Raw genomic sequence first — 72089 nt, 5'->3', positions numbered from 1 at the left:
TAGATGAGTTCACTTATGAAGAATAAGACTTGGGACTTGGTTTCTTTGCCACATGGAAAGAAAGCATTGCCATGTAAATGGGTCTACAAAATGAAGGTCACAGGTGATGATGTGCCTAGGTACAAGGCCCGTTTGGTCTCCAAAGGGTTCAAGCAAGAGAAGGGTGTGGACTTTGATGAGATATTCTCTCCGGTTGTGAAGATGACCACACTTAGATGCATGCTTGGACTAGTGGCATCACAGGATATGGAGCTTATGCAGATGGATGTCAAGACAACTTTCTTGCATGGGGATTTGCATGAGGAAATTTACATGGTGCAGCCGGAAGGCTTTGAAGAAAAGGGCAAAGAGCATTTAGTTTGCAAGCTGAAGAAGAGTCTCTATGGTCTTAAGCAAGTGCCTAGAGAATGGTATCAGAAGTTTGATGCGTTCATTCGGTCCCACGGTTTTAGAAGGAGTGAAATTGATCACTGCCTCTACACTAAAAGGGCTAAGGATAATAGCCTAATAATCTTGGCACTATATGTGGATGATATGCTATTGGCTAGCAAGAATACTTATGAGCTAGATGCATTAAAGGCCAAGTTGCATGAGGCCTTTGATATGAAGGATTTGGGACTTGCAGGTCATATTCTTGGTATGCGCATCACGCGTGATCGGAGTAGGAAACTCCTTTGGCTTTCACAAAAAGAGTATGTTACAAAAGTATTGCAGCGTTTCAATATGGAGGGGGGGAAGGCAGTGAGTACTCCATTGCCTCCATATGTGAAACTGAGTCATACAGATAGTCCCAAATCAGATGAGGAAAGGGCCATGATGGCCAAGGTTCCTTATGCATCAGTAGTTGGGAGTCTTATGTATGCTATGATAGCTACTAGACCAGACATTGCATTTGCAGTGGGAGTTGTTAGCCAGTATATGGCTAATCCAGGAAAGAGGCATTGGGAGGCAGTTAAGTGCATCATGAGGTACATGAAGGGTACCAAGGAGATGTGCATCTGCTTTGGTAGAGGAGACATGCGTGTACTTGGGTACACAGATTCAGACTATGCAAGGCATGTGGATAGTAGGAGATTCACTTCTGGTTATGTGTTCACCTTTGCAGGTGGTGCAGTGTCGTGGATGTCTCGCGCACAGAAGTGCATTGCTTTGTCTACCACAGAGGCTGAGTATGTTGCAGCCACAGAGGGTTGCAAGGAGGCTATATGGCTTGATCGGCTAGTGGGAGATTTGGGGATTCATACAGGTGTACCGACATTGCATAATGATTCCATGAGTGCTATTCAGCTAGCACGAAATCCGATCTTTCATGCAAAGACCAAACACATTGAGGTTAGGTACCATTTCATCAGGGAGGTATTTGAGGACAAGCGCATAGAGCTTGTAAAGGTTCATACAGATGATAACCCTATAGATATGCTGACGAAGAGTCTACCTAGTCAACGGTTTGAGTATGGTCATGTATTGATGGGCATTGGATAGTATGCTCACTGGTTGTTCTCCTTAAAGGCACATTATCCTTTAAGTGGGAGGTTGTGGGGGTTAAAGGTCACTATGCCTTTACCTCGGTTATGTACAATACTCAAACACATATATAAATGAATGAAAAAGAAGATTAGGGTTATTCTACACCCACCAAAACTTGTGTGGCTCTCTATTTCTCTCTCTCCCTCTTCCGTTCTTGCTTCCGTTGAGAGCACTCTCAATTGTTAACCCTATGGCAACAAGGGCTAGAAGTGCAGTCTAGGACAACAACTATGAGAGCATTATGTGTATAAAGTAGCGGCGTGGCGAAGCTTCGCTTGTAATATCTTGAGCCTGAAAGATAGTATGATAAATCTTAAAATATGAAGATAGCCAAAATCCTCTCTAGAAAAGATCCAATCATACTTGCAAAATCAGGATCTAGAGAGAGAAATACTAAATCTAGAGAGAGAAATACTAAAAGCCTACACTTTCGGAGGTCCCTCCACTTTGTGTAGAGACCCAAAAGGTCCCCCCCAAAAGTGGAGAGACCAACATGTATAAATATCTCTTAATGGAATGAAGCTTCCACTCTTTGGGATTCAGTGTGTTCAAGCTCACTATTGTGTTCATGCGATTGATTTCCATTGCGTCCATGCTCTCTTACACTATCATGTTCTAGCATGCCCTTACCCTTGCACTCTCTATCCTTGAATACCCTCCTCATCCTCCTTCCTCCCTCTTCCTTCCTCCTCCTCATCCTCCTCCCTCGTCCTCCTCCTCTATCTCCTCCTTCCTCGCTCCTCATCCTCCTCCCTTCTCCTCCATCTCCTCCTTGTCCCTTCTCCTCCATCTCCTTCTCCTCCCTCCTCCTCCTTCCTCCCTCCCTTCTCCTCCCTCCTCCTCCTCCTCCTCCTTCTCCTCCATCTCCTCCTCCTCCCTCCTCCCTCCTCCTCCTCCTCCCATATCCTTCTCTTTCCTCCTCCTTCCTCCCTCCATTCTCCTCCCTCCTCTTCCTCCCTCCCTTCTCCTCCCTCCTCCTCCTCCTCCTCCTCCTCCTCCTCCTCCTTCCTCCTCCTCCCTTCTCCTCCTCCTCCCTCCTCCTCCTCCCTCCCTTCTTCTCAACCCTTACCCCTCGAATCCGTGAAGGAGACTAGCTCTCCACTCCTCAACCTTGGACTCCTGCTAAACCCTGCAACCCCCTCTAAACCCTAGAACTCCTAGTTAACTCTCTCAACCCTATCCCCACTTCTAACCCATAAATCCCCTTCTAAACCCTTGAACTCCCGTGGAGGTGAGAGCCTCCATCAATCGTTATAGTCAAGCCCTCTTTCTCATTCACGCATGCATGAGATCTTCTTTCCACGCTTTAGCCTACACCTCTCACCGGAACACGACCCGAGGGCCTATGCTACACTTGTGAATACCTATGCTGCAATGAGCAATGACACGACTGTAGGTGACCAACACCCTCGGAACCTGCACTTGGGTAAAATAGGGACAAAACTATTCAATAGTAAAATCAGAGGTGGGCAATTAAAGATATGAAGAAATGCATATAAAATGTTAGTGAAATCCAAGTAATAAGTGGGAATCTCAAGTAAACCATAAATTTGAATACTCCAACCAAGTCCAAGGGAATTCCTAAGGTCAAAAAATTCCAAATATAACCTCAATAGACTTATACCTTTCTTCGATAACCTGTTGGCACTTTCCAATCATCAGTGTCACAATTAAATTTATGCACACATCAAAGTGTGATAAGGTCCTTGAGAATGTCAAAATTGAAGGACTGACTCCATGCTACATGGCCTTTTCACCTTTTCATACTTAAAATCTTATGGGCCACAATTTCTCAGCCTCCCCAAATTATTGAAACTTAACTAATTCATGGGAGTTGTGTGTGAAAATCCCAACTAATAATTAAATGTTCAAAGAAAATACCTTCTTTCATTAAAAGAAAAGTCCTAGGTAATAACTCAAATTCCAAAGGAAATACACCCTTTCTTCAGCCTTCATAACAACTCTTATAAGGGCTCACAATAACATTTTGAAGAGTATTTTTGGTCCCTAAGTGCTATTAAATCCAAAGAAGCATAAATCCTTCACTTGGATAACCTATAGTATAGGGCAAAAATCTTTCTAAAAATCAATGGTCTAAGATTGTCCTAATCATGCTTCATTATGATGCCATCTTAGAGGCCATTTGTTCAAACCTCCATGTGTATGTGTGAAATGAAGTCATTAATTACTCAATAAATCATCCAACTACTTTAAATTTTGTAAAAAAGGAATATATGGCCAAGAGCTCCATCATTATCTCAATCTAAGTGAGACAATTGAGATGCTTAGCTCTTGTGAATGCCTCTCATGCCTAGAATGAGTACAATAAAATTCCAAATGCCTAATAGACCAATTCTACAATATTTTAAAAGGAAATCTACTCCAACTAACAGTAAATCTTGGAGTATTAAATTTGCCAAATACTTACATATAAGCATTCCAATAGAATAAATGGATGGCCCATCCATTTCCAATTCTAGCAAATAACTAGCGAAGAGTGTCATAAAGTTGCCAAACCTCTTTTCCATATAAAATCCATTAATAATATGCAAAAGAATTTGCCTTCAAAATACCACTTAAGGCCTTATAAAAGTTAACATATTTTTTCAAGGGGAATCCCTTTTACAAATAATAAGTTAAGGAAAAGGAGATCCTTATGAAATGAGTACTCTCTTGAGGATTCAAATCCCTGCATCATAAACATCATTAGGTTTAAAGTCCTCTTTTTTGTTTTGGCATTTAATACATGCTCTAAGTGTTGATTACCAACTAGTGGGCCGGTCGATTTCCTAGGACTCAAGCTACGCTCTGCATGAGCCAATGCAAGTCCTAGCAGACGTGAGCAGCCGTGAATAGGCTCATGAGCTCCAATGGAGTGTTGTCGGACAGAAATACTCAACCATGAGTGAAACAAAAGTAAATGATGAAGAGGGAGGGAATAAATTCGGAGACCTAGAGGCCATCGGAGAATGGATCATGGCCGCACAATGACATTTCCAGTAAGGCTTTCGAGCTATAGCAGAGCATAGCATGTCCGCATGAGATAGCGTAGCCATGTTTTCTCTAGATCCCAATGAGGTGAAGAGCAAAGCCGTGCTTGTGAGCTCGCTATCGCATTGCAAAGCTCGCTCTTACTGACAATAAATTTTGCAGTTGATTGGATATGGTTGGGAGGGCTTAATGCGCAAATAATAGTGTAAAAGCCCAGATCATAATGCGTAAAAGACAGCATGGAGTTATACAAGATGCGGTGTGGGGGAGCATAGAAGCTCTGGTGAGGGACCGCTTCCAACCTAAGCCTGAAATCTTGCTTATCGACAAGTTCCACAGGCACGGCCTGCTCCTCACCATAGGTATTGCATTTTAAAATAGAGCCTCGTAATGAAATGCATGTTCGCCAGTGTTATGGACTTGCTCATGCGAGTTTCCACATAAACTTGTCATACCAAAGAATTTCGTGAAGCTCCTGTAGAGTACAAAGAGCTCGTATGCAAAGGAGTCGTGTTATGTGACAACGCTGTAGTACACATACCCCAACACACACAAACAAATACACACACACACGCGTGCACACACACAGAAGGGAGAAAGCATTGCAAGAAGTAGAGTGGGACTACGAAGTAGAGTAGAGTTACACAAGAAATGGTTGTGCTCCAGTAGGGAGATTCATGAAATGCACCTGGAGGTTTCTCTTTATTGGAGCACCATGCAACTGCTAGTGAGAGAGAAGTGGGCTTCTCTTCAGCGCGCCATGAAACTGGCAGTAGAGGAAAGAGGAAGGGGCTGTTCATCCATACAAAGAGTCTTTCTATCGTAAGCTTGGGCCATTGAGCATCGGTTGGCCAAAGCATGAAGTGGGGGGGAAGGAGATGTACTCCTCAATGAATCAATGGGCCATCCTTCTCAAGGTCATAGTGCCCTGTCATTCCTTCATAACTCCTATACTAGTCACAAGTCCCAAGTATGAAATCTCCTTTCCTACTATTCAAAACATATCAACACATGATCTATTCATATAAGATTCCCTCCAACATGAGTAAGCATATGAAATATCTTCAATCCTTTTATATATAAATCCATATATCAACCATCATAATAAAAAAATTTATATGTGGTCCAGCTCACTTGGTTGCCTTATCACACACGCATTTCATGCCTCCAAGTACATTCCAACCGCCCAAATCTAGGATAGATATGTAATAAATGTTTCACCATTACAAATGTGCTAAAGTACCAGTAAAATGCCCCAGTAAAAGTGCTAAAATTTTCGACACTTAATTTTTCATATGGTCAAGTCCATGTTTCTCCATTATTTCATATGGTCCAAGTCCAATCAGTGTGAACTTGCTAAGTTGTGGTCCAAGAGATATCTACGTTCCAAGTGGTGATCCAAGGGATACATTGGGTCGACCACTCATAGTCCCAACTAATGTAAAGTAACTAAGATGTGCCATCACTTTCATGTGAACATAGATAATTCTCAATGTAAATAATAGGAGGGCTTTCTAAAATAGTTCCCATTATTTTCTTTAAGTAATCCAAGTGGTAAATAGAAGACCTCCTAGGCTCCAATTAGTGCTCCAAACTCCATCCATGTTCAATAATAAAAAGCATTATGGAGAAAACAATAATAAAAGGCATTGTCAAGTTCTCGAGGATGCAATAACCTCCCCGGGACTGAGCCTGTGCATAAGTGGAACATCATATTCTTTATGGAAGACTTCAATATGATTTCCTATCTTCAAGGGCCATCAGTATGTTGACAAGCCTGAAGCACACAAGGGTCCCCAAAGGGATGTGTGTGTGTGTGTGCACGCGCACGCATGCGCACATGCACACACTTCAAGTGAATGAGCTCACTCAAAATTGAGAGGTGACCAGGCTTGTATGTGTATGTGGTATAGAGCTAGGCATATGGAAGGGTCAAAGTAATCTCCATTTCTTAAATTCTAAGGCTTACTACATCAAGGCACAAATGCATGTTTCAATTGAATGATAAGGGATACTAGATCTTCCTAAGATAAGCAAAGGGTAGACAAATAATATTCAAAGAGATGTAGAATGCAGCCCATAATCTTTGGGGTTTAGATCAGTTCACATTTTGTACTTTGTGCATTCTCTCCTTGTATCCATATTCCCTTGCACTATCAAGGTGTACAGCCATGTCTACATCTGATGTAACCATTCTTACCTTTGTACCCCTCAACCCTTGTCCAATCCTCCTCCTCATCTCCCATAGCCTCTTCTTCTCCTTCACCCTCTCCTTGCTCTTGCTCTCCTCCTTTTCATACCCTCTATTTCTCAGTAGATTGAAACCCCAAAACCAAGGCATCTAAGAAGTAACACACCGAATGAAGCGAATGCAAAACAAGGCAACCCATTCACCAATGTACAAGTCATCTAGACCAACTACAATAAGGGACAAATTATGAATAATAAACCACATCAAATAAAAGATATTTTAAGGAATTGTTTCAATGGAAGTTAAGCCCCCATCTGGATTGAGTCTATCACAATAGTGAAAGAGCAACATTAAAGGCAAGATGTTCGACATGGAGTACATGCCAAGAATCAGGGGCAAGAAGTATATAAGAAGAAGTAGTCCATTGAAGAGGGGTTCCAATTTAGTACTGAGTTCTAGAGTTATGTTTTTGAGTTTGTGGATTAGTAGTGGAAGTTGTTGAGCTTATGGACTATTGAGTAGGAGTTCTCATTGCTAGTTATGTGATTTCTAACATTGTGATAAATGGTTGAGGATAGGAATTTGGTGCTTAGTAGATGAAGAATTTAGAGTGAAAGCATAATATTTATGTGGAGTGTTTGATGTCCACTGTGACTACCTTGCAGAGAGCTAATACAATGAACGCTCAATGAATAGAGCACTTGTTTCTTCAAGAACAATGCTATCTTTGAGAAATTAATGTACTTTATTCTTTGATAACAAGTGTTTTCATGTTTGCATAAACTCATCATTCATGAATGTCATGTTTGGTCCAAAAATGTGTGAAAATAACATGAACATATCGGTAACTTGGAAAATGCATCAGTATGTCAGATGAATATACCAGTGGCATCAGGGGAAGAACAAAGGAGTTCAAAACAAGGGTGGGATCTGAGGCAGCTTGACTTTTGTGCTTTCAATGCCATCTACTTATTCTACTATTGTTGCATCATCATTACTTTCTACAGTATACTGAAACACAACAATGAAGCAAAGTAGTGAGTGAGACATATAAGATCAGCAGCTAGGGTTTGAGCGCGCTATGTCTAGACCTCTTAGGTATGCATCCCTTCCTTGACGAGAGCTAGAATCCAAAACCCTTTTACCTATTGTGCTTGTTTCTATGCCTTCAGTTTCTCCCTAGTCTTGCATCTTATCTCAATGGTAATGTCAGAAGTCCCTTCAATGTAGTTAAATAGAGGGAGCTATGGAGTCTCTTTAGAAAGTGATGGGAGAAAGCTCATAGTCCAATGCACCATGGGGTACCTCCGTGCTCCGAAGTGTTTAAACATGGAGCTTGAAGAGGTTCCCGGTATCACGTATGATTTCCATAAGGTGTTTTAAGCATGTGATCCATAGGATATTACATTTACAATGTGATGTAATGATCTCACTAAGTGTCAATGCAAGGAGGGTTATTTACATCACCTAATGTACAAGCACTAGTCAAAAGTGCACCTACATGGAAATAATGGATGAGGAATAGTGCTATTTGTAAACTGCTATGTCCACTCGCCAACACAAGGATTTTGGCATGACCATGCTCCAACTCAAGTGCCAAAAGGAAATGGAGTCACTACAAATATGTCTACAACACTTTGAGGAACAAGAAAATCGGGCTGAGAAGCTTGCATATATTTATTACAATCATAAAATGTTAGCTACCTTAGGAGATGAGAGATATGAGGAATAAGGTCCAAAATGGGCATATAATATTGTTTTCAATTTCACCCCTTGCGAAGAGGTTCTTCTCATCCATAAAATTGCCAGTGCATTCCAAATAATTGAGGAGAAGTTCGACGAAGAAGGTGATAGTAGTGATAAGGAAGATGAGGAAGAGGAGTATTATTGATCTTCCAAACCATAATGACAATGAGCAATATGAGCAAGATAGTACAATGATGCTGACTCTAATCCTTGTAACCTTGATGATTAAATGTTATGACAGTGGAGTAAATGTTTGAAGTCTTTTAAGTGTTAAAAAATGGGATAAATTCATACAAAAGGAATGTGCCATCTTATGTCATTGGTGTGGAATACACTGTGGTTTTGGCATTCAAGTGATGAACTCAATGGTGAGAATCATGGTCTTCCTTATTACCACTATGTCTTGTGAGAACAAGTTGGTATCAGGAGACATATTACTAGTGAGCTTTGTCACCACACTGTCTCCTGATAACAAGTTCTTATCAAGAGATGTAGTGGTGAGATAGGCTCTACTTCTTACCACTGATTTTGTCACTTGAAATCCAGGAACCATCATATAATCCACACTAGTGACATGTCACACCACTACTACGTGAAGGTCCAGTCATGTTTGATGGGTTACTTCAATGGGTTCTCTCTCTCTCTCTCTCTCTCTCTCTCTCTCTCTCTCTCTCTCTCTCTCTCTCTCTCTCTCACACACACACACACACACATGCGCGTAGTGCACATGCCATTGTGATTTGAATGACTTGCTAAATCTTGAATTGGTTACTTCAATGGGTAGCTTGTTGCACAATTATATATGTAACTTGAAAATAGTATTTTAAGAGTCAAGTATGCATTGTTGTGTGGACATTTCAATATTAAGAACTTAAAAGAAAATATAATAAACCCAAAAAATATGTCGATGTCACATATTCAAATAGATGGAAAATGCTAGATACAAGAGCTTAAAGCTACGATGAGGGCATCAAATCACCAATCCTAAAAACCATATACAAAGGAGCTCCACCAAACTCAGCCCAACAAAGTGGGCATAACCTACTTGCTTGCATGGCTCATAATGAGTAGATAAGATGAAACCTATGTTTGCAAGGTGTGATAGAGAATCATGTAGATGCATCAAAAATTTCTTGACAAATAGGACATAAAAGTGCATCTTCAATACCTTCGCGAAGGGATTGCACTAGGCAGGGTTGGTTTGCAAGGTGACAGCATATTGTACTCTCTGTATCATGTGGTTGTGCCCCTTGTAATCGAATTTGTGATCCATGCACTCTAGACTTAACCATGTCTTCAATTCAGTTAAGCTCTTCTAATTGTGCCTGGAGAGCCGTGATTAAGTTCTGTGCCATGTCATCTTTCAAGGTTTTCTTCAACCACAGAATCTCCAAAACATGCTTTGTTTTCATCACAAAGCCTCTACAATCACTCCTCCATTGTCTCTTGTGCTCCCACCAATGCATTTGAGAGTATCTCTTGTTTGAGATTTTTGTGAGGTCTTACATATTTTTGAGAGTATCTCTTGTTCGACATTTTTGTGAGGTCTTACAGATTTATCATTGTACAGGGAGAAATCCACTAGGAGACCTTTCAAAAAGTGCCAAAGTAACATCTTTGCAAAGTACAAAGAGACATCCCTATGGTGAGGCTCTCTGCCATATAGATTGATGCAAATATCGTGTGCTCATACTCCGATCTCTAGGTACCTAGAGTCGTTGATCTTCCATCTATCTTGTTGCTCAACAGGCTAAGAATGAAATGTCAAGTGCCTTTGCCTTCTTCGGCACTCCTCACTTTCAGAATGCTCTGTCTCTACCTCTGCCCCACCTCTACATCTATTGATCAGATGGTTAACATGTCCTTGGACAAAAGTATTTGATGCCCTTCCACTGCAAACCCTTAGGATCTGCCCACTGCGAGGTGTGCTAGATAACATCCGACAACCATTGAAGGGGTGCAATGGCAATCATTTGCATCCACTCATAACATGTGTAGGTTGCATGGGCGTGCTCCTTTTCTTCACACTCCTCTCATGTCATAGGTCTCTTTCTTGCTTGTTTGGGTCTTTCATCACGAGGTGGCTCCGTCCCCTGATATCTCAAAGATCAATGTCTAAAGGTTCAAGGAAGAGAAGGGTGTAAGCAAGGTATTCTGAGAGATTCTACATGCATAAATTTATGCAAATTTTAACACATATGAATGTAACATGAAATGCATAAGATACACAAATTTTAACTTATGAATGTAATATGCAATTCATGCATGCAACATCTTACACAATGCATCAATGCATGCAACATCTTACACGATGCATCATGAATACTAATTGCATTGCAAGCATTCATATTGCATGCATGTTTTGTTTTGATAGTTGGATTACATGCAAGCAATATGATACATTACATGCTTGCATCACAAAAGGGAAAAACGACAAGCATGCAAATAAGAAACCAACCAAAAAATTGCCTCCCTCTTTGAGAGAGCCCATGCACCTTCACACAAAGAGTGATCCCATCTAGCTCTTATGCCTTGCAAGCACAGGGACCACGGACTGCTCCAAGGACAGGCCCTAGTGTGGGACTTAAGATAGGAGAGGACAAGTATTTCTCCAACTCCATACTTTTGCTATAGCTACTAAATCCTAAATCAAGCTCAACGTAACATAAAGGAAGCATCTCTAGAATATACTAAGATCTTGTAGCGAAATAGACTAGATAATCTACCACCACCAACTCTTTATGCACAAGAAAAATGGACTCAAGTTTACATGAGTTTATTATACATACATGTATACATATAGCATTTAGCGTTGGGATGAGCATATTTGCTAACAAAATCATAAAAGCGACTGTCAAGAAATAACAACAAACTACTCAAGGTGCATATTATCTTGTTTAGCATATTTTTAAAACTTACATTGATTACCTCAATAGGTACGAAAGTACTGCCAAGTTTATAACATTGTTTGTGACACTTTTCGATTATTATGAGCACTCGATTTTAATTCCAACACCTTTTTTTGCTCCCAAACTCTAGGGCAACTCAAAAGAGTGGAAACACAATTCAATAAGCATAAACTCCTCTAAGGCATTTATAAATGTACAACTGATCAACCTTAAACAATTCTAGCCACACAATCCCAAGACAAAAATTAAAAGGGGGATCTTTGCAAAGGACAAGGACAAAACTCAAGAGAATTAAGCATAACAAAACTCAAGCGAATTAAGCTATGATGGAGACCTGGAATCCATTCAATTCCATGAGCATAGATATTCTACTCTAAGACGCACTACCAACACTTGGTTGAGTTTCAAACTTTTGGTTGAGTTAGAGATGATAATGTAGCTTGTTGACAGTTGTCATGTCCCCATTTTGATACATTCCGTACACTTTCAAGAGAGGAGGATCCACTACTTTCTTTAATATGTTGCTAAAAGATGGGGTATACGTAGTATGGAGTTTGGTTGCAAGGACAATTCATAATATCCACTTGATGTTCTACTTTTATATAGTCTCTAAAACCATGAAACCTTATCTAGAATATACTACTTTTCTTTTTTACAATTGGGGGCAAATTTGGATATGCAATAAGTCCTATATTTGCATTATCTTGTGAGCAAAATCCCCCTTAAAATGTTAGACTATACTAACCTTAAATGTGGCCCAAGTTTGTAGAACTTAAAATCTCAATTATGAGATCCACATCGGAATTGTGTAAGGAACATTGAAACGTGCACAAGAAGCATAATCTAATCCCCAAATTATCTTCAAAATTGTGAAGCATATCATCATTAAAATCAACAAGGGAGCCTCATATAAATAAAAAGCAAACATTCCAACTTCCGGATTGAATCACCATTCCAAGCTACCATTTTTTAAAAGCTAAGACACACTATTTAAAGAAACAAACTATCTTGTTCACAGACGTGCTATAAACAATGCACTGTGAATTCCCAAAATAAAAGACGTTGAATGTATATGAAATTTAGCCTCATCAATAGAATAATCCAATTACTTAAGAAACATAATGCTCAAGGCTAGCCTCATTGAAGAAAAAATGTGGAAAGTGGTCAGTTGTAGAAAAGGGATAGGGGACAAATTGGAGAAAGGAGGATTCAAGAGAGAGAGAGAGAGACAGAGACAGAGAATGGAAGAGAAGGGGTAGGAGAGAGGGAAAGAGGTGGTGGGGGGGGATATATATATATATAGAGAGAGAGAGAGAGAGAGAGAGTAGGCTACAAGTAGGAGGAACAAGGAGGAGAGTGGATAGGATTAGATGTCACATCAAAAGTATACAATGAGCGGTGGATGGGGAAATATATATTCCCTCCACATTTCCCACCTAGATCCTTTTCCCCCCTTTATTATAGCCACCCCTTCTCATAGAATTTTCCCCTTAAAATTACATTTACCAGCTACTACACAAGGGTGCTGGGACATCCAAGTGATGCTGGTCAGCTTGGTAAAAGATAGGGGTAATCCTGGACGATACTCTCTGCTCCCATGATTGTTCATCCTCTACAAGCCCTTTCCATCTTATGAGGTACTTGATGTATACCTTGTTGCAAAATACTCAATCTCTACCTGCAATGTGCTCGGGAACATAGAGGATATGACCCTCCTCATCCATAGGTGGCAACTCTGGAAGTACGTTCACATGCTGACCTACATGTGATTTCAGCAAAGACACATGAAACACATTGTGAATCTTGGAGATGCTTGGTAGCTGATATGCTACCTCCCCAATCTTGCGGATGATCTTGTAAGCGACATAATACCGATATTACCCCTCAATGATGAAGCATAACAATTACATTTACCGGCTGCTACACAAGGGTGCTAGGACATCCAAGTGATGCTGGTCAGCTTGGTAAAAGATAGGGGTACTCCTGGACGATACTGTCTACTGCCATGATTGTTCATCCTCTACAATCCCTTTCCATCTTATGAGGTACTCGATGTATACCCTGTTGCAAAATACTCAATCTCTGAAGCCCGCAACGTGCTCGGGAACATAGAGGATATGACCCTCCTCATCCATAGGTGGCAACTCTGGAAGTATGTTCACATGCTAACCTACATGTGATTTCAGTAAAGACACATGAAACACATTGTGAATCTTGGAGATGCTTGGTAGCTCCAATTAATATGCTACCTTCCCAAGCTTGCGAATGATCTTGTAAGCGACATAATACGGATATTACCCCTCAATGAAGCATAACAATTTTTGTGAAGACACAGATGCATATAATCTCCTTCTTTGAAGACCAAGTATCTCCTGCATTCATCTGCATTTTTCTTATGTTTGGCTTGGGCATCCTACATATTCTTTTTAGCCAATTGTAAAAGGGCCTCCATCCGTGCTTGCTGATTTTTCACAACAATGTCGATAATCGAGGAAGGCATTCCCACTTTACACCCATACATGTCCTCAAATGGGCTCACGCCAATAGAGAGATGCTTGGTATTGTTGTAGCAAAAATCAGCAAGTGCCACCCATCTATCCCAAGACTTCTTAGTATCATGGCAAAAGTGACTTAAGTATTCCTCCACTCATTTATACACCCTTTTCGACTGTCCTTCAATCTCATGATGGTATGCAATGCTATATGCAATGCTAGGTGTGAGCAAAGTACCCAGTGCTATAAATAACTCCTGCCAAAAGTGACCCATAAATTTTGCAACTCTATCACTGACAATTTCGTGAGGAAAGCCATGACGCTTAAAGACATGCTTAATGAATTACCAAGCAATCTGTGATGCTGAATGAACAACGGGTCTTCGTGGGTATGCAATGCGCATGTTTTGTCATTCTATCCACCACAATTTCCCATCCCCTCTCAATAGAAGGCAATCCTGTGATGAAGTCCATTGCATGTGCATCCATTTGCCATCTGGAATGGGTAATGGCTGCCACATTCCTGCGAGTAATTTGTTGTCCACTTTATTTTGTTGGCAAGGCAAGCATTCAACCACGTACTTAACCACATCCCACCACATGTCTTCCTACATAAAGCTCTGTTCGATCCTTTCATCTCTTAGTACCACCTGCATGTCTTAGTACCACCATGGGAGAGGAGTCCATCTCTTACCAGCTGTCTATATTGTGAGTCTAGCACTAAATAAATCATGTACTTGCACCACAAAATTCCGAATGAACCTAGCTAGAAGGCTTTTGCAAATCTGAAAATATGGGAGCTGTGTTACAATTCTGCATATACTCTTCCTGAATGTCATGAATCCACTTTTGATATATGTTGCAATATGGGAGCTATGTTAAAATTCTGCATATCCTCTTCCTAAATGCCATGAATCCACTTTTGATATATGGTAGAGATAGCAGACAAATTGCAAGCCACATCATGGACAAGCAGTAGTAGTGTATATACCACCAATATAATGATATCTACCGATGATATTATGGAATGTACTGGTGGTAATCCAAGGCATATGCAACCACATTTTCCTTCCCTTTTCTATACTCAATGTCAAACACATAGAATTGAACTACAACCAATCACATCTTTTGCTTATATGATAAATTTAGCTGAGTGAGGAAGAATTTGAGTGTCCTATGATCTGTTTTCACCTCTTTGCAATAAAATTTCCCAAGTGATTTTGTCAGTGTGTTTTAGACAGTTCACTCCAGCACCATCAATGGCTGATATTACAAGCCCTGTCAGATGGGAAAGGCCAGGATGACTGAGAATGGAAGGGAAGTTTGATCCAGCCACACCCATAATTGACAGTTAGGCTGATCAAATCTGATAAAAGATGTGTAATCAGGGTCCAGAACAGACTAATAAGGGAAGTTTGATCCAGCCACGCCCATAATTGACAGTTAGGCTGATCAAATCTGATAAAGATGTGTAATCAGGGGCCAGAACAGACTAATAAGGCCAGGAAGAAAAAAACCTACCGAACTGCCGTCCCTTGACCAGCACAAACATAAGTAAATACATGTCCTAGTACATGATACAGTTTTAGAGAACCAAACTTCGATTTATGATCCGAGAAATGCTGCAATGATGAATCAGAAAGAGCACACTGACAAAAACAATCGAGTAGTATTAGCACATCATTGCTCTAATTGTATACCTGATTCCATACTCATGCATCTAAATTTTGCACAATGGCATGGACAGCAAATTTCCCCCTTTGCTGTCTATTGAAGCTCAACAAACATATGTTGCTGTCAACAGAGGTTGTTACAAAGAAGCCAGCTGTGCAACATTGAAGGCAAAATCCTCGACTTCTATTAACACTGCAAGCAACTCTTCAAGTTCTTAAAAGCCAAAATATCCTTTCTGCATTCAATATGACATCCCAAACTTGGAAGGATGCCCCCATTAGATAGCCCCTTGCAAAATATTTAAGCCCATATTTCATACCAGATCAAGTTATGAAACCATAAGGGAATTTCGTGATGCAATGATGTCTAACATCACAAAACCTGATCTTTACCATGGGGCACTGGAGACTCCAGAGCAGACAGCGTTGTAGACAAACTCATAACCAAGCCTGCAAGACAGAGATCACGGTGTCAAGGTCAGTTCTCAATTTCAATCTCAAACATGAAAATAGAATACTGTATTATCCACTTCTAGGACTTCTTGTTGATGAATGCAATGATACATATTATCTCATTGCTTTAACAATCACCAAAACAAGCATGATTAATGTCCTCTCTTTTAAAGAATTCTATCTGAGCTTTAATTTAGGGCATGATAAAAATAATTGGATAATGCTGAATCATATTAAACTATGATGATAGCTGATTTGAATGATAATGAAAATTAACTCAAAATATTTGGGTGGTCTCAAGCTGAAAGATTCCAGCTATTTCAAAGAGAGAGCTTTACCAACCTGTGGTACGTGGCCTGTATGAGAGGTGGACTTACAATTGAGAATCTGTCAATTCAACCCATTCTCAAAATTTGTTCATCCCCTCCATTATTCCCTCCAATATCACTTGCGGTGCTAGTACAAATTTTTTCTTCTCATAGCATGCCTGTAAGTTTCAATGAGAGAGCAAAGCTTCTAACAGTGCTTGTCATTCTCAAGAGTACTGTTCAGGTATATATCTTGAAGTTACATGACGTCTTTAACACCAGCTTCTTTAGACGAGAAACTCAAGGGGTGCAGGTTCATGGATTCCAAAAGCTGCCCAAAATTTCTGTGAGCTGGTCCAAAACCTGCGCACAGTTTGCTTGTGATCCTGCCATGGTAATAGAATGATACTCTAATCCCATCCACCTCGAAATGTGAGCATAGTGTGGCCGTAGAAAATGTGGGCCCAACAGCTCCAAGATGACAGTCCCCGGCCGTGCAAAGAGAATGTGAGTAAGACCTGCCCCATGCACCCCTACAATTATTGATGCATCATGCACTGCTTGAACCTGCTCTTTCATCTTCATATGGGCAAGCACGCCATTAATGATCTGGACGTTCCTTCTCATGCTGCTTCGACTATAATACTTTTGTGATTGAGCTTCTGCCCATTCTTTCATTAAGTCAAACAGCTCCTGCTCATTGCGCAGCCTTACCTCTGGTTTGCCCCCGTGCCGAGGATGAGCCAAGTAGCTTTCACGGCGAACAAAAAGAATCTTAATGTTGTTGCCAGTGCTTTTATTCAAAATGCCAAATGCTGCTTTGAACATCTCTCCAAACTCTCTGAGCCTTGCAGTCTTGGTATGATCCATTTCTTGCTCTAATTCAAGAGATGGACAACCTTTGCAAGGTATTCCTAAATTCAGTCCTTTGAAAAGGGCTGTCTCATAGCCAAGAGGTGTAAAAATAATACGATTAAAGCATACAGCACCAGTAAAGTTCTTGGCATATCTTACATTGCTGAATAGAGCCTCCCAGCCATCATCCATTGGTGACTGTCAATGAAACATGAACGACTTACATTAAAAACTGCACCTAGCAGGTAACAGAACAACCATCTAACACATAGTGATCAGTCTGGGAAAAGTGTGATGCCCCCCCAACAACACCAAGGATAGGAAAATAATCACTTTCAAAAAATAATAAAGCAAAAAAAGCTAGTGAAATTGCTAGAAAGGACAGCGAATTTAAATCAACAACACCCTCATATTCTTTTCTAAGTATGGAATCACACATTTAAACAGAATTCATGAGAAACCTGTCACCCCTCTAAACAAAAAAAACTTTCATTAATACTAGCCTTAGCTTGACATCAATCGCATTTGCAGCTTTTCATAGGGTATAAAGAAGTTCCATGTCTACAAAAGATGTCATCCATGTCTACATATAATTATGCCAGTGTTTTAATTTATACATAGGGGGGCAATGAAAAACATATCAAAAAACATATGGCTTTGACAATACTGTTGGAAAATGAAGTGACTAACTATGGATTGGTTCATTGGTTCACCCTTGGGGTGACTAGTGGTTAGCATTATTAAAGGTTCAATTGTATGCTAGTTAGACTTAAGTGTCACGGGCATCCACAGCCCGTGGCCATGCTGGACTGCCACGCAGGCAGCCAGCTAAGTAAGCAGCCCATGTAGGCAGCCACGTGGCCTGCCATGAAGGCAGTCATGTCAGCATCTGCCATGTAGGCCTGCCACGTGCTGGACAGCAGGCAGCGCATGAACTGCCACGTGGCAGTGCTTACATCAGCATCTGCCATGTGGCCAACCAGCTGCCATGTCAGCAGGCGGCTCAGTAGCAGCAGCACGACGGTGAGGGAGCAGCCTGGTCCGTGGGCCAGCAGCCTACTGGTTGGTCAGTTTGAGGCCCAAGGGGGCCTATAAAAGCAGCCTCCTTGGCCTTCAATTCTGATCCCCACCTCAGGCCTTCCAAGCCTTCAGTACAGCAGTAGACAGACTCCCCTGCAGCAGACCAGCAGGGTGCCTCAGCCTCTACAGGGATCTAGTGAGGATTCACCTCCTCTAGGTAGTCTAGTTTCTTTCCAGTTTTGTAGTTGAGGGTTTCAGCCCCTCCATACAGTTATATTCAGCCCTTTGGGCATTCATACATTTCAGTTATATTCTCTCCCTCTGATTTTCTCACTCACATCCATAACATCACTTTGCATATTGAGTGCATCATCTTGCAGTTTGCAGTTAGTGAGCAGGAGAGAGAGTGAGGATAGTCTGTCTCCCACTACATTGGTATCAGAGCTTCAGATTCTTTCCTGAGACAGAGGGGTTTGTAGGTATATATCTTGTAGGGTATCTTTTTTTGAATGTTGTCCCTACCCCGGACCAACGGTAGTACCATACTCCATTAGCCCGCTCCCTCCCTTACTCCATTGTGCATCAGGACGGCTGCCGTCTTCACCCGTAGGTCTTTACACCTTATGGTGTGCAGTAATGAGGGGGGAAAAGTTTTCAGGAATCAAGACGTTCAGGTCAGTCAGGGACAGCCCCCATCGTTCATGGTCCAGACAAGATCCGGTAAGGACACCATGAGCAACTGTGAGCAGTCCAACACAGAGGGGGAGAGTTCAGTGCCTCCACCACCACCCCCACCACAGAATCTTGCAGACACTCCCATGTCTGCCATGACAGCCATGTTGTAGGCTATGATGCAGATGCAGCAACAACAGTCCGAGGCTCTCTTCACCAGTATGACCCAGCTTCAAGAGATGCGGGAAGATCGTGAGCAGGTTGCCAGAGAGCACGAAAGGCTAGCCCCGGGAGGCAAAAGAACGCAATCGGGAGGCTCGGGAAGCAAAAGAGAAGAACGCGATCGAGAGGCTCGAGAAGCAAAAGAACGCAATCGAGAAGCTCGAGAAGCTGAAAGGGCAGCTCGAGAAGCAAAAGACGAACACGATTGAGAGGCTTGGGAAGCCAAGGAACTCAGGGACTGCGAGGCTCAGGAGGCCAAGGAACTCCGAGAACGTACCGCTCAAGAAGAGAAGGAAGAATGGAACCGGCAGCTTCTCACTTCTCTACTCCGACTAGCGGGTGGAGAAATGGAGACTTCCACCTCCAGCCAAGCCCTCCTCGGGGAAGCTCAACTTCACACGGTACGATGGTAAGCAAGAACCCTTAGTGTTGACTTCGTGGCTCAATCAGTTCGAAAATTACTTTTCAGTGATGCCTACAAAGGACAACGAGTGGTGCATCCTAGCATCCATGCACCTCACAAATGAGGTGGTCACCTAGTGGCTCAAGTGGCAAAAAGGCCAGTTTGATGCAAGCGAGTAAGCACCTCTTTACAGCTGGACAAAATTCGTGAAAGATCTTCGATCACGGTTCCTGCCATTGCCATACCTGGGCAGGCTCCAAAGTCAGTTCTACAAGCTACGCCAGGGAGACACCAAGACGGTGAATCATTATGCCATAAATTCACTCAGGTCTTTAAACAGTTGCAGCCGGAGGACAATCAGAAGCTGAGCGAATTTCTCCATGGACTTTATCAATGCCATAGATATATGGCCATCAAGTCGTATTTACCAGGGAACGAGAGCTCTAAACTCTCCAAATCAGCTTAAACTTTTACATACACAAAAATATGCATACAAAACTGAAACGTACATTCATCAAGATGTTTGCAATGTGCATAATGCCATTAAAGTGCAGAAAACTATAAATCAGAGAGTATATGGTATGAAAATACAAGAAAAGGAGGCCATATCTCAAGCCATTAGCCTTGGGCTTAAAGGCCTCAATACAAAATAGGAAAATTTGACACGAGTCGAGTACATAACCAGGTCTGAAAGTGGCATAATGACAAGGGCCTCTCCTCCTGTTGAGCTTCATCATCATGGTCATGGATCCCATTACATTCCCATGCTCAGGAACATCCTCTATTGCATCATTGTCTGAGTCCTTTTCGGGTCAAAATCCAATATATGATTCAAGAGTGCACTCTGTTAGAATTATTGCTATAATTTAGCAGTGACCAATGTAATGTAATAAGTAGGTTAGGGGCACTTTTCCCTCACTTAGAGGTTTTTCCCCCTAACCACAGTTAGTTCACTAACTATGGTTAGTGAGGTGATAAGGTTGTCACTTAGACAAAACCCATCACTCCATTCAATTGTAATACCCTCATCTCACTCTCCTGCTCTTGTTCTCACCTTTGCTCTCTCTCTCCCATTCTCACATTTGGTATCAGAGCAGGTTGACCCTGCTCTCTGCTTCCTGCCTCCAGCTCCAGGTCGCAAGCTCCATCTATTCACCGTCCGTACAGATCGTCCGTACATTTCGTACGGACTGATTCCGTACAGTTCGATATTGTACCTGCGCTGCCTTCCGTACAGCCCCATCGCCATCGCTGCTGTACCAGCTCGTCGCCCGTACAACTATACGGTTCGCCGTACAGTCCGTACAGCTCCTACACCAGATTCCCGTACAGCGCGTACTGCACCTGCGATGCCAGCCGTACATCGTCGCCAACCGTACACCTGCAGTTCGTCCGTACATCCCGTCCGTGTGGCGTCGTACAATCTCCGTACGACCGTACAGTCCCGTCTGTATACCGTACCAGCTTCAATCGCCATCCATACAACAGGCGTCAACGTACAGCCGTACAATTGTCTATCAGTCCTCCGTACATCGCTGGCCGTTGCTTGCCGTACAATACGTACGGTTGTTCATACATTGTACGGACAAGCACCCGTACAGTACGTACGGTTGTTCATACATTGTACGGACAAGCACCAGTCGTTTTCTTTGCAAGGCCTTCTTTAGCAGAGGATTCTTTGCAAGAGCCACTTTGCAAGTGTAGTTTGCACTTTGCATTTTGTGGATTGGACAAGTATTGCAAGCAGTACATGAGTGGTAGGGGGTAGTCCCCAACCTTAGCCCCCAATTTCCCACTAGTTTCCCACTTTTGCCCCTTCATTACAGCTGCCATGTGGGGAGCACACCTCAGGTCCTACTTGGAAAGGAAAGGTCCCTCTGGAGGCCCAAGTGTTGGAATGGTCACCTCCCCATCTGTGATCCCCCAACTCAGGAGTGCATGGGGGGGGTGAACCATAGGAGGAATGGCCTGCCACATGGACAGCATCTTGGCTGTCATGTGGGCAGGGGACTCATGGTAGAGAGGGGGCTGCCACATGGGCTGCTAGCACCTTACAGGGACAAGACAGCCAGAAGCTGCCACATGGGCAGGCCTTGACAGAGGAAGGAGCTGGCACATGGCGCAGCATGGCGGGCCAAAAAGGGCACCTGCAGAGGGCATCACATGGGCTGCAAAAGAGGCGGTGGCATTGGGCAGGCAAAGGGCCTGCAATGGGCTCCGACTGTGACAAGGCAGCAGCCCAAAAGGGCCTGGCAGAGGCCCTTATATAGGGCTGGTTGGACCAGCCAACCAGGTCGGCCAGCAAGCCAGTCGGCCATTAGGGCTGACTGGTCGGTTTTTGACAGCCCCTTGGGGGCCTATAAAAGGAGGACCTCCAGGACCTCATACATCATCTTCTAGAGCAGCCAATCCACCAGCAGAAGGAGCAGCAGCAGAGCTATCTTTGGGCCTATGTTCAGGAGGAGAAAGAGATCTTGAAGCTGCAGACCAAGCTCACAGGAGGCTGCCCACCTAGGCTGTACCCAGGCAGTAAGGTGGAGAAGAACATTCTGGACAGAGACTCTACTACACTCAAGGTGGAGCACGCGGACTCAGGGTTCTAGAGGAGACTAGCAGATAGAGAAGGACCTTTGGTAAGATCAGAGGACCACACCATTGGTGGGACTCTGGATCTCTCTCTTTTGTTGTGTCCATAGTTTTGGACGGAAATATATTGTTTTGGTAGATTCTATATCTGGCTATGTCTACTGTCTATTTCCTAATCTGCACATCTATGTGATGCACATTAAGTAAAGAAGTTTGTGATTCGACTCCCCACACACACTATGTGAGCTCCTGGGCTATTCTATCAGTCTTCCACTGTGCGTATCCTCTGTTGGTCGATTTCTAACACCAAGACTGTACAGATCTGCCACGCAGCTGTTTGGAGGCCTGCAGCAACAGTACAGAGCAGAGAAATCTGTGGTACGGGCCTAGGACAAGTGTCCAAAGGCTGGAGGAGGTCCCAGAACAGAAGGCGCACAGGTGGTGGACTGTTTGGAGCAGATCAGGGCAAGAGAAAGGACCTGGATCAGGTCGGCCAGAAATGGACAGTGCAAGCATGGGCCAGGTACAGCAGGGAAAGGGCTGCAATAGGCAGTCCCCTTGCCCTTATATAGGGCCTGGACTGGCTGGTTGGCTGACCAACCAGGTCCACCAGCACACAGCCCCATATAGGGTCCCCACAGCCCCAAGCAAAGGGCTGTGGGTTGGTTTACAGGGTCAGCCCAGTAGAGCTGACCGCTCGTTCATCATCCACTGAGGCAACACTTCAGGCAGCAGATTGAAGCAGCAGAGCAGCATATCTGCGCCACCATCCAAGGGATCCAGTGGAGGCTGAAGAGCTGCAGACATAGCTCAGGAAGGAGCTGCACCATTTGCTGTCTTCCAGGGCAGCAAGCAGCAGGGATCAAGGCACGGTGACAAAGTCTATTGAAGCTTGGCGAGAAGCACACAAGCTTAGGGATCTAGAAGTGCCACAGAGGTAGTAGGACAACATCTTGTGGTACGGACAGAGGACCACGGTTTGGTGAGACTCTGGACTGCTTTGGTATTGTGTCCTTCCATTGTCTATTTACTGGCTTGCACATGTTTGATAAGCACACAAGGTAAAGAAGTTTGTGATTCCACCCCAAACCCCACTGTGTGAGATCTTGGGCTATCAGTCTTCACTGTGTGTATACCCTCTGTTGCCATTTCTAACAGGCTGACCATGAAATAAGTTGCTGAAAATGTCAATATTGACTAAGATCCTTCAGAAATAGACTTGGAGAAAGCATAAATTGCAAACAAATATTATCCCCCAAAAAAAACACTAGCAGGATGCATGAATTGCATGACATATTCCATGAACCACATAATTTAAAATCATAAATGGAGCTTTGAACAAGATACCTGACAATGCCCATCAACAAAAATCACATTTGGACAGTTTGGCAAGTCCAATGCACGAGATGCTACATAAGCGCTATACCAATCAGTGGCAGTGTGGAAGAGGTTCGCATACTCATATCGTGTGACAACTAGTGTTGGATCCACAATTTCCTGCAAACATAGAGCAATAAAAACGAGAGCCAGAGACTACACAAATAATTCTCTCTCTCTCTCTCTCTCTCTCTCTCTCTCTCTCTCTCTCCACGCTCCATCGCTCAGCTCCATGCTCACAACAAGCACAGTGAGAGAGCTACGATTGGAACTAGCAGAAGTAAAAGCTGCACTTCACATTCTGGAAGGGCATGGTAGGCAGGCAGTAATTGATGAGGCTGTAAAAGCTTGTAAGGACTCCTCCCCTACCCCACAGCTAGTCTCTACAGTCAAAGATCTTGTTCACATTGAAGTACAAACTGCTAAGAAGGAAGTGATTTTGGAAGTGGATACCAAAGCAAATCAGTCTGATATTCAAGCAGAGATTAAAGAACACGAAGCTAGATGTGATAATGCGCTGAAGATTAGAATAGGGGGAGATTGGTACAAAGAGGAGGACACTTATCGTGAAATATTGACAAAGATCAAAGCAGGCTTGCCCAACATTGAATGGACGGATGATGATGAGCAGGATGATGACTACTCCAGGCCCGCTTCTATTATGCACTACAAAGGTCATGCAATCCTTACACTGAAGTCAAAAGATATGCGAATCAAGCTTCTTCGAAAATCTTACAAGCTGAAGGGTACCGAAGTATGGATAGCTGAGGAGCTTACACAAGCTCAACTCAAAATAAGGCAACTGAATTAGCTAAAGTCAGGGCTGCCAGAAAGGATGGAAAATGGGCAGTTTACCGTGAAGGCGTAGCCCTAATCAGAGAGTTTAAATCAAAACCAAAAGACTATCAATCTTAAACTGATGTATGGCTGATTACTCTTTCAGACTATTATTTAGGTACTCTAAATAAATGGGGGTTGCTTTTGCACTCCTTGGGAACTGCCATGCGCCCTCCCTAAAGCAGTTGTACTAGAGGGTTTCTTGCTGTCCCATGGACCTTTTGGTCTCCAGTGGACGTTACTAGACTTTCTTTCTTTCACGCTCCACCTCCACGCTCACGCTCACCCTTTGCCTCCATTGCTCACGCTCCATCTGCTCCATCGCTCCCCATTCTTGCTCCTTCACCTCCACCTCCTTGTTCCACCACTCCCTCTGTCCATCACTGCTGGCCCATATCTCCATCGCTCACGCTCATCGCTGCTCTCCATCGCTCGTCCATGCCCCATCGCTCACTCTCCTTCCCTCCAACGCTCAGCTCTGCCCACTAAACCCCGCACATGCCACCTGCTACTAGGGGCTCCTGTGCCCACCATCTGTCCATGGGAGTAGATCCCCTGCCCTCGCAGGCTGCGGGGTCACTCTAGGCCCCCGCTGAAGCACAAGGGGGGCACCCTACACCTCCCTCAGCCCACAGCCCATTCCGTGCCACCCAGCCCACCCTAACTGTGTGTGGGGGGGGGCCTGCTGTGAAAAAAAAAATGGCAGGGCCTCTCCGTCTCGGCTCAGCTCCCTTCCTCCATCAAGCTGCTGCTCAGCCTCTCCCTTGGGCTGCCCCAAGGGCCAGTACTAGCTCCTTTCGATATCAACTGCCACGGGGGCCCGGCTTCCCCAAAACCACCCCACCCGATGCCTAGGAGAACCTCTTGGTTGAGTTACATCGTGTTCGAGCACGAGAGGTTGAGCTGACCTGCTTCGCTGAGGAGCAGGCCCGCTTCCACCAGGAGCTGACTTGCATAACACGAGTAGGGGGGCTCATCCACAGGCTTAGAAGGATATTACACAGCTTAGAGAGGGGTGGCCACCCTAAGGACAGCAAAAATATTATCCCAAAAAAAAAACACACTTGCAGGGGGGGCCCCAGCAGCTATAGAGGTTCAAATAGCCACGATGCAGTCAGCCATCTAGGTGGGTGGATGTGGCGAACCAAGCACCTACAAAGGCAACCGTTTCGGCCACTATCTTGGAGCAGAAGCAGAGGGCCAATAAGGCCCTCAACATCAGAGTACGGGGAGTCCCGCACACAGACAGCATGCCCATGGATTATGCAATTGCCTTTGTGACCACTACTTTGGGGCTCTCAAAGCATGCGATTGATAGGGCTTGGCGAGTGGAGAGAGATCCCAATCTAGAGCAGCCACTTGTCATTCAATTCTGTGACACCCAGGCGAGACTAGCAGCGCTCCGCCATAGATCGGCCCTTCGGGACCATCCAGAGATATCTATGGGATGAGGACCTGACACCCCTATAGATTGAGGAGCGACGTGCCTAGCAGCTTCAGGATGTGGCCCGCAAGGAGGGGAAATGAGCTGTTGTTCGTGATGGTAGACTCCTGACCGGCCCCCGTCAAGCACCTGCCTGCTCTCACACATAGGGGGGCGGGGTCTATGAGACTCAGGATACCAAGACCTATCATGTACCATTTGGAACTGTAACCGTACCTTATAGTCAGATCCAAGGAACTTCTTGGAGTCATACACATAGTATTCTACACAAAGACACATCAAAGTCCAGAGCAACGTTGACAATCGTTAGCGGCTACACATGGGAGTCAGCCTTCAGAGACGAGACGACGGAGACAAGAGGAGTACGAGGGTCCGGAGGAGTGGCAGTACTTTTCAGATCATCTCTCCTTGGAGTCATCTCATGACAAGGACCAACCACATGATACGGTCACGCATTTTTGGATATGGGCAAGATGCACGATATAATGGTCTTAAGTGATGGTCCTCCTCAGGTGGCTTCACTTGCTTTCCACATGGGGGAAGGTCCAGTGTAGTTGACTACATCATGGGAACCCCTTCCTTCACTCAAGTTTGACGCACATATGCACACAACCTCTATGAAGTTCCTCACCAGCCCGCCCCTGACCTCTCGCACTCAGCCCACACCACCACTTCCACTCTGTTTACCAGAGGAGGTGTGAAGGATGTGGCATTTAAGCTCCACAATGGCTGAGCGAAAGATCACGAAAGACTCTGTACTAAGTTTATTGTTAACATCCTAGCCCCAATCTTAGCAAAGCTATTCAATGATGCAGTTTGCCTACACGCATGGACCCTTAACACTATCACTCCTATTCACAAGGTTGGGGATCCCATGAGCCTGGAAAACTACAGAACCATTATGATTGGGCATGTCATGTGTGAGGGGGAGAGTGAGGGAGTGGAACGACGAAGACAGAGAGAGTGAGAGGGAGACACAAAAGTGTGGGTGTGAAGTGTTGAGCCACACCACAAACTCATAGGTTTTAATAGGATTAGGCTTTCACCCTATGACTGTCTTAAGACAGTCATAGGTGTCATAACTTTAATAAAAGGGTGGCAATGTGCCTTTACCCCAACAACCTCCCACCTAAAGGCCAATGTCCCTAAAGGAGAGAAAAGAATAAAAATTACAGCAATATACAGTTACTGTATACAAGACCATAAAATAAGAATGGTCTCATCCTAATCCCATGATGTGGCGGCAATGTGCAAACCGCTCTGTAGGCAAGCTCTTAGTGAGCAAATCTGCAGGATTATCATCAGTATGCACCTTCACAAGCTCAAGTCGCTTGTCTTCCAGTACCTCCCTGATGAAATGGTATTTCACATCTATGTGCTTGGTCTTTTGATGAAAGACCGGATTCTTTGCCAACATGATAGCACTCTGACTATCACAATGCAAAACTGGCATATCTCCTGTAATGCCCAAATCTCCCACCAGCCGAGTAAGCCATATTGCTTCCTTGCAAGCCTCAGTGGCTGCAACATATTCAGCTTCAGTAATTGACAGTGCAACGCATTTCTGCAACCGAGACACCCATGATATAGCACCTCCTGCAAATGTGAAAATATAACCGGTAGTAGACTTCCGGTTATCTGCATTCCCTGCATAGTCTGAATCTGTAAAACCATGCACCAATGCATCCTGCCTACCATAGCATATGCACAAGTCTTTGGTACCCTTGAGATACCTCAAGACACCTTTCACTGCTTCCCAGTGCCGCTTGCCTGGATTTGCCATATACCTGCTGATGACTCCCACCGCAAAAGCAATATCCGGACGAGTGGCAACCATGGCATACATCAAAGAACCAACTGCAGATGCATACGGAACCTTGGCCATTTCAGCCTTATCATCATCTGATCTGGGGCTGTCAGTACTGCTGAGTTTTAAATGTGGAGGCAACGGGGTACTAATAGACTTCCCCCCCTCCATTTTAAACCTCTGCAGTACTTTGTCAATGTACTCCTTCTGTGACGGAAACAAAAGTCCCTTGGACCTGTCACGAATAATCCGCATGCCAAGAATATGGTTTGCATCACCCAAGTCTTTCATGTCAAAAGACTTATGCAGTTGCTTCTTCAAAGCACTAATCTCCTGCTGAGATTTGCTGGCAATCAGCATGTCATCCACATATAGAATGAGTAGCATCAAACTGCCATCCTTTGCCCGTTTGGTGTACAAGCAGTGATCGGTCTCACACCTATGATACCCTTCGGACTGCATGAAGGCATCAAACTTCTTGTACCATTCTCTTGGCACCTGCTTGAGTCCATACAAGCTCCTCTTGAGCTTACACACAAGCTGCTCTTTCCCTTTAACAGCATATCCCTCTGGTTGACTCATGTAGATCTCATCATGGAGATCTCCGTGAAGAAAAGCAGTCTTCACATCCATCTGACATAAATCCATGTCCTCATGAGCAACAAGAGCTAACACTGCTCTCAAAGTAGTCATCTTGACTACAGGGGAAAAGATCTCATCAAAGTCAATGCCCTTCTCCTGCTTAAATCCCTTGGCAACCAATCTGGCCTTATACCTCGGTAAAGCATTTGAATCCACTTTGACTTTGTAAACCCACTTGCATGGCAAAACCTTTCTGCCTGCAGGTAGCTGCACCAAGTCCCATGTATCATTTTGAAGTAGGGAGTCCATTTCTGACTGCATGGCTTTCTCCCACTTCCTTTTCTCTGTTCTTCCCATAGCTTCCTTGAAGCTGGAAGGCTCACCACAATCTGTCAGCATGATAAGATCAGCCACATTATTGGCTCCTGGAACAAACCTGTCAGGAGGCCGTTGTACACGGGTGCTCCTCCTAACAAAATGTTCCGGATTAGGCTGCTGTCTAGCCTGTTCGTCATGCATGACGGGTGGCTGTACCACCATATTTGGCTGTTCTACAGCCCCATTTGCTGGCATATCCAGTGGTGCATCATTGGCAAAATTGTCTGGCTGATTTTCAGCCTGTATACCCTCTTGAACAGGGTTATCTACAGCAGCCTGCTGCTGCATATTAATGGGCATTCTTTGCTGTCCGACATCATCATAAACAACCCTCCTATATTCCACAGGTTGCACGGGTTCTTTGTGTACACTATCCTCTTTAAAGAGGACATCATTGCTGCGTATAATCTTCCGTTTGACGGGATCCCATAACCTGTACCCCATTTCACCTTCGTCACCGTAACCCATGAAGATGCATCTGAAAGACTTTGGCTCCAGTTTGGTGCGCAGTTCTTTGCGTACATGAGCAAAGCACTCGCAGCCAAACACACGTAAGTGCTTATATGAAGGTGGCTTGCCAGACCACACCGCTTCTGGCACTTTCAACTCCAAAGCCTTATTCGGTGACCTGTTAATTAGGTGAACTGCTGTTTGGGCTTCTGCCCAAAAGCCATGGGGCAATGAGACAACATACATCGAACCTTCTCCTGAATAGTTCGATTCATCCGCTCACTCACACCATTTTGAGATGCATTATGAGGGGCTGTGTGTTCCTGTTTAATGCCCTTAGCTTCGCAAAACTGTACAAAAGCATGTGACACATACTCACCCCCATTATCAGATCTGAGGCATTTCAGCCTGCGACCTGTCCAATTCTCAACCTGAGCGACAAACTTCTTGAAAGCATCTAAGGCATCGCTTTTATGCTTCAAGAAATAGACCCACACTTTGCGTGTGGCATCATCAATAAAAGTAATGAAATACTTTGCACCCCCTAGTGATAGCTGTGGCATCTCACACAAATCAGTGTGCACTAGATCAAGCGGTGCTCTATTTTGGGGAGTTCTCCTCTTATGAGGAGTCATAGAATGCTTGCCAAATATGCAATGATCACAAGTAGGCAAATCTGAAAATGAAAGAGACGGCAGATAACCCAAAAGTGACAGTTCTTGCATTCCTTTAACGGACATGTGTCCCAACCGGCTATGCCACAATGAAACCTTTGGCAGCTCGGTTATGGCAACAACATGATTACCTACACTGGAAACATAAAGAGGGTACAAGGTATCACTCTTATAACCCTCAGCCACTACAACCTGGCCATCAGTAATCACCCATTTGGAATCCCCAAATGTGGTGTGGTAACCACTGTCATCCAACAAGCCAGTGCTAATCAGATTTTTCTTGATTTGCGGCACATGGCGAACACCATCAAGCATAAATGTGCGTCCATCAGGGAATACTATCTGTATACTGCCAATCCCTGCAATCTGACATGCATAGTTGTTCCCAAGGTGAACAACTCCATGAGTACCTGTGTAGGAAGTAAACCACTCCCTATGAGGAGTAACATGAAAAGAAGCACCTGAATCCAAGAGCCAGGTGTGCATGTCATGGCCATCAATAACCAATGTATGTGCAATTACAGCAGAAGAGCATAAAACATCATGTTTGTCACTTTCATTGTCCTCTGCTGCAACATTCACTGCATCCAAGTCATCTGCCTTGGCCTTGCCTTTGCCTTTGCTTCCACTGCCTGCATCCTTTGTCTCAGCCTTCTTGGCTTTCTGATCCCGTATAAACTTGAAGCACTTAGACTTCACATGTCCCTTCTTGCCACAGTAAAAGCATTCAATATCCTTTTTGCCACGGGACTGACTGCGGGATTTGGACTTGCCAGCAGATCTCCCCTTCTGCTGAGTCCTACCTCTTTCCTATACCTGCAAAGCATTTGAAGACTTGCTGCCCGCATTATTCTTCCTGCTCATCTCCTCCATAAAGAGAGAGCTCTCCACATCAGCATACATAAGAGTGACATTTGAATTTTGAATTAGACAGGGTGGTCTTGAAAGTGTCCCAACTCTCAGGGAGGGTACACAACAAGAAAGTAGCCTTGAACTCCTCATCAAGGTTCAATCCCTGTGCAATAAGCTGTGTAAAGATGGCATTGAACTCACTCAAGTGTGAGGTCATAGCTGTACCTTCCTTCATGCGAAGGTCTACTAGCTTTTTCAACCAATAAACCTTACTGGCTGAGCTCTTTTGGGCATACAACTCTTCTAGCCTCTGCCATAGGCCATAAGAAGTCTTTTCAGCCTGAACATTGAACACAAGAGAATCACTGAGAGTAAGCATGATAGCAGCCCTAGCAGACAAATCAAGCTCCTCCCACTCATCATCTGACATCCCAGATGGCTTGACACCCTTCACCCTTATGGGCTTAGAAATCTTCTTTAGCAGAAGTACATTCAAACACTGTTCTGCCCATAATGCATAATTGTGTGCCCCTTCCAATTTCTTTATGTTCAGAATTGAAGATTCACTTCCCCCTGATGCCATATCAGATAAGGAAAGTACCTGACTCCCTGTAAGTCAAAAAATGACTAAATAAAATTCTGATTTCTCAGAAAAACCTGCTCTATCAAGAGCCAGGAGCACTCACAATAGTGCTGTTTTTACTGTCAAAAAAAAATCTGCAGCAAAACAGAAAATTTCCCTCCAGTCATTGTACCTTCTGACACACTGTACCGTGCTCAAATAGGCATAAAACAGTAACTTCAGAATGCTGCAGCTGTTCCACAAGTGCTTTATTAGTGCATCATCAGCTGACGAAGCACAAAACACTGCTGTCCTGGACACTTCTCCCACCTCAGATGAGGTATTGCACTGATTTTATATGCATAAACCACTTGTCATACACTGTTTTGTTCACTGAAAGGAGGCTCCAAACACCTCAGCCTGTCACAAACCTGCAACAAAGAATGGGACAAATCCCAAGCAATCACCCTTCTGCCAAGGGGATAAAAGGCATCTGAAGGTCTCAAACAATAACTCAAGTGCTCACAAGCAAAATCTGGGCAAAAGCCCTTTGATTTGACACCTGTACCAAGTGAAAAAAACACCTCAACACTGAGGTAGCATACAAAATACAGCGCTCTCCTGGCACTTTCACCTGACAATGTAATGCATAAACGGCCCTGTGTACACAGTAACAACACAGATCCCAACGTACAAACACTGAAGAGAAAATCTTTTGAGCACTGTCAACGATGGACAGTTAGGGACCGAGTAAACTCGATGCGCCCTGGCCAAGCATGGCTCAACTGAGATTTTAAGGTGTCGTACACAGAATGTGACCTGCAGAAATGTCACTGAATACACTGAATACAAGACCAATGTGGGCACCTTGGCTCCACACTGCCTCAAGGCATACACTGCATAAACTTCCAGGCAAAAGCCCTTTGAAATTGTCACCCAAAAGCTAAGATTTGCACTCAGCAAAAGCATAAAAGCCCTCTGTAAAATCAAGGCATTTGACCTTCCCGAAGCAAAATAACTGTGCAACCACCACACTGTGGCACTAGTCACCTCAAGCACGAGGACCTCAACCACACAGTTTTGAGAACTGAACAACCGGGAATGAAGAGCAGAGTGCTCTCTTTGTTTCCTTCTGCCCCAAAAAAAAAATGTGCCTCATGTACCTGCTGTACCTGTGCAGGGTACCTGCTGTACCTGTGCACCTGCGAGAGCACAAATCCCAAAGCAAAAAAAAATTCCGACCTGTACCTCCCTGACACAGCGACCGTACGGCGGCGTCCGTACAGTACGGCCGCCTATACGGCGTCCATACAGTCGGTACGGACGACCGTACCTGACCGTACGAAAGGCTGTAGCAGCCTGTGTTGTGTGCTGCGCGCGCCTGGTAGGTTGCGGCCACCGGTGCTGTGCGGTGCGCAGCTAGCAGCAGCTGCGTGTGCGAGCTGCCCCGCGCTGCCCCGCTCTGCCTGCGCGCTGCCCCGTGCGCTGGCGCTGCCCCGATCTGCTCGCGCTGCCGCCCTGCTAGCCGCTGAGGGCACTAGGCCCGAGGGGAGAGGAAGGGGTAGAGGGATAGAGCTGAAAGAGGGGGAGAGGTAGAAGCTCTGATACCAGTTGTGAGGGAAAGAGTGAGGGAGTGGAACGACGAAGACAGAGAGAGTGAGGGGGAGACACAAAAGTGTGGGTGTGAAGTGTTGAGCCACACCACAAACTCATAGGTTTTATTAGGATTAGGCTTTCACCCTATGATTGTCTTAAGACAGTCATAGGTGTCATAACTTTAATAAAAGGGTGGCAATGTGCCTTTACCCCAACATCATGTCCAAGATCTATGCACCTGTACTTGACCAATAGGTCAACCAGTGAAACCAGCCTCAACAACGTAAAGGGTGGTAGGATCCACTTAAATACAGCATACACAGTAAATAGACAAGTAAATATGCACCACAGAACAAATCATAGGGGAGCTAGAGCACTCCTACTCAGAAACAAGACACCAATTAGCCCCAAACGTTGGCGCCCCTTGCGGTATTTATTTAACATTCATTTGAAGCCAAGTGGCTGATTACAAAGGTCTCTAGGCAGCTGCACCACAAGCAAACCAACGCCCGCAAACTCCCCGTCCAACCCACCCTATAATTCCCTGCTCAACTTCGAACAGTGAATAGCATCCAATCACTAGACAATCCTATATCCTCAACCAACAAAGTATGCAACAGAGACCCCAATAGCATCCACTGTCTGAACCTCTCCTTCCAAGTGCCCAACCAGCCAAACACGGCTGAACAACTGCAAGAAAAACCCTCAACAGCTGAACTCTGATGCAATCAAACAACCAAACACTTCCCAGCGAGTTTCTTCAATCTATAGCCTCCCTGGTCACTACCCAACAGCATAAATCAACCCTTCTTCGCGAGGAACGAAACCCAAACGCAATAACTAGCCAACAACCAATCAGGAAACGGCAAAAACAGGCAAAGACAAGCCTTCTTCTACCCGGAATCCACAGAAGAAAGGTCACCCTGGCTGAAAAACCCTAGATCCTGCGGAGATAAGCTGATTCCGCCCTACCACAACCCAAAAGCAACCTAGAATAGAAAACCCACGCTTAGAAAGATACCAAAACCAGCCACAACACCCAGAAAGCTCCAGAAAATCAGGTCTAAATCTCCTACAGAGCCTGAAAGCCTGAAAAAAGCAAGTTGCAGTTTACCCGGAGCAGCTTGGTTAGGTCCAGAACTCCTGGAACATCCCTAGAACCAATCGCAGGCACCTGGAACAGCCTAGAAGAGCCCAAAATCAAATCGCAAACTGGAGCAGACACCTTGGCAAAAATCGCCACCTGCAACGGACTCCTGGATTAATTGCGATTTGCTCTGGCAGGCCCTAGATCACTTGGAACTGCCCCTGGGTAAAAACGAATTTCCCTGGCACGCTCTGGAACACCTAAAATTGGCCCCTGGGTAAAAACGAATTTCCCTGGCAAGCCTTGGATCACCTGAAACTAGCCCTTGGGTAAAAACGAATTTCCCTGGCAGCCTCTAGAACACCTGAATCTGGCCCTTGGGTAAAAACGAATTTCTCTGGAAGGCCCTGGATCATCTGAACTGGCCTTTGGGTAAAAACGAATTTCCCTGGCAGGCTCTGGAACACCTAAAACTGATGATCTAGCTCCTCTGGAACTGATTTGGCCAACTGCATTCAAAAGAAGGGCTCCCTCCCCCTTTTAAATCCCTAGGCTCCAAAAAGCAGTGTTTTTTAATTGCACCACTCTTTTGGCCCCTAAAAGCAGTTTTTAAATTGCACCACTCTTTTGGCCCTAGGAATTAATTGCCTAGTAACTGGGCGCACATTCACTATTTACAAGGGCCCACGAGGAATTTTAATTCCCCAAGTCCCGCCCCATGGCCGGACCCTCGCGTCCCAGAGGCTCAAGGCAATCACACGCAAATTACGGGAGTCGCAAATCAAAAGTCCCAAAATTTCACGTCCTTGTGACATACCCCCTCTTGAAAGAAGGAAAACGTCCTCGATTGCCTGCAAAAGAAAACCAAGTGGAAACACTAAATGTTTGTTAGGCGAAAGACAAGCAAACATTCCACGTACATGCATACATGCACTCACAAACAATATGCCCCCCACAATGTCCGATCTACCTCACGTATGGCCATCCCTAAGGAGCCACTGCCAGTGGTACATCATGAGCATATGTAAACACTTAATGCATGCACATAGATACTCAGACTGTACTTCCCAGGGATAGTTCATGCATGCTTTACCCACCTATGGCCATCTCTCTAGACCTACACTAGTGGTACATCATGAACATCCGAAGTACCAGAGATATCAAATCCAAATCTGAGTGGACAGCCAACCATGCCGCCAACAGATCACCAACAATGCATATACAATTTGTAAAGCTGTAGATAACAAATCCGTGTAGCAATGCAAACCAAGCGACTAGTACACCCACTGTGACTAGTACACCACGTACATCGTGGCCAACAATGCACGACATAGACCACTTCCAAGAATCGCACATCCGAAACCAAGGTCTAGGGGAATCCATTCTCTTTTTGTCGAAACCACATGACAAAAAAGAGCATTCCCATCTTGTCGAATCCTCATGACAAGAATAACATGCATATTTTACCGAAACCTCATGGCAAAAATAGCATTCTTATTTTTGTCGAAACCTCGTGACAAAAATAGCAATCTCATTTTGTCGAAATCTCATGACAAAAGAGCATCCAAAAGTAGCAGGGAAACACCATCCTACAAACCGTATACATCATCTAGAATCGGATGCCAAAAAGAGTGGCAGACTCTGCCATACAAAATTCTTTTTACAAGTACCTGTACACAGCGCTATACAAAACCAGCCATAAACAACCCGCTATGGAATCAGGAACTCTTGCCCTTCGGAACATTCCATGGCTCATCCGTGTCACTAGCTGGCTCTTTCCTCTTACAGTTGGGACAATTTCTAGACCTATGTTCCTCCTCTTTGCAAATAAAACATTTACCAGCTTCATATAAAGTGCGTCGTTTCTCTAGAGACAAGCGATTACGCTCATCCTTTTGACAATTGGCCTTCTTCTCTATTTTGAAAAATCGAAACCCAGTTTTCTTATCTCTGTCATCTTTCTTAGCTTCCTGCTTATGTCCACCTTTGAACCCTGAAGTCCTCCCCTGCATCAAAGCATATGCCGTGCTAGCATTCTCGATAAGCTGAGACATATTGGAGACTTGAGTCTTCGTGCAATAGTCTCTCAACTCCTTAGGCAGCCCGCAACAATATTTCTCAAACTGCTCAGTGAAAGGAACAATCTGGTAGGAGCTAACAGGCAACAAAGCCGCCCAAAACTTGCTGTTATACTCCTCCAAATTACGGCAATTATTGGAATTCAGCTCATGCCAAGCAGTCATGATATTCATGATATCCACTTCAAAAGTCGTGGTAAGCCATGCAGTTGAAAACACCTGCTTGAAACCTACCCACGTGTTTGGTGCGGTGCTCTGCATAAGCATAGTGGTCCACCACTAAAGTGCATTCCCCTTTAGAAAACTTGCAGCCCGGCGTACTTTGGATGATTCTTTGAAGTTTCCTCCTATGTAGGCTGCATCGAACTGCTGTAAAAAGGTCAAGGCCTTAAGTTTGTCCTGCACCCCACTAAGTATCTCAAATTTCACGGCTGCACCTGCCTCTTTAAAGTCCTTCAACTTCCCTTGAGGTGCCAAATTGTCATAAACAAGTGCCTGGGCAAACACGACAGCAGCACTCGCTCTATCCCCCACACTACCAGCATTAGGAAAAGCTGTACTATTCAGACCAGCACCCAAATTTTGCATATTTCCCAAAGCAAGGCTACCTGTTGCTACATTAGGCATACCTGTTTGCATCCCTGGGGCTGCTCCAACATTTGCATACATCATGTTCTGTCCCATGGGCTGTAAACTAGACTGAAACCCAACTGTTTGACTAGCAAGCATACCTGAAAATTGGGCTTGTGGGCTGACCATAGCCTGAAACACTGAACCACCACCAAAATAACCTGGCTCAACCGGATTTGCCAAAACTCCTTGCTGCTGAAAACCAACCAGCAGGGGGTCAGCCCCCTGCAACCTGCAAGGCTCCACTACCGCCCTGCCTTTTGCTGCTCCAAGAGATGCCTAGGATGCCGCGCCATCAACCCTTGCTGTGCGGGTTCTAGGCCAGGTAGGTGCTCTGCCTTTTCTTCCCCTACCCCCCTGTAGTCTTCTGCCCCCTTATCCCCTCAAATCGAGGGCTCACAGGTGGGGCAGTGACTTTCTAACACCCCCTCTCAATGACACAACTGTGGGCCAATCCCCATGCGTCGAATGAGGTGTTCCATCTGCTCCCTGAGAAGCGCCTTCGTGACGACATCCGAGATGTTGTCGTCAGTCAAGTAGTACATCAACTCAATGACTTCTTCGTCGATGAGTTCTTGAACAAAGTGGTGTTGGAATGGTCACCTCCCCATCTGCAAGCCCCCATATCAGGAGAGCGTGGGGGAGGGAAACCTTAGGGCAGAAGATGCCCGGAGAAGAGAGAATGGAGAGGGGGCTGCCACATGGGCAGTACCTCACAAGAACAGAGAGAAAGGGGCTGCCACATGGACAGCATTATGGATGTCATGTGGGCAGCACATCTAGGGAAGTACCTGGAGCCATCTGGGAGTATGGATCAGCACCATGGATAAGGCGACTGGCAGAAGCAGGTCCAGAAGCAGATCAGTGGCGATTAGCTCTAGACATAGGCAATGAGTGGCCGTATGAAGGCGGCACAGGGCGGGGTACTTCACCATCAAAGGCGCACACGTGCGGGGCAGGTTTGGGGCCTGCACAAGGGCCTGTTGATGGCAGGACAGCAGCAGCAAACGGGAGCCTAGCAGCAGCCCAAAAGGGCCTGGCTAGGGCCCTTATATAGGGCTGGTTGGACCAGCCAACCAGGTCGGGCAAGCAGACTGGTCGGCCAGGATGAGGCTGGCTGGTCGGTTTTATGACAGCCCCTTGGGGGCCTATAAAAAGAGAGGCCTCAGGCCTCATTTCACATCCAGCAAAGCAGCTTTGGGAGGAGCAGAAAGGAGCAGCACATGCACCATCCTTGGGCCTCTACACAGGAAGTGAAGGAGAGAGGTGTTGCTGCAGATTTAGCTCCAGGAAGAGGCTGAACCTAGACTGTCTTCTAGGGCAGAAGGTTGCTGAGATCATCATCTTCTGGAGCAGCCATTCACAAGCAGGTTGGAGCAGTGGAACAGCTATCTTGGGGCCTACATTCATGAGGACCAAGGGGACCTGTGTGCTGCAGACAAAGCTTGGTAGGGGCTGCCCACCTAGGCTGTGATTCACAGGCAGTAAGGTGGAGAAGAACACACTAGACGGAAAGTCTACAGACGCTCTAGGTGGAGCACGTGGGCTCGAGTCTAGAGATAGCCAACAGATAGGAGAAGTACCTTGTGGTAAGATCAGAGGACCACACCATTGGTGGGACTCTGGATCTATCTCTTTTGTATTGTGTCCATAGTTTTGGACAAAAATATATTATTTTGGTGGTTTCTCTATCTGGCTGGTTCATTGTCGATTGATAAGTCTGCAGATCTATTTTATGCACATAAGTTAAGAAGTTTGTGATTCCACACCCACACCGCACACTGTGTGAGCTCCTGGGCATTACTATAAGTCTTCCGCTACGTGTACCCTCTGTTGGGTATTTTCTAACATGGTATCAGAGCCCAAGTAGGAGGCTCACAGGTGTGGGAGCCTGAAGGCAGGGACCTTGCTGAAGGACGACCCTGATTCAGAAGCTCTAGGGAATCGACTTCCACGACTGGAGGATTGTGCCCTTGCCAGAAGGAGGGTGACTCAGGTTCAGTCAGGTGCGTTCAGAGTTCTGGTTTACTGAAATTGAGTTTGGTTGACTTTGCTGTGTGGTATAAACAGCAGAGATGTCGACCTCTACAGCCTCTTCAGCCCCTGCTTTCCCTTCCTCCTCCCCCAGTTTTCTCTATTTCACTATCCCTAATTTTGGAGAGTCTGGGAACCTGGGCGGGACTAATTACCCGATCTGGAAAGTTGAAGATCCGGAGTCATTTAGTGGCTCGGAAGTTGTGGAAGCTGACCACGGGAGAGGAATCGAAGCCAGAGGACATGGTGGACAGTAAAGGGGAGGTACTCATGGCAGTAGACAGAGAGGAGCTTGAAGCCTGGGAAGAAAGAGATGCCCATGCCCTGGCAATAATCATAGGGACTACGGCGGACTCTGTTCTTCCGCATATCCAACTGGCCGAGACGTCAGTAGAGGCGTGGGCCACCCTGAAAGATCTGTACGAGACTGACAATACCTCCCGGATCGTGCTTCTTCAGCATCAACTCTACAATCTTGATATGGAAGAAGGAGATACGGTACATAGCCATTTGACGAAGGTCAAGGTGGTGAGGGATCAGCTGGCAGCAATTGGTCAGAAGACAGACTCATGCCATCTGGCCTTGATGGTACTGAGGAGATTGCCTCGGAGTTTCAAGAGCTTTGTTACGGCTGTGACAGCAGGACAAAGGACCAAACCTCTGACGTTTGAGGAGTTGTGTCCATTACTGCTACATGAGGAAGCTCGGGAGAAGCTCTACAACGAGGACAAAGACGACAAGGCGATGATGGCAAAGGATTCTGCTGGCAAAGGAAAGGGCAAGCCTAACGGTGGCAAGTCCAATAAAGATGACTCTGACGACGAGGGGACTTCGAAGAGAAAGCACAAGAAGAAGTGTTTCTATTGTGATACGCCCGGACATTTTGCAAAGGACTGTGAAAGAAAAAGGCGGATCTGAAAAACAAACAGAAGTCTGACTCAGATTCAGAGGGAAAGACCAAAGCAAATGTGGTAATCGAAGAGTTGTTCCTGGTGACATCACCGAGTGTTACCGAAGTCAAATATGTTGATCCAGAAATCACAGTAAGGATGTCTGACATAGAGATGTGGGTCAACGAGGAGTCAGATGCTTTTGTGAAGGTGAAGGACAGCATGCAGGTGTGTGGCTGTTGACACTGACACGAGGGTGGATTCCATGGAAGGCCCTGGGGTCTCATGGTTAGATGGATGCTGGAGTTCAGAAGGGGACAGTACAGGATTACACAAGCGCTTGGTGGGTGCCTCAATGAGAGTTTGCTTTCAGAGCGAACATTCAGGCAGTACAACAGTCTGGTATGTATTTGATATTCTGCATTTGAGCCTTTATAGCATGCTGTGGAGAGATTCTGCTCTTCATTTGTCTCAGGTGATAAGAGATTGGAAGGAATTGGCCTTCTTCAAAGGCAGAAGGGGAAGTATTGGTGCTTCTTCAAATCTTGGAAGCAGATTGCTAGAAGGTGATGGACAAAGAGTACTGAAGCCAGAAGAGTACCTGCCATTGGTTGCAAACCTTGCCAAAGGAAGGACGGGTTGAAACAGACCCTCAGAGCATGGTGCCTTGAAGACTCCAGGTTGTTCACTCATTATGAGGGGGACGACTGGAAGATCGTGACGGCTGGATTGCTCGAATTCAGAGGCGGGAACGTGACTGAAGGAGGTGGTGCCAGGATGTGCTACCAAAGATGGACCTGTGTACCAGGATGGTGTGCGGAAGCGGAACCGGACCTGGTGGAGCAGGAGCCACAGGATGAAAAGCCAGGAAAAGATTTCGACACCAAAACGTTCCAGAGGACTACGACCAAGAAGTTACTGGAGCATCTTCATCGACGTGTTGGCATTGGGCTGAGATGTGTCGGTGAGAGGGGGTGTTGGAAAGGTCACCTCCCCATCTATAAGCCCCCAAATGAGGAGAGCGTGGGGGAGGGAGACCTAGGGCAGAAGATGCCCAGAGAAGAAAGAGAGAGGGGGCTGCCACATGGGCAGCACCTCACAAGAGAAGAAAGCTGCAAAGGACGGAACCTGTGGACGGAGCAGAAGGCAGGGACAACAAGCCCTAGATCTGATCTGGCAGGGCGCGATGACATCAGCAGTGTACGGCGCAGGACACGTGGCTGGGAAGAGGACCTTGCAGAGGCGCAGATATGGCAGGATGTGCAGGCCCAGATCTGCAGCAGGAACTGTGGCTGTCAGTGGGCAGGAGGCAGGCCTTTTATAGGCTGGATACCTGCCTTGAAAGGAGGGCCAAAGGACCCTGAAAGTGTGGGCCAAAAGCCCTGGGGGGGTGTGCCCTTTTAGGGCTGGACCAGCCACAGACTGGTCGGCCAGTCTGTAGCAGGCTGGTCGGTTTTTTACCAGCCCCCTTGGGGCCTATAAAAGGAGAGGCCCTGGGCCTCATTTCACATCACTTGGAGCAGCACAAGTACCAGCAGAAAGGAGCAGCAGGGAGCTTGCCTAAGGCCTCAGCACTGGAGGTAAAGGGAGCACACAGGAGCTGCAGACTTAGCAAAGAGTGCTGCCCACCTAGGCTGGTGCAAAGACAGCAAGGTGGAAGGGATCTGGACGGAAAGTCTACAAAGGTGGAGCACGCGAACTCGAGTCTAGAGATAGCCAGCAGATAGGAGAAGGACTTTGTGGTAAGATCAGAGGACCACACCATTGGTGGGACTCTCGATCTGTCTCTTTTGTATTGTGTCCATAGTTGTGGACGGAAATATATATTTTGGTGGTTTCTCTATCTGGTTGGTTCATTGTCTATTGATGAGTCTGCACACCTATTGTAACATAAGTAAAGAAGTCTGTGATTCCACACCCACACCGCACACTGTGTGAGCTCCTGGGCATTACTATAAGTCTTCCGCTACGTGTACCCTCTGTTGGGTATTTTCTAACAGTCCATCCACCATCTTCGACTTTGACATTTCAGCCAAGATTCCATAGCTAGCATGACCGAAGCGCTCATGCCAAAGTTTGGACTTTCCGTTGTCTTCATGAACCATTTGCATTGAGACGGTACAATCCATTCTCTTCAACGCCTTGAGCCACCAGCTGCCCATTGCCTTTGGATGTTACGGTGACCTTGCCATCTTGAAAGAGAACTGCCATGTTGTTTTTGTCCATCTGACTTACAGACAGTAAATTGTTGCAAAGGTTGGGTACATAAAGTACTCCAGAGATATCCTTCTCCTCACCCGCCGTTGTAATGAAAGGAATGCTACCGATGCCCTTCACAGGACATGTCCGGCTATCCCCGACAGAAACTTTGGAATCCGGGTGTGTACTTTCCATGGTTTTGAACCAAGTCCTTCTGTTGGACATGTGCTTGGAAGCACCACTGTCAACATACCAACCCTCTTTACCTTCACTGACTGCATATGCTAAACAATGTTCACTGAGTAAAAATAACTGTCCAGTCGTCACATTGGCAGAATCATTCTTAGGCTCTTCTTTGTTCTTGGCTTCTCTCTTCCGCTTTTGATCCGCCTTCTTCTTTCGGCATTCTTTGGCGGAGTGGCCAAGCTTTTCACAGTAGAAGCACTTCATTTTCTTCTTGCGTTCAGCGTCCTCTGATTTCTTGGAATCCTTTGGCTTGCCTTTTCCAGGCTTGTCTTTGGCAACCAATGCCTTCTCGTCGGTTTGCATAAAGAGTTTCTCTCGAGCCTCCTCCTGAAGCAGGAGTGGACCAAGCTCCTCAAAGGTGATTGGCTTAGTCCGTTGACCTGCAGTGACAGTAGTCACAAAACTTTTGAAACTCCGTGGCAATTTGTGGAGTGTGAGCAATGCCAATTGACTCGTGTCCACCTTCTGACCAACCGCTGCGAGCTGGTCCCGCACAACTTTCACCTTTGTCAGATGATCATGCACACTATCACCCTCATTCATATCAAGATTATAAAGCTGATGCTGAAGTGTAATGATACGAGCTGTATTATCGGTTTCATACAGCTCCTTCAGTATGGCCCACGCCTCTAAAGACGTCTCTCCCAACTGGATATGAGGAATCACAGCATCTGCTGTCGTGCCTATAAGCATTGCTAAGGCTTGAGCATCCCTCTCCTCCCATGCACAGAGTTCATCCGTATCTGCTTCAACTAAAACTTCACCTCTTTTGTCCACAAGATCCTCCGGCTTCTCTTCGGTCCCATTCACAATCTTCCACAACCTCCGTGCCAACAGATGGCTTCGGATCTTGAATTTCCAGATTGGAAAGTTCGTTCCATCGAGCTTACCAGCTTCACCGAAATTGGGGATAAATGAAGAAGGAAGATGACTGGAGAAGGAGGAAGGACGAGCAATGGAGGTAGAGGCTTCTGAACGCTGATCCATCTCGGTGAATAGCAAAACTGAATAACTGAAACAGAAATAAATGTATTGACCTTCTGTACTAGCCTGAGCTGAAAACAGAGTCGCCTTACTGCCAAGGGACTCCTTCCTTCAGAGAGTGCTTTGATGAGGAAGAGTCGAGAGCCTATGGCTCTGATACCATGTTGAAAAGTAGAAGGGAATGAATCACTCAAACCTCCAGCCAAGATCTCTCCCGCTCTTCTTGACACTCAACTCAGATAACTGATCACAGATGCAATAAACACTCACTCATAGATAAGTTAAACAGAGAGAGAGAATATATTCATCCACTGGATGGTGGGCAGAAAACTGGCTCCAGGGGAGCAATACAAAACTCAGCCAAGTGCTGAGGAGAACTGATGGAACTCTCTCTGTCAGACTAGACCAGCTCTGAGTGCACAGCACAGCCTATGACTGAGGCTTTCTGTCCTGCACTGGATGCTGGATTGAAGGAAAGAGTGGGCCTTTTATAGGCACTGCCCAGGCCTTCTGGACTGGCCGACCTGCAGGGTCGGTACCCTGACTGGTGGCCGACCAGAATGTTCTGGAAATCCGACCAGGGTCGGCCCTGGTCGGTGGCCCTGGTTGGGCCGACTGGCCCTGCCACAGGCCCCTATAAAAGGGTGCCCTGTGCAGCCAGTCCATGGGACTGTTGATGCTTCCAGGGAGGCACAGGGCCCCCCCTAATTCTCTGCTGTTTGCAGACAGCAACCAGCCCGTGTGCTGGTTGCCTATGATGTCTGCCTGGGTCTCTCTTTCCCATCCCTCCTACCTCTCACTGCCCCTTGTCCCCTCAAAACGGGGGCTCACAGGTGGGCACAGTGAGTCTCTAACACTTCCGCTTGGTTGGTTTGGGCACTAAATCCCAAGTGTCATTTTTCAAAATGGCATCCATCTCTACCTACATGTCTTCCTGCCATTTTGGAATATCATTCGCTTCCTGGAAGGAACGGGCTCCTCAAGCTCAGCCACCCTAGCATAGTTCACGGCGGAATTCTTCATGGTGCGTTGAGATTGCCGCGCTCCAGAACTGCTCTCGGGAATGTCCGTGACCCGTGAGTCTGCTAAAGTCTTCAAATACCATTGAGTTAGCTTCTTCTTTGATGGAGGTGCCTTTGCTAGAGTCGCCTTGGGAGCCGATTCTGGAACACCATGCTCCTCCTCCTCCTCCTCAGGGCCTTCAGTCGTCTCCACCTCTTGGATGGTGACCTTGGGTAGGGGTAATGACAAAAGTTCAAGAACCTCTTCTACAGACTGTGGCTCTGACTCCTCAAAGATCACGTCCCTGCTGATAAGGATCTTCTTCTTTTCCGGATCAAAAAGGCGATAGGCCTTGGATTCTTCATTGTATTCCACAAAGATACATCTTCTGCTATGGGAATCAAGCTTCGTCCGCTCTCTTTATGCACATGAACAAATGCATTAAAACCGAAAACCCGTAAATGAGTAATTGTGGGCTTCTTACCATTGTAAGCTTCATATGGAGTCTTGTCATCAACAGCTTTGGTCTTGGTTCTATTGAGGATGTGAACAGCAATGTTCATAGCTTCACCCCAATAAGCTTTTGAGAGATTCCTCCCTCGCAACATGGTCAAACTTGTCTCTATGATGGTCTTGTGCTTGCGAGCTGTAGTGAGCTATCTCTTGAAGGTGGACTGACCTGCCAGCTCAGATTCCATGTGGCAGTCTGCCACGTGTCAGCTGCCACGTCACTCCCAAAAACCCTAAAATTTCAAAGTTGTCAGAATTTAATTATGATCGCACCCACGGGTTCCTAACAGCTTAGACTATCTATTGACGTACTCTAAGGTCATAACTGAGCCATACTGACCTCATTTGTTTGTCGTCTTATCTTGTATCTCCATTACTCTTGGCATGCTGCCAGGCCCACACCCAAAGCTCAGGGAACATTCTCTTGAATGGTTCCTAGGTCGGTATGCAATCTGTGCATTTGATTGGTCCCATGTTTAGGTACTCAGGTGGGGTGTGGTTTCTAGATGTACCTCTCAAAGAGAGGCCATCACTTGTGCCACGTCATCACTCAGGTCAACAAAATTTGGGGCTTTTGTGTTGGGAGCTCAATTTGAACTGGTGTTTGGGACAGTAAATCATACTTTTGCAGTTTAAAGCCTTGAGGCTATACATTGGGTCTGATTATCAGACATTGAGTCTTTTCTGCAGGACATTGAGTCTGATTATCATACATTGGGTCACATTTGCAAACATCTCAGCAAAATTTGGGGCTTTTCTGCATTTGCCCTCTTTTTGGCCTATTTGCCCTCAATAAATTTGGGGCTTTTGCCAGATTTGCTGTTTTTGCAGTGAACATTACCTGCCACAGTCACATTTGGGTCAGATTTGCATTTGCCCTTTGATTTGGGTCGGAAATTTGCAGATATTTGCTGTCATTTTTGGACAGCCAGCTTTTTGCAGTGATAGCCTTGAGGCTTTTGGGTTTTCAGGTCTCTTTCAGGGTATCACATTTGCTATGGCTAGGAACAATCAAGATTTATTTTGTGTTCTTCGTGAAGATGATAAGTTGGATGGCACCAACTATCCGATGTGGTCTTATCTCATGAAACATATTCTTGTTGCAAAGCATTTGTGGAATATTGTTTCTGGGGTTGATCTGAGGCCAGCCAATGCCACACTGGTTGCCTCTATTGCTGGTCCCTCTGCAAGGGGTACTACTCTAGAACTCCTGCTACTGCTCTTCCAACTCAGGAACAGTCAAGATGGGATGCAAGAGACGCAAATGCACATTCATGTATTGCTTTATCATGCAAGAGAATCATTATTCCACACATCCAGTCTTGCAAGACAGCAAAGGATGCTTGGGATAAATTGGCTTCTCTCTATCAGATTCGCAATGAGGCACGTGTTGCATATTTGAGAAGACAATTACAGGAAGTCAGCATGAATGAAGGTGACTCTATGGATGCATACCTGACAAAGGTCAAGGACCTCATGGAACAACTTGCCAACATTGATGAGGTGGTGCAAAATTCACAGCTTGTCAGTACCACATTGAATGGACTGCCAGATACATATCAAGGGTTTGCTACAACCCTTCGATAAGTGGCCATGGGTAATCCACACCACTATTCTTTTGATCAGCTAGTTACTTTGCTTTTGCAAGAAGAGCAAAGTAGAGCTAATAGACAAGCCATTATTCCTGATCATGCATTTGCTTCACAGCAGACAGGAAGAGACAAGGCTTCCAAGCCTATGGGCAAGCCAAGATCTGCGCATAGCAGCTGCAATTCCTCTCATGCATCTAAAAATACAGCAGATAAGTCAAAGAAGAAAAGATGCAACTATTGTCGCAAGCCTAGACATGACATTTCATAATGCAGGAAGCGCATTGCTTCGGAGAAAAAGAAAGCAGGATTGACAGTTAATGCCTCACATGCTATTGAATCCCATGAGTCAATAGATGCTTCTCATGCACATGCTCTTCAGGATGATTGGGCATGGGCTATCCATTGCTCATTTGACCCCTTCAAAGCTGATGCACTCTTTACTGCTAATGATGCTCAGTCCTGGTACTTTGATAGTGATGCTTCCAAGCATGTCACATCTTGCAGACGGTTGTTTCACTCTTTAGCTGATGCACCTCGAGGGGGGACTGTCACATGTGCTAATAATGCTTCATATGCTGTAAAAGGAATTAGAGATGTGCAGCTCACATCTATTTCAAGTCATCCTGTCACTTTGACAAATGTTCTCTTTGTGCCTGGAATTGAAGTCTTCCTTATCTCAATTTCAACAATTGCTACTTCAAGTTTCAGAGTGATTTTTGATGGCTACAGATGCCTAGTTTATGATCTTCGTGATGACAATGCCATAGTTCTCACTGGCACTTTGCAAAAGGAGCTTTATCACCTTGATCATCACTCAGCTGCACTTTCTATTGAAGCATTTGCTATTTCAGATTCACAGCTTGCTGAAACTCATCTTTAGCATGAGAGAATGGGTCATCTCAATTATAGAGCTCTTGCAAAGCTACATTCACAGCAGATGGCAAATGATGTACCTCAAACTCACACAGTTTCCAAACTGTGTGTGAGGGTTGTCTTTTGGGTAAGATGCATCATTTCCTTTTCAAAAGAATTGTCCGAAACTCTCACAAAGGAAATTGCAGCTAGTGCACAGTGATGTCTGTGGCCCAATGAGGACAAATGCCATTGGGGGGTACAAGTATTTCATGACTCTCATTGATGATTTCACAAGATATTGCTGTATATATCCTTTAAAAGCCAAATTTGAAGTTTTCTTATGCTTTCAGAGATGGCTGAATATGGTTGAGAATGAATCAAGATGCAAGCTGGTCACCCTCAACACTGTTGGAAAGGTCACCTCCCCATCTGTAAGCCCCCATATGAGGAGAGCATGGGGGAGGGAGACCTAGGGCAGAACCCAACAGAAAAAGAGAGAAAGGGGCTGCCACATAGACAGCATTATGGCTGGTATGTGGGCAGCACATCTAGGACTGTTAAGGGCAGGACACAGGGCCAGGAAAGTACGGAGCAGAAGCAAGACAGTCTGGGACAAATTGCGGAGGATCTAGGACATGGAGGCGCACTGTTTGCAGAGGCGCAGACATGGCAGGGAGTGCAGGCTCAGATCTGCAGCAAGGAATGTGACTGGCAGTGGGGAGGTGGCAGGCCTTTTATAGGCTGCATATTTGCATTGAATGGAGGGCCAAAAACCCTGGAAGTTTGGGCCATAAAAGGCTTGAATTGTGAGCCCTTTAAGGGCAGTTTTTCCCAAGCAGACTGGGTCGGTTTTTTGTACAGACTGAGTCGGTTTTTGTACAGACTGAGTCGGTTGCCTGGCCAGGCCCTTGAGGGCTATATAAGGGGGCCATTCAGGCCTCATTTGAATATCATCTGGAGCAGCAATTCCACCAGCAGAAGGAGCAGCAGCAGGGCTATCTTTGGGCCTACAGTCAGGAGGAGAAAGAAGTACCTTGTGCTGCAGACTTAGCTTGCAGGAGGCTGCCCACCTAGGCTGGTTTCCAGACAGCAAGGTGGAGAGGATCATTCTGGACAGAAAGTCTACTTACGCTCGAGGTGGAGCACGCGGACTCTAGTCTAGAGATAGCCAGCAGATAGGAGGACTTTTGTGGTAAGATCAGAGGACCACACCATTGGTGGGACTCTAGATCTGTCTCTTTTGTATTGTGTCCATAGTTGTGGACGGAAATATATTATTTGGTGGTTTCTCTATCTAGTTTGGTTCATTGTCTATTGATGAGTCTGCACACCTATTGTATGCACATAAGTAAAGAAGTCTGTGATTCCACACCCACACCGCACACTGTGTGAGCTCCTGGGCATTACTATAAGTCTTCCGCTACGTGTACCCTCTGTTGGGTATTTTCTAACATGGTATCAGAGCCCAAGTAGGAGGCTCACAGGTGTGGGAGCTTGAAGGCAGGGACCTTGTTGAAGGACGACCCTGATTCAGAAGCTCTAGGGAATCGACTTCCACGACTGGAGGATTGTGCCCTTGCGAGAAGGAGGGTGACTCAGGTTCAGTCAGGTGCGTTCAGAGTTCTGGGTTACTGCATTTGAGTTTGGTTGATTTTGCTGTGTGGTATATACAGCAGGGATGTCGACAGCCTCTTCAACCCCTGCTATCCCTTCCTCCTCCTCCAGTCTTCTCTCTTTCACTATCCCTAACTTTGGAGAGTCTGGGAACCTGGACGGGACTAATTACCCGATCTGGAAAGTGAAGATCCGGAGTCATTTAGTGGCTCGGAAGTTGTGGAAGCTGACCACGGGAGAGGAGTCGAAGCCGGAAGACATGGTGGACACTAAAGGGAAGGTACTCATGGCAGTAGACAGAGAGGAGCTTGAAGCTTGGGAAGAAAGAGATGCCCATGCCCTGGCAATAATAATAGGGACTACGGCGGACTCTGTTCTTCCGCATATCCAGCTGGCCGAGACGTCAGTAGAGGCGTGGGCCACCCTGAAGGATCTGTACGAGACAGATAATACCTCCCGGATCGTGCTTCTTCAGCATCAACTCTACAATCTTGATATGGAAGAAGGCGATACGGTGCATGATCATCTGACGAAGGTCAAGGTGGTACGAGATCAGTTAGCAGCGATTGGTCAGAAGACAGACTCATGCCATCTGGCCTTGATGGTACTGAGGAGATTGCCTCGGAGTTTCAAGAGCTTTGTTACAGCTGTGACAGCAGGACAGAGGACCAAACCTCTGACATTTGAGGAGTTGTGTCCCGTACTGCTACAGGAGGAAGCTCGGGAGAAGCTCTACAACGGGGACAAAGACGACAAGGCGATGCTGGTGAAGGATTCTGCAGGTAAGGGAAAGGGCAAGCCTAACAGTGGCAAGTCCAATAAAGATGACTCTGATGACGAGGGGACTTCGAAGAGGAAGCACAAGAAGAAGTGTTTCTATTGTGATACGCCCGGACATTTTGCAAAGGACTGCAGAAAGAAAAAGGCGGATCTGAAAAACAAACAGGAGTCTGACCCAGATTCAGAGGGAAAGGCCAAAGCTAATGTGGTAATCGAAGAGTTGTTCCTGGTGACATCACCGAGTGTTACCGAGGTCAGGTATGTTGATCCCGAAATCACAGTACGGATGTCTGACATAGAGATGTGGGTCGACGAGGAGTCAGATACCTTTGTGAAGGTGAAGGACAGTATGGAGCGCTTGGTACCTTCCAGGTTTGTGGCTGTTGACACTGACACGAGGGTGGATTCCATAGAAAGCCCTGGGGTCTCATGGTCAGATGGATGCTGGACTTCAGAAGGGGACAGTACAGGATTACACAGGATCTTGGCAGATGCCTCATTGAGGTACAGGGTTTGCTTTCAGAGCGAACATTCAGGCAGTACAACAGTCTGGTATGTATTTGATATTCTGCATTTGAGCCTTTATAGCATGCTGTGGAGAGATTCTGCTCTTCATTTGTCTCAAGTGATAAGAGATTGGAAGGAATTGGCCTTCTTCGAAGGCAGAAGGGGAAGTTTTGGTGCTTCTTCAAATCTCGGACGCAGATTGCTAGAAGGTGGTGGACAAAGAGTATTGAAGCCACAAGAGTACCTGCTTGAGAACTCAGCGAGAGTTCGTGGTCCAGGTTATCTGGATAAATTCATTGGTTACAGACCTTGCCAAAGGAAGGACGGGTTGAAACAGACCCTCAGAGCATGGTGCCTGGAAGACTCCAGGTTGTTCACTCATTATGAGGGGGACGACTGGAAGATCGTGACGGCTGGGTTGCTCGAGTTCAGAGGCGGGAATGCGACTGAAGGAGGTGCTACCAGAGATGGACCTGTGTACCAGGATGGTGTGCGGAAGCGGAACCAGACCTGGTGGAGCAGGAGCCACTGGATGCAAAGCCAGGAAAAGATTTCGACACCGAAAGGTTCCAGAGGTCTACGACCAGGGAGTTACTGGAGCATCTTCATCGACGTGTTGGCATTGGGCTGAGATGTGTCGGTGAGAGGGGGTGTTGGAAAGGTCACCTCCCCATCTGTAAGCCCCATATGAGGAGAGCATGGGGGAGGGAGACCTAGGGCAGAACCCAACAGAAAAAGAGAGAAAGGGGCTGCCACGTAGACAGCATTATGGCTGGTATGTGGGCAGCACATCTAGGACTGTTAAGGGCAGGACACAGGGCCAGGAAAGTACGGAGCAGAAGCAAGACAGTCTGGGACAGATTGCGGAGGATCTAGGACATGGAGGCGCACTGTTTGCAGAGGCGCAGACATGGCAGGGAGTGCAGGCTCAGATCTGCAGCAAGGAATGTGACTGGCAGTGGGGAGGTGGCAGGCCTTTTATAGGCTGCATATTTGCATTGAATGGAGGGCCAAAAACCCTGGAAGTTTGGGCCATAAAAGGCTTGAATTGTGAGCCCTTTAAGGGCAGTTTTTCCCAAGCAGACTGGGTCGGTTTTTTGTACAGACTGAGTCGGTTTTTGTACAGACTGAGTCGGTTGCCTGGCCAGGCCCTTGAGGGCTATATAAGGGGGCCATTCAGGCCTCATTTGAATATCATCTGGAGCAGCAATTCCACCAGCAGAAGGAGCAGCAGCAGGGCTATCTTTGGGCCTACAGTCAGGAGGAGAAAGAAGTACCTTGTGCTGCAGACTTAGCTTGCAGGAGGCTGCCCACCTAGGCTGGTTTCCAGACAGCAAGGTGGAGAGGATCATTCTGGACGGAAAGTCTACTTACGCTCGAGGTGGAGCACGCGGACTCTAGTCTAGAGATAGCCAGCAGATAGGAGGACTTTTGTGGTAAGATCAGAGGACCACACCATTGGTGGGACTCTAGATCTGTCTCTTTTGTATTGTGTCCATAGTTGTGGACGGAAATATATTATTTGGTGGTTTCTCTATCTAGTTTGGTTCATTGTCTATTGATGAGTCTGCACACCTATTGTATGCACATAAGTAAAGAAGTCTGTGATTCCACACCCACACCGCACACTGTGTGAGCTCCTGGGCATTACTATAAGTCTTCCGCTACGTGTACCCTCTGTTGGGTATTTTCTAACAAACACAGATAGGGGGGGAGAGTATATGTCAAAGGAGTTTGATGCATTTCTGTCTTCACGGGGCATTATTCACTCATGTATTACTCCTTACACTCCTCAGCAGAATCCTATTTCTGAAAGGAAAAACAGGTCCATAATGGAGATGGCCAGATGCATGCTTAAGGTCAAGTCTTTGCCCAATAAATTTTGGCTTGATGCAGTGATGTGTGCTAACTATGTGCTGAATAGATCACCTACACGGGCATTGAAGACTGTTAAACCTTATGAAGCATGGAAAGGCAGGAAGCCTTCACTTTCACACATGAGAGTTTTTGGGTCTCTTGCATGTGTTCATGTACCATCTCAGCTAAGACATAAGCTTCATGACAAGGCAATCAAATGCATATTTATTGGTTACAGCTTGGAGAGCAGAGGGTATCGGTTATACCAACCAAATACTGGGAAGATCATTTTCAATAGAGATGTAATCTTTGCTGAACATTCAGCTTCTCCTCTTGTGGACTGCAAAGCTAAGCCAGATGTTGACATGTTTGATGCCTTTGAATCTTGGTTACCTCTGCCATCCTCAAAAGAGGACTTTGACCAGCAACATGAGCCTCCTGCAAGCCCTCCACCAAGCAATAATCAGCCACTACGTCATGCTGATTTGCAGGTTTCTCTTCCGGCACAAAATGATCCCACTATTCATGATGCAGTCATTGAAGAAAGAGCTGTCGATAGACAGCAAAGGCAAGTTCCCAGATGGCTTCTTGATACATTGAGGGACAGCAAACAAGATCAGCCTTTTGCTGCCCGGACAAGATCAGGGAATAGACAACATGGTCACTTTCTTGAGTTTGCACTCCTTGCTACAGCTTGCAATGACGAGCCTCTGTGCCATAAAGATGCTTTTGACAGCAAAGAGTGGATGGATGCAATGTTAGAAAATACCCAACAGAGGGTACACGCAGCGGAAATAATGCCCAGGAGCTCAAACAGTGTGCGGTGTGGGTGTGGAATCACAAACTTCTTTACTTATGTGCATTCAATAGGTGTGCAGACTCATCAATAGACAATGAACCAAACCAGATAGAGAAACCACCAAATAATATATTTCCGTCCACAACTATGGACACAATAGAAGAGAGACAGATCCAAAGTCCCACCAATGGTGTGGTCCTCTGATCTTACCACAAAGTCTTTCTCCTATCTGCTGGCTATCTCTAGACTAGAGTCCGCGTGCTCCACCTCGAGCGTGAGTAGACTTTCCGTCTAGAATGATCTTCTCCACCTTGCTGTCTGGAAACCAGTCTAGGTGGGCAGCTTCCTGTTAGCTAGGTCTGCAGCACAAGGTACTACTTTCTCCTCCTGACTGTAGGCCCAAAGATAGCCCTGCTGCTGCTCCTTCTGCTGGTGGAATTGCTGCTCCAGATGATGCTGAAATGAGGCTGAATGGCCTCTTTATATAGGCCCCAAGGCCTGCACCAAAAAACCGACCAGTCTGTAAAAACCGACTCAGTCTGTAAAACCGACTCAGTCTGTAAAACCGACTCAGTCTGTAAAAACCGACCAGACTGCTTGGGAAAAACCGCCCTTAAAGGGCTCACAATTCAGGCCTTTTATGGCCCAAACTTCCAGGGCTTTTGGCCCTCCATTCAAGGCAAATATGCAGCCTATAAAAGGCCTGCCATGTCTGCGCCTCTGCAAACAGTGCGCCTCCATGTCCTAGATCCTCCGCAATCTGTCCCAGACTGTCTTGCTTCTGCTCCGTACTTTCCTGGCCCTGTGTCCTGCCCTTAACAGTCCTAGATGTGCTGCCCACATGCCAGCCATGATGCTGTCTATGTGGCAGCCCCTTTCTCTCATTTCCTGTTGGGTACTGCCCTAGGTCTCCCTCCCCCATGCTCTCCTCATATGGGGGCTTACAGATGGGGAGGTGACCTTTCCAACACCCCCTCTCACCGACACATCTCAGCCCAATGCCAATACGTCGATGAAGATGCTCCAGTAACTCCCTGGTCGTAGTCCTCTGGAACCTTTCGGTGTCGAAATCTTTTCCTGGCTTTTCATCCAGTGGCTCCTGCTCCACCAGGTCCGGTTCTGCTTCCGCACACCATCCTGGTACACAGGTCCATCTCTGGTAGCACCTCTTGGTACCACCTCCTTCAGTCGCATTCCCGCCTCTGAACTTGAGCAACCCAGCCGTCACGATCTTCCAGTCGTCCCCCTCATAATGAGTGAACAACCAGGCACCATGCTTTGAGGGTCTGTTTCAACCCGTCCTTCCTTTGGCAAGGTCTGTAACCAATGAATTTATCCAGATAACCTAGACCATGAACTCTCGCTGAGTTCTCAAGCAGGTACTCTTCTGGCTTCAGCGCTCTTTGTTCACCACCTTCTAGCAATCTGCGTCCGAGATTTGAAGAAGCACCAAAACTTCCCCTTCTGCCTTCGAAGAAGGCCAATTCCTTCCGATCTCTTATCACCTGAGACAAATGAAGAGCAGAATCTCTCCACAGCATGCTACAAAGGTTCAAATGCAAAATATCAAATACATACCAGACTGTTGTACTACCTGAATGTTCGCTCTGAAAGCAAACCCTGTACCTCAATGAGGCACCCGCCAAGATCCTGTGTAATCCTGTACTGTCTCCTTCTGAAGTCCAGCATCCATCTGACCATGAGACCCCAAGGCTTTCTATGGAATCCACCCTCGTGTCAGTGTCAACAGCTACACACCTAGAAGGTACCAAGCGCTCCATACTGTCCTTCACCTTCACAAAGGCATTTGACTCCTCGTCGACCCAACTCTCTATGTCAGACATCCTTACTGTGATTTCGGGATCAACATACCTGACCTCGGTAACACTCGGTGATGTCACCAGGAACAATTCTTCGATTACCACATTAGCTTTGGCCTTTCCCTCTGAATCTGGGTCAGACTCCTGTTTGTTTTTCAGATCCGCCTTTTTCTTCCTGCAGTCCTTTGCAAAATGTCCGGGCGTATCACAATAGAAACACTTCTTCTTGTGCTTCCTCTTCGAAGTCCCTTCGTCATCAGAGTCATCTTTATTGGACTTGCCACTGTTAGGCTTGCCCTTTCCCTTACCTGCGGAATCCTTCACCAGCATCGCCTTGTCATCTTTGTACCCGTTGTAGAGCTTCTCCCGAGCTTCCTCCTGTAGCAGTAAGGGACACAACTCCTCAAATGTCAGAGGTTTGGTCCTCTGTCCTGCTGTCACAGCCGTAACAAAGCTCTTGAAACTCCGAGACAATCTCCTCAGTACCATCAAGGCCAGATGGCATGAGTTTGTCTTCTGACCAATCGCTGCTAACTGATCCCGCACCACCTTGACCTTTGTCAAATGGCTATGTACCGTATCGCCTTCTTCCATATCAAGATTGTAGAGTTGATGCTGAAGAAGCACGATCCGGGAGGTATTATCTGTCTCGTACAGATCGTTCAGGGTGGCCCACGCCTCTACTGACGTCTCGGCCAGCTGGATATGCGGAAGAACAGAGTCCGCCGTAGTCCCTATGATTATTGCCAGGGCATGGGCATCTCTTTCTTCCCAAGCTTCAAGCTCCTCTCTGTCTACTGCCATGAGTACCTTTCCTTTACTGTCCACCATGTCTGCCGGCTTCGACTCCTCTCCCGTGGTCAGCTTCCACAACTTTCGAGCTACTAAATGACTCCGGATCTTCACTTTCCAGATCGGTTAATTAGTCCCGTCCAGGTTCCCAGACTCTCCAAAGTTAGGGATAGTGAAAGAGAGAAAACTGGAGGAGGAGGAAGGGATAGCAGGGGCTGAAGAGGCTGTCGACATCTCTGCTGTATATACCACACAGCAAAATCAACCAAACTCAAATGCAGTAACCCAAAACTCTGAACGCACCTGACTGAACCTGAGTCACCCTCCTTCTCGCAAGGGCACAATCCTCCAGTCGTGGAAGTCGATTCCCTAGAGCTTCTGAATCAGGGTCGGCCTTCAGGCTCCCACACCTGTGAGCCTCCTACTTGGGCTCTGATACCATGTTAGAAAATACCCAACAGAGAGTACACGCAGCGGAAATAATGCCCAAGAGCTCACACAGTGTGCGGTGTGGGTGTGGAATCACAAACTTCTTTACTTATGTGCATTCAATAGGTGTGCAGACTCATCAATAGACAATGAACCAAACCAGATAGAGAAACCACCAAATAATATATTTCCGTCCACAACTATGGACACAATACAAGAGAGACAGATCCAAAGTCCCACCAATGGTGTGGTCCTCTGATCTTACCACAAAGTCTTTCTCCTATCTGCTGGCTATCTCTAGACTAGAGTCCGTGTGCTCCACCTCGAGCGTGAGTAGACTTTCCGTCTAGAATGATCTTCTCCACCTTGCTGTCTGGAAACCAGTCTAGGTGGGCAGCTTCCTGTTAGCTAGGTCTGCAGCACAAGGTACTACTTTCTCCTCCTGACTGTAGGCCCAAAGATAGCCCTGCTGCTGCTCCTTCTGCTGGTGGAATTGCTGCTCCAGATGATGCTGAAATGAGGCTGAATGGCCTCTTTATATAGGCCCCAAGGCCTGCACCAAAAAACCGACCAGTCTGTAAAAACCGACCAGTCTGTAAAAACCGACTCAGTCTGTAAAACTGACTCAGTCTGTAAAAACCGACCAGACTGCTTGGGAAAAACCGCCCTTAAAGGGCTCACAATTCAGGCCTTTTATGGCCCAAACTTCCAGGGCTTTTGGCCCTCCATTCAAGGCAAATATGCAGCCTATAAAAGGCCTGCCACCTCAACACTGCCAGTCACATTCCTTGCTGCAGATCTGAGCCTGCACTCCCTGCCATGTCTGCGCCTCTGCAAACAGTGCGCCTCCATGTCCTAGATCCTCCGCAATCTGTCCCAGACTGTCTTGCTTCTGCTCCGTACTTTCCTGGCCCTGTGTCCTGCCCTTAACAGTCCTAGATGTGCTGCCCACATGCCAGCCATGATGCTGTCTATGTGGCAGCCCCTTTCTCTCATTTCCTGTTGGGTACTGCCCTAGGTCTCCCTCCCCCATGCTCTCCTCATATGGGGGCTTACAGATGGGGAGGTGACCTTTCCAACATGCAATGAGAGCTGAGTTACATTCCATTGCTAAAAATGACACATGGGAATTAGTAGATCTCCCTCCCGGCAAGCATGCCATTGGAACCCGGTGGGTCTACAAACTAAAAAGGAAATCTGATGGCAGCATAGATCGATACAAAGCCCGTCTTGTTGCAAAAGGGTATGCCCAACAACAAGGCATTGACTTTGAGGAGACATTTGCTCCCACATCCAGGATTACTACCATTAGATGTGTCATTGCCATTGCAGCCCATCATCATTGGCAAGTGCACCAACTTGACATCAAGACTGCTTTTCTTCATGGGGATCTGCAGGAAGAAGTATATGTCACACAACCTCCTGGCTTTGAGGTTGTTAATTCTAAAAATAAGGTATGCCGGCTTAGAAAAGCCCTTTATGGTTTGAAGCAGGCACCCAGGGCATGGTATGCCAAAATTCATGCACACTTACTATCCCTTGGTTTTCAGAATAGCCCCACAGAACCCACTCTTTATGTCCGCGGGAGTGGATCCGATTTTTTAGTGCTGATTTTATATGTGGATGATATGCTCATCACGGCCCAGATACTCAGCAAATTGCAGCTTTCAAGGCTGATTTGCAGCAGGTTTTTGAAATGTCAGACGTGGAACAGCTCCGCTATTATTTGGGCATTCAGTTTGCTCATGTTGAGGGGGGTATCATGATGTCTCAGTCCAAGTATATTGGACAGCTCCTTGATCGTTTTCAGTTTGAGGATTGCAAGCCAATCTCTACTCCAGTGGACCCTGGCTTCAAATTCTCAGCTCATGATGGGAGCACACCATGTGATATCACTCTTTATCAGCAGGCTGTTGGATGCCTTATTTATTTATGTCACACCAGACCTGACTTACAGTATGCAATATCTCAGCTCAGCAGATTCATGCACATGCCCAGTTCACAGCATTGTCAGGCAGTGAAGAGAGTCTTCCGATATCTCAGCGAAACTCAGGATTTAGCCCTCTTCTATGGTGATCAGGGTTCACTTACCATGCATGCTTACACGGATAGTGACTGGGCAGGATGTTCCCACACCAGAGTGTCACATACTGGCGATTGTTTTTTGCTTGGCAATTCATGTATCTCTTGGCTCAGCAAGAAGCAACCAACACTTGCCACATCTAGCTGTGAGGCTGAGTACAGGGCAGCTTTCACCGCTACAGTAGAGTGTGTTTGGCTTCGACAGTTACTTACAGATCTTGGTATTCGCCAAACATCCTCCACTATTGTCTACACTGACAGCCAGAGTGCTTTGGCCATTGCACGTAACCCAGTGTTTCATGCGCGTACCAAGCATATTGAAGTTCATTATCATTATGTTCACGAGCGGTTGTCAGCAGGAGACATAGAGTTGTCCTATCTTCCCACTGAGGACAACATAGCAGATATGTTTACAAAGGCACTTCCTCGTCCCAAGTTCGAAGTCTTTCGACAGGCTTTACACTTGGTTCCCTTCGTTACATGATCTGACATCCCTTGTACATTCATAGGTGGCCATATCCTTTTGGATGAACATGTGCGACCATGACCAGAAAATACCAAGTATTCTGAGACGTTTCCAAAGTACTTCAGCCCATCCCATGGAGGGGGGTTTGTAGGCCATCTCCCCATGGTTCTAGTGATGCCCTATAGGCCATGGTATGTGCCTTGTAGGCATAAATATAGGCACTTGTAGTGTTAGTGCCTTTTAGGCCACATAGGACACTTAGTCCTATGTGACACCTAGGACACTTAGTCCTAGGTCTAGGTACAAGTACTTTGTACTCTTTCTTTTCTATTATCCTAGTTGACGTGACAGCGTTTCTGATCGACCCTTGTACCTTGTACATGCTCCTTTTTGTCTACGTGACCCTTCAAGAACAAGTGTAGAAGCGCTCAGCTTTATCGACTTGGTACTGTTGGCAATGTTGAACATAAAGTTCTACATCAGCTTTCATTTTATGCCAAAATAAAGTTCTATCTTGGATGGCTTGCATTGGGATTGTAATGACATTCAAATAGGATACAATGTCTCGTATCCTTCACTCTGGGCGCACAAACCTTTTCCTTCCAAAAAAGCAAGCCATTACTTCCTAAAGACACAGTCCTAGCTTGGACTTCATCAGAAATGTGACATAAGATCCTTCACGATAGCAAATCTTAAAGTCAAAATTTAGCACTAGTTTTGACATTTGGGGTTAACAAGATTAGGAGCTGCTAAAGTTCTCAGAGATGAATTATCCATGTAGGTCACAAAAGTAGAGCCACACAGATAAGGTATCCAGTTTGCTTCTGTTGTCAAACATATAACGTGTTATACCATTCCCAAGTTAATTCCTAGACTCATGTAGTCACGGGCGTTGGCAACTCATTTATCCACCCAGCCAAACTCTCAAGATAGGATTCGTCTAATTACGTACGTTTCTTCGTTATTTTTTTCATCCTTATCCCTGAGACCCCAAACTCCCTAGATAGTTCCTGGCCACATGTCACATTTTTGGCCCTTACTTAGATGCATCCTTTTTCACCCCTCTCTTGGAGTTCCCTTTTAAAACAATTGCCCCTTGGCAATTTACACATTAGATGCACCTAGGCCGTAGCCCTATTAGAACTATCTAGTCAATGCCATTACGCCCTCACCTAGGACCTTGGCAGTTACTTCTCTTGACCATTTAATTACGCACATTAATTATTACAAAAGTTGGTCATCTAAGAGAAAATGCCCACCGATCTATCCGAGGTCATGCTATCTCGACTAGAGCATAACATTCCTTCCCTCTTCAAGCATCAGCGTCCTCGATGATGAAATCTGGGAATGCTCTCCGCAACTGGTACACGGATTCCCAGGTAGCTTCCGATAGAGACTGACCATGCCATGCAACCAACACCGTGGGTATCTTCCGATTTCGTATTTGCATTGTTCCTCGGTCCAGGATTCTTGTTGGTTTGCGCCTTGCAATATCCTCTATCTCCTGAAACAAAACCACACCTTCGATTAGTGAGTCACCTGTATGCAAAAATTTCTTTAAGCGCGAAACATGAAAAACCGGGTGCACCTTACACCCCTGTGGCAATTCTAATTTATAGGCTACACTGCCTATTCTCTTTAGAATTAACCACGGCCCACAGTATCGAGGTGATAACTTAGCACACTCTCCTGAAGTCAACGACTTCGAGTGCGAAGGAATTCTGAGAAAAACTTTTTCTCCTTCTTCAAATACTCTTATAGACCGATTTTCATCCGCATACACCTTGGCTCTATCCATAGCCTGGCGGATGTTAGCTCTCGCAAGTGCTAGCATCTCCCGCATCTGAACTACAAAGTTCGCGGCACTAGGCACTTTCTGAGGTACTCCAACTATAGTTGGATTGGCTGGCCTATAACCATAGTTCAACTCAAACGGACTGAACCCAGTAGATGAATGTTTCCTATCATTGTAGGCAAACTCCAACAATGGCAACCACTTGTCCCACGTATGTTGCCTCAATGACACATATGCTCTCAGCATATCCTCTAAAGTTTGGTTGACTCTCTCCGTCTAACCATCCGTCTCAGGATGATCCCCACTACTCATTCCCAACTCAGTCCTTAGTGTGTCGAATACCGCAGTCCAGAAATGACCGGTAAATCTGACATCTCGGTCTGACACTATGGATCTAGGCAATCCATGCAGACGAAATATATGTCTAATAAACAAATCCGCTACTTGCGGGGCACTAATAGACTCTCTAGTCGGAATGAAGTGAGCCATCTTGGTTAGACGATCAACCACCACAAGGATAGAATTATACCCTCCTTGTGTTGCAGGTAGCCCTACAATAAAATCCATGGAAATGCTCTCCCACTTACTTAGTGGTATTTCCAAGGGCTGTAAAAGTCCGGGTGGCTTCACCCGCTCGGCCTTACTTACCTGACACGAGAAACACCGTGTCACATATTCATGAATATGCTTTTTCATCTTTGGCCAAAAGAAATCTCGCTTCACGAGATCATATGTCTTCTCGACTCCTGGATGTCCCGCACACGGGCTATCATGGCATTGTCGAATGACTCTCTGCCTGAGATCATTCTGACCAGGTACTACAACCTTGCCATTTCTAACTAGCATACCATCCCTTATGGTATATCTTGCATAAGTTTGGCCTTTTCTGGATGCCAGGTCATCCTTTTCATTTTCCCCGGGTTTTAACACATGAGCCTTAGGCCATAAGCTCTGGACAAACTCGTCCACCTTCTGAGTTTCTCTGATCTCGGTCATTAGAGCACTCTCTAATACCGTGAAACTCAGGTTGTGCATAATGCGAGATAACGCATCAGCTACCTTATTGTCTTTTCCCCTTCGGTACCGAATCGTTAGATTAAACTCCTGCATGAGCTCTGCCCACCTAGCTTGGCGGCCCCTCAAGTCAGGCTGTTTACAGAAATGTTTCAGAGTATCATGATCCACATCCACATAAAACTCTGAACCATACAGATAATGCCTCCATGTTTTCAAAGCATGGATAACAGCATACAACTCCAATTCATGAGTTGGCCAATTCCTTTGAGAGGGAGAAAGCTTCTTGCTTTCAAAGGCTACTGGCCTTCCCTCTTGAAGGAGGACTGCTCCTACCGCAATGCCACTTGCATCGGTTTCTAGGAACAACGGTTTCTGGGGATCAACTATTTTTAACACCGGTCCTGAGACCACAGCTTGTTTTATGGTGTTAAAACTTTCCTGTTGATTCTGTCCCCAAATAAAAGGTACTTTATCGGAGGTCAGATCAGTCAATGGCGATACTATTTCGGAATATCCTTTGATATGCCTTCTATAAAACTGGACAAATCCCAAGAATGATCGCAACACAGTCAGACTCTGAGGGATTGGCCAAGTTAGTATCGCAGCCACTTTCTTCGGATCCATTTCTACCCCCTGTGGAGTAATTATGAACCCTAAGTACTCAAGCCTAACCATACACAGTATAGTTTTCTTTTTATTCACGTAAAGACTGGCTTTCCTCAAAGTACTGAACACTATCCTTAAGTGTTCACAATGCTCAGTAACACTTTTACTGAATATCAAGATATCGTCAATGAAATGTACTACGAACTTTCCGATATACGGACGTAGTAAATCGTTCATAAGCATGACGAAGGTCGCTGGAGCATTGGTAAGTCCGAAGGGCATTACCAAAAACTCATAATGACCAAACCTGCTTCTAAAAGCGGTTTTATGCACATCCTCGGCTCTAATCCGGATCTGATGATAGCCGCACTTAAGATCTATCTTGCTGAAAATCACGGCTCCATGTAATGCATCTAGCAAATCATCAATCCGAGCCATCGGATACCTGTGCTTAACAGTGATATTATTCAATGCTCTGTAATCTATACAGAGGCGAAACGTATCATCCTTTTTCCTCTTTAATATCACTGGCGAAGCAAAAGGTGAGAAACTTGGTTGAATCTGCCCCAACTTGAGGTATTCTTCCAGTTGCCTACGCACCTCCGCTTCTTCACTAAAACTCATTCTATAGGGAGGTCTATTTACAGGTTCTGCCCCCGGGATCAGTTCAATCTTATGCTGAACTTTCCGCTCTGGAGGTAACCCATAAGGTAGTCCATCCCTAAAACATTCAGAGAACTCCTCTGTTATAAGATTAGCCAGCTTGGCCATCTCACCACTTTGCGTAACATCAGTGCTAGTCGAAGAATCATCCACCGACTCTACCGATGCTGTGCAAAGGTACAAAAACTCTACTTGAGCCTTTCTGATTTCCATCACGGAAACCAACGGTCCCTGAGGTATATCTCTTTCATCTCGCAAGACATAAAGCACATCATTCATCTTGAATTGATATACGTGCTTTTTCCAATCAATGGCTGGATTCTTCCTAGAATGCCACGCCATTCCCAGGGCTATATCCGCATGAGCAAGCTTGGTTATTTCAAAATCAAGCTTCTCAGCATAGTCCTGAATCCGAAGCTCCAACTGGGTAACCCTTTGGTCCCATACTTCAGTTGAACTTCCATCGGCCATCCTGACTGTATACGCATAGTCAGATGGACTTGTCTTTAATTTCAGCCTCTTCACGAGCTTGGAGTTAATCACATTGTGAGTTGACGCTGAGTCAAATAACACAATGACATCATGACTGGCCACTTGCCCTTTCATCTTGATTAACTCCGTATCATTGAAGGCTGTATACCCCGTTGCTGCGGGCTTAGATAGGATGTTATCAGGTGCACTCGTCACTAACTTAGCAACAGATACACATAACAAACAAGGTACTAACCTCTGAGAAGGTCCCGCCAGTTGCATCTGCATATGTTCCGCACTGGGACTCTCCTGCATTTCTACGTCGCATTCAGATATTATCATATTAGCCGTGCGACGATCTTTATTCAGTGGACAATCCTTCCACTGATGTCGCTGAAGGCAGCCGAAGCACAATCCTTCTTTTCTAGCTTTCTCTTTTTGTTCAGGGGTCAATGAGGACTTTGACCAAGCCCGGGCTGCCATTGGAGTTATTTTCCTTTTCACCCCAACGGTGGTACTTGTTTTTACTGGTCCCTCAACCGGCTTCACCTGCTTGGTTTGGCCACTTGGCTGTGAGACACTTGTCTTTGAAACCCATTTCCTCTGAAATCCCCCTTTTCTCGGGTGCTCATACTGAGTCCCTGCCTGCACAAATCCACTAGACCTGCCTCTGGCATCCTCATAGTTCAGGGCTACTGCTATAGATTCATCTAGTGTAGTCACATATTTAGCCCGAACTTCCATCTTGATCTTGTCGTTCAGTCCATAGATATAGTCTTTTAACTGAACCGACATAGGGAGAGGGTCTGTTATTTTCATAACACATTCCCTGAATTTGTCAGTGTACTCTGCCACTGACAAGCTCCTCTGACGAAGATTTCTATAAGCATCCCAAGCTCGGGATTCTTCATCAGGTGGGAGAAAGTGTTTCTTGAATTCAGCTTTAAACCCTTCCCAGGTGGTTGGAGCAACTTGATCCTTCTGTTGCTTTATCCACCATCTATCCGCTGCCTCAATAAACAGGTGTGTGGCCTCGCGGATTTTCTTTAGATCGGATTTAATCTCACAAATGGCGAAGGCTTCTTCCCACTTGTGCAACCAAACCTCGATCACATCAGAGCTGCGCTCGGTCATCCGACCAGCGTACTTCTCCGGTCTATAATTAGCAACATTGGGTACTTTGACCCTAGCGCGCTCTAAGGAATGAACACTGGGCTCTGGCTCTGCTGGAGCTTTGCCCTTGTCAATCCTAGACGGTCTAGCCGACAAGGCTTGCACCATCTCCCTAATCTCATTTTGACCAGCATTCACCTGAAGCTGCTGGTTCATAATCTGCTGTAAAGCATCCTCTAATACTGAAATCCTACCAATCAATGTAGGTGCTGCGTGATGTGACATCTGTTGTGTAGATTGAGCTCTAGACTCACTAGGATTCACCCTTGAACTCTGCCCTTCTGCTTCCATTTTGTTGAAAAGGGAAATAAAAATTTTTCTCTTCCTTTTTTTTTTTTTTTTTTAAAATAATAATAAATGCGAAAACTCCAAAAGTACCGCACTTCAAAATTCCTTCCTGTACAGGAACAAAGTCCCGCAAACTAAGAACTTGAAATATATATATCCTAAAGGGAAAGAGATGCCCCCTGGTTATCCTTGAACTCGAAAAAGAAAACTCCGCCCCGTTTTATTCTCAATCTGTCAATCTAAAATGATAAACAGCCTGCCGTCACCACGTGAGCGCTGATCAACGAATCCAAACGACGTGGGGAAAAAACTGGGGCCGTTCGTAGCCGTCGAATGTCAGCAGCGAAGCATAACAGCGAAGTATAGCCAAATATACTGCATTTAGACCGTACTCCTTGTCAACTGCGCTACTTCCCTTTCGCCTCACAGGCCCGTTGTTTCTCCGCCAGAGATCGTGCCACGTCCATTCCAATCTCGTTCCTCGCAGGTTTGAAATTGCTGAGATTAGATTTTCATCACGGCAAACCGAAGGTATTTCGATGCATCATCTCTCCCCGTTCGTAGCTTTCGTCACTTACGTGGAGATGACGACGAGCAGGATTACGCAATTTTTTTTCCTAACAGCTCCTTCACGTCGATCTCTCCCTTACTGCGCTCTGATACCAAGTGTTATACCATTCCCAAGTTAATTCCTAGACTCATGTAGTCACGGGCGTTGGCAACTCATTTATCCACCCAGCCAAACTCTCAAGATAGGATTCGTCTAATTACGTACGTTTCTTCGTTATTTTTTTCATCCTTATCCCTGAGACCCCAAACTCCCTAGATAGTTCCTGGCCACATGTCACATTTTTGGCCCTTACTTAGATGCATCCTTTTTCACCCCTCTCTTGGAGTTCCCTTTTAAAACAATTGCCCCTTGGCAATTTACACATTAGATGCACCTAGGCCCTAGCCCTATTAGAACTATCTAGTCAATGCCATTACGCCCTCACCTAGGACCTTGGCAGTTACTTCTCTTGACCATTTAATTACGCACATTAATTATTACAAAAGTTGGTCATCTAAGAGAAAATGCCCACCGATCTATCCGAGGTCATGCTATCTCGACTACAGCATAACATAACGGATCACAAGAGAATAGCAATCCTACAAAGTTTCCTTATGCGGATCTCTACTAAAATGAGATGCCAAAGGAGCAATTGTCACTTGCTTAACACCTATAAGAAAAGAATCGTTTGTTTAGGTGTGAAATAGCTTGTGTCTTGTGACTATGGCTTGTAAGAAGTTCAACGCTTGCAACAAGTCACTCTAGGACTAAATGACACATACCTGTAATTACCTACAAGACAACCAACAGTTAGGTGTGGCTAGAATATCACCACCCAACGGAGATCATTGCTAGGATCATCCCCTAGCTAAGACTCCATGTCCAATGCCATGCAGCCCCAACCATGCATTTCATTGCGACTGACTAACCTCATCGTCATGGACCTTGAGGCAGATGGCCTTGTTCGTAGCGCAATCCGAACAACCTCTTGTTGCTGTCTACCTTCACAAAGGAATCTAGATCCGTGGACCACTGCTCAACATTGAATAGGAGCGTTGTCACTCCTTGGTCAACATATCCAAAATCAGGGCTACGGTGTGTAACTACCAAGAAAGGCTCCTCTTTCACCATTAGCTGATTCTTCCAGCTTGGACCGGTCCTCCTTTTGTTGATTTGCCTTCATCTTCTTTTTGCAATCTCATATACTAAGTGGCTAGGTTGATCACATAGCGTTTTCTTCTATCTTAAGAATTTTGTTCTTTGGTTTGCCCTCTCTGTGACCTTTCCCTTTGTTGGAACCGGTGTCTTCATAATGCCAGCTCCCTAATACAACTCCTGCCATGCCTTCTCTTGAAAGCAACAAGGAACTAAACTCCTCGAATGTGGCTAGCTTCGATTCTGCTCCTGCTGTCTGGGTTGTCACGGTTCTTGGCATACTATCCACCTCAGCCATTGTTTGTATCAACGACAGATTTTGGAGAGTAACGTACAAATCATGCAAGATCATCCAGGCCAGGTCCGTGCCAATTGGATGCGCAGAAGCACCGAGTTTGCAGAGTTGTCTTGTTGATCATTGATAGTGCCTCAGCATCCCTGAGCCCACTGGGTGCTCAGCATTTCTATGCCACTCCTTCAGTAATCGCCCAAATGCTTCATGCAAGAAGGTGGCTCAAAATCTTGATCTTTCAGATTGGGAAATTGGTCCCATCCAACATACGTGTCTCACCAAGTTTGAAATCAACATATGGGATGCCACATCACACTATGAGAAATATTGGAAAGAGGAACCACAAAGCATATGGCACGTGTTGTCCGACGAAGTTGCCTTCCTCTTGCCCATGTGGTTAGTGAGTCGTGTACTCCAACATAGGATATGGTGTCTAGAAGAAGGAAGAATACATTGTTGTCTTATGGGCTTGACATGATGAAGACGCATGGTAGCCTTTCCATAGTTACTAGGGAGCAGGAAAGGGAAATATTCTGGGAACGTCAGAGGCTGGAACGGTTTTCATTTCAAGAAGAGGGAAGGTGAACCCGTAATTGGAATGCCATGTCATCATATGACAGAAATATACAAGACAGAGAGAGAGAAAGGGGAAACGAAGTGTTGGAAGTCAATGTCCCTCACATGTGAGACCCCATATGGGAACATGGGGGGCATATGACTGTTAGGGGGAGGGATAATGGGGAACTGTTTGGGCCTGCAGGACAGCGGCATAAAGTGCTGGAAGGAAGGCCACAAAGGGCAGGGACAGCAAGCCCTACTGAACCCCCTGGCATTCCCTTATATAGGCTGCCCAGGGGCGGATGGTTGGGGCTGAAAAGGGGCCGACTGGCCAGTCGGCCAGCCCCCTATCAGCCTACCCGGAAAGTCGGCCATTTCCAGGGCCTGCCAGCCCCATTTAAAAGGGGCCCCTTGTCCCCCTCATTCTCCATCAGCCGCTGAAGCCTGAAGAGGCAGCGCGGAGCAGGAGAATTCTACAGTGGTGTATGCCGTTTATGCTCCATCTTCTGAATTAGAGTCAAACAATCTTGGGATCCATTTTCCAAAGAGCTAAGTTTTTTTGTCTGATATGAGGCACAAAAAAATCTCCACCCTTTTTCAAACAAGTAAGCCCATGCCAAGGATTAAGATGGACTTTGATCTTCCTTTCTGGATCTACCCACAAAACTCATTGGAAGATTTTCCCAATCTTACCTACTATACATTGTCAATATCCATTCATAGTATATAGATTAGGCAAACTCCTGCATAGGGTGGAGGTCCTGGTGCACCCAATATCCCAACTTTTCCTCTATTTTGTTAAGCTTCCACCATAAGAATATTTCATGTGTGGTCTGCATCATTGAATGCGAGATGGAGTGTTCTATTCCAAAATAGGTTGGGAGGATAGAGTGATTCTTTCCTTCATTTCCAACACTTAGAGAGCTTGGAGTGGTGTCACATGCACCCCTGCATGCGGAGCTATAGGAGGTCCAAAGGCAAGCCTTAGGGCTGGACAGGCAGCCTTTTATAGGCTATCCTGGCCGCCTAGGTTCGGCCCATAGGGCTGAACAGGTCTGGCAAAAACAGCCAACCACCCAGTTCGGTCGACTGACGAGCCTGGTTGGCGAACATATTGTTCTAGTAGCCCTATTTAAGGGGCATTTGCCCTCCATTTGCCCTTCATTCCAGCTTGCTGCCACGCGATTCCAGCCCTCTCCTTGCCACGAATCAGTTCCACATCCTCGACAATGAGAGGCAGACATCCGTGCTATTTGGCTAGAAAAACTCAGCGATCATGCTCTGAGTGGATTCTACCGGTGCACCCTAATCTCTTAAGACTATGTGTCCTAAACAGATGGTCTGTATGTGGGATAGCCTCATGAATGAAAGTCACCAAGAATTTCTGATCTAGGTAAGATAGGAAACTGGTGAGGGGTTCGAACCCATCCTTAAAGAGACAATACTAACACCTCATATCTCGTAGTACACGGGACATCTAAAAGAAAATTACTCCTCCGACTCGATCTCTTGCCGATCACATAGAGTCTAGACATGACCCTCTCTAGGTATGGCCTCAGCCCGCCCACTATCAATGCATAGTCGGTGCAATGAGACACGGAGTGGCCTGATCGATATCCTCAAAGAATGGAGGAGGTGGATTCGGGTATAGCCTGGTGGGTCGATGAAGCTCTCCTTTAAAATCCGTAAGCAGTGGTCTTTGTAGACGCTGAGCTTCACAAGAAGCTTATGGGGTACCCACCAGCTTGTCAATGCGTGTAGCTGTAAAAGATCCTCCCAGATAACTTGGTTAACCTCGTGGTAGGTGAGTGGAATAGAAGGAGCCTCAGTGCTATACTGAAAGGAGGGTAATCTGTCCTTATCGAGCCCTAGATTCTCAAACCATCTGCATGTACGTGTGTACCAACACCTTCGCCCTCAACTACTAAACTCATGGATTTAAGATAGGACCAGCCATGGTAACCTACGTCGGTTTGAGGTATAAGAGCCATAATCCCTGACTCGACAGATATATGTGATATCTGAGGATGCTACGTCCAATTGTAGTTGAGATGCCCCAAACCCAGTCAGAACTATCTGATGTGGGACTGATGGCTTACTGCAGATCATCCGTGACAGCAAGAGAACTCAAAGCCTCCTCAATTAAGTGTGTGGCGTATCCCCTACTCAGTGGGACTTGCATGGCTGGTCGCATTGTGAAAATCAGGCTAGAGAAAAAAATCATGACTGTAGATGCAGTAGGGACCCAGAGCTCGAGGCAGGCCATACTTGATAACGGAGGGACGCACAAATCGCATTGGGTGACCTCCCATCCTTGTTTAGACCGGGGACACGACCCACAGGTGTTAGAGTAGCCTTGTTTAGCAGCAGAGCCATTGCCAGGATATCGAGACGGACAGCGCCCATGGACAGTCACAAGCGCTTCATCACTAGCTACGCATCAACAGAGCCTTGCCCCCTCATTTCTTGGTGAGAACAAAATTGTGTAGCTACGGTGTCTAAGTGTTACACATTTTGTTCTCATCTGGGAAATTGTTCGTACCTCAGAACAAGTTACTTGATCTGCACTTGCCGTCTGGATGCTGCTAAACAGAGCACGCAGTTTGTGGTCATGGATCTGGCCCTGTGGTAGCAAGTCGTCCAACACCGCCCCCGGAATCACCCAGTTCCTAGTTTTCGACGATGCCTTCGGCGGAACCACGATCTGAAAGGCACCGGGGGAGAATGACGGCAGCTCCTCTTCATCGGTCCTGCCAATGACCGATTCGAGAATCTCACCCCCAGCAGACATGCGGATTCTGTCCGGATGCATTACCATCTTCGTCCCCTCACAGAGCGAGGTGCGGAGGGTGTCGCTGTAGAAGCAGTGCAAAGACCCAGCGGGACTCTGCGCGGAGGTCGAGGAATGCAAGCGAGCATTCGCGTGTTTGCGACTGGCGAAATTCTCCCCGGGAGAGGAGGGATCAAAAACGTCGATGCGGTGGAGGAAGCCATTGCCGAAGAAGGCCTCGCAGGAGTGAGGGGGGAGGGAAGGGGGGGGGGGGGACCAAGGGAGGGAGGAGGGGAGGGGAGGCCAAGGCTTGGGAGGGGAGGGAGGGAAGCTATGGTTTTGGAGAGGGAGAGGGGGAGGGGGAGGGGGACGGAAGGGAAGATTGGGGGGGAGATGGAAGAAGGAGAGCTGCGTGAAATTGAAGAGGACTATCAAGGCAACCAGAGAAACGAGGCAGAAGCGCATGGGAGATAACGACGCCATAGCCAAAACACCCTTCCTTGCTTGCTCCAAAGGAAGTGTTGGGGGAGAGGGTGACAATTACAAGGAAAATGATAAACTTTTTTATCTTCACCTTCGTTTACACCACGCGTTTGGGTGGGTGTATAGGGGGCCTCCATACATGTGTGTGAGTGGGGAGGGGAGGCCAAGGGTGAGTGCGGAGGGGAGGGGAAGGGTGTTCGATCACCAGCCCCTATGCCTACTACTCGTCCAGGATCACCTGCTCCTAGATAGGGCCGGGTGAGGGATGAGTGATTGTAAGGAGGGTGGGGAAAAATCAGTACAATACCCTCCACCCCAAAAAAAAAAAACTTCCTCACCTTTTTCTTTCACCTCACTCCACCTGTCACTTGTTTCGAACAAGGGACACATTGCCTTGGAGGACCCTGTGGGCACAACATCCACAAAAAGGGCTTAAACTCACAGACCACCAGGCTTGTAAGGTATGCCTAAAAACTTATAGGTAAGTGAAGCAGCTGGCGGCACATGAGGTGGTACAATGTTTGCTCACCTGAGCTAGCTACCTACGTTCGAATCCTTCGAGATGTGTAGGCCATGGGCAGATGTGCTCCTTATAGTTGGTCATGGGGGTGTGATGAGTTGGGGCGGCGAGGGGGAGGATGGGGAGGAAACTGTTGGAAAACTGAAGGAAAAGAGTAGAGTGTACACAAACTCAGAATACTTGCATTACTTGCTTGTAGAATGAAGAAGAGTGAGGTCCTTAAGTAGGCACCTCATACATGCTCACTGACATCACTGATGACCTCAGAGCTCCACAATCATCTCCTCAATCTGCTCCTAGATTCTCTCAATCATCCTATGTGGCTCTTCCACCACCTAACTGTGCTTGTGGGCACCTAACTGTGCCTCTAGCACTCACACATAGAAACATAAGGTGTGCCTGAGGCATACACCTTGAGATATCCCAACAAACCCCCCCTCAAGGGAATACCTCAGGCTATGTCAAGGATACATCTAGTCTCATAGTTTCTCATGCCATCTCATGGTGGTCAAGGATTAATCTATGGCTAGGTTCTCATGCTAGCAAGGGTTCCCTTGGGTGTAAGGTAAACAAAAAGGGATACAAAAAGACCTTCCAATGGTTATCTCCCCTGCATGTACATGCACACAATGTCTGCAGGAGGTACCATGGAGCAAAACATACACATGGCCTACATCATAAGGTGACCAGAGGTGTTTACAAAACACACAAAACACAATAGTTTATTTCATTCATTTTGGAGGACTATTCAGGCTGAGTACCTTGACATAAAAAGAGAGATCTGGAGCATACATAGAGATGATTTAAAATGCATAATCTTCATGGGATGCCTCATCTTGTGGAGGCTCAACTGAAAGTAGATTTGCACTTTCTTTCTTTGCTTTGGCTCTGCAAAACTTCTCATTATGGTTGTTCTTGCCACAGTGCTTGCATGGATTAATTTTGAAGCAATCCTTTGAAAGGTGATTTGTCTTTCCACAGTGATTGCAAGGAGTATACTTGCCCTTCTGGACTTTTATAGCATAAGCAGTGTCATTGCCTTTCCTGAGCTCCATATGCCTTTCTTCTTCTTGGAGAGCAGAGATAATACCTTCAAGATTAGGATTAGGAAGATTTTTCAAAGTGGTAACTATGTGATCATAATCTTTAGGCATGCTCTTAAGTAACACTGCCATAGCATCATCTGGAGAAATAGGAGAGTTGATAGAAGCTAATTGAGTCATAAGACTCCGCATATAGTTGACATGAGCTGCTAAAGTAGTACCACTAGTCATCTTCAATTCAAAGAAAGAGATTTTAAGTGATAGTTTAGAGATGTGAGAGCTAGCACCAAAAATCATGTCAAGCTTCTGCCAAGCTTCCGAAGGAGACTCCAAGTCAGAGATATGGTGTATATAATCATCTCCTAAAGCAAGAGCAATGATACCATATGCTTTTTCTTCTCTAGCTGGATCCCTTGCCGGTCGTGTCGGAGTTGAGGATTCTCCAGCATTGGAGGCCGTAGAAGAAGCGGTAGGAGTAGGTTTGACAAGTCCCCATAAGTTCTCCCTCATCAATGCAGATTTCACCTTCATCTGCCATGTATGGAAGCCCTTTCCATTGAACTTTTCTAGATTCAATAGGGTAGCCATGAGAGGGTCTAACCCAAATATTGGGCAGTGTCTATCTCTCTTACAAGGCCAAAAAAATAACTGAAAGACTTCCAAAATATGAGCACTTGATGTAGCAAAGACTAGTGACCAATATTCAAACAATGATGCTTCTTCTTACATGCTTCACAGAGGTGGCTTAAAATGAGAACTTTCCAATCAAAACCACGTCTAGTAATTCAAAACAAAACTAAAGCCACACTTGTACTGAAGTTATTGAAAGCTTCAAAAAACCAGAA

General features: G+C 45.9%; 1 protein-coding gene across 1 annotated transcript; it reads right to left on the bottom strand.

Moving 5' to 3' along the window:
- Positions 1-15568: 15568 nt before the first annotated feature.
- Positions 15569-69724, bottom strand: XYLT (beta-1,2-xylosyltransferase). The gene is made up of 4 exons (XM_087394804.1): positions 68971-69724; positions 23396-23545; positions 16325-17343; positions 15569-15979 (listed from the first exon to the last, which is right to left on the bottom strand). The coding sequence occupies exons 1-3, from the start codon at positions 69679-69681 to the stop codon at positions 16606-16608; spliced, it is 1599 nt and encodes a 532-aa protein (XP_087250930.1). The 5' UTR covers positions 69682-69724; the 3' UTR covers positions 15569-15979; positions 16325-16605.
- Positions 69725-72089: the final 2365 nt, after the last annotated feature.

Source organism: Dipteris shenzhenensis, chromosome 23 (genome assembly GCF_047967505.1).
Source record: "Dipteris shenzhenensis isolate YYH24624 ecotype China chromosome 23, Dip_SZ_1.0, whole genome shotgun sequence".
NCBI classification, from domain to species: domain Eukaryota; kingdom Viridiplantae; phylum Streptophyta; class Polypodiopsida; order Gleicheniales; family Dipteridaceae; genus Dipteris; species Dipteris shenzhenensis.
The sequence above is the reverse complement of the archived record's forward strand: the minus strand, read 5'-3'. Positions and strand labels throughout refer to the sequence as shown.

Coding starts and splice junctions, on each gene's coding strand:
- XYLT (XM_087394804.1), bottom strand. CDS start 69,681: ATGGCGTCGTTATCTCCCATGCGCTTCTGCCTCGTTTCTCTGGTTGCC. Junction 23,546..68,970: donor ATCAAGTAACTTGTTCTGAG/GTACGAACAATT, acceptor CTATGTTTGCAG/GAAATTGTGGATCCAACACT. Junction 17,344..23,395: donor TTGTTGATGGGCATTGTCAG/GTATCTTGTTCA, acceptor TTTCATTGACAG/TCACCAATGGATGATGGCTG.